Source organism: Mandrillus leucophaeus, unplaced genomic scaffold (assembly GCF_000951045.1).
Source record: "Mandrillus leucophaeus isolate KB7577 unplaced genomic scaffold, Mleu.le_1.0 Scaffold457, whole genome shotgun sequence".
Classification (NCBI taxonomy): Eukaryota; Metazoa; Chordata; class Mammalia; order Primates; family Cercopithecidae; genus Mandrillus; species Mandrillus leucophaeus.
Window position 1 is genome coordinate 101,961 of NW_012104887.1, and position 60,206 is coordinate 162,166.

The window sequence follows — 60,206 nt, forward strand, 5'->3', positions numbered from 1 at the left end:
CGTGAACCCGGGAGGCGGAGCTTGCAGTGAGCCGAGATTGTGCCACTGCACTCCAGCCTGGGCAACAGAGCGAGACTCCATCTCAAAAAAAAAAAAAAGTTGATGATACATTTCTGGTAACAGTAACTAAGCTATTTAGATAAAATATAGAAAACAAATATTCTTAAAAGCATCAAGATGATGATTAACACTGAGGAATTATGAGGCCTGAAGTAAAGGAAAAACTGGAACCCAGAGCCATAAGCAAGCAGATAAATCATTTTTTAGCTAAGGGCATTTCTTGACCTGCATATTAGGTTTTGACAGCCTTCTGTGACTAATGGGACAGACCAGAGTCTTCCCAAGTTGGGGAGTTTACCAGGAGAATAATCCTACAGTAAGGTAGGACCTTAAATTTCTATAATCTTGGGATGAAAATGAGTTATAAAAGAAACATCCCTTATGTTACGCAGTTTAAGTTCAGAGCATCTTTCACATCTTTTACTTGGTTAAAGGTGGTTCTGGGCTGGAAGTGCCCCCAGCTGCTGGGCAAGAAAGCTTTCGTCGTAGATCTCAAATTATTCCAAAAGTATTTTTCCAAACACAAGATGTGGCACATACTCAAAAATAATAATGAACACAAAGAAACTAAACCAGGTGTGAAAACCAGCAGACACATCACGTAGTTGAAATCAAGCCCCCAAATATTAGATATATTAGAAAGACTGCAAAACAATGATGCCTGCATTATTCATGAAACAAAAATTTGGAAGAATTCTGCCCACTCGGATGTTTTCTTAGCTTCAACTTAACATTCAGGCTCACAAGAATCTCAGAGGCCATACTTGGCACCAGTCTAATCAGAAAGACATAGGATAAGAACTATAGCTTGCTAGCAGGACTGCATCAGGCATGATATTTCTATAGGAGCAGTCCCTGCAGCAGCAGTCCACACAGTAACTAGGAGATAGTCTCTTGGCTGTCCACCCCTCACTCTCTACTTGGGGACAGCCAAGGTGCATGTGGCACCATCCTGGAGCCATTATCTCTTGTAAGAATTTAATGGAGCAGTTTCCAATGCCCATGCCAGGTGTATGCAAGTTATAGGAGTCACTGCATTCAGAGAAGCTCGAAGCCTGGCTTCTTCCAGATACTTAGTTTTCCCAGTCCAAGCGTAGTCCATCATTTAGGAGTCTTTTTTATGATACGCAGTGTTTGCTTAGTAAAATAGTTGACATTTTGTCATTAGAAGGCTCTAGGTGGTCAGAGCTAGAAAGTTAATTAAAGGTCAAATTATCATGCAGAAGTAGAAAAGCGTTTTGTTAACAATTTACACACCAATTGGAAACAACAAAAAAAAATGACAGAATAGATTTAGAGAGAGGCAAATGAAATTCAGAAAAAAAAAATTAAGAGCTCAATGGAAGAGTTTAACAGGAGAGCAGTCACAGGTGAAAAGAGAACTAGTAAAGTGGGAGATGGGGAAGAAGAAAAAAATTCAGAATATATAACAAGGAGAAAAAATAATATTTAATACACAAACACAAAAATATAACAAATAGAGTGAGAAAGTATTTTATTTTTAGTTAGAGGCTCAAAAGTAGAAGAGAGAGAAAATAGAGGCAATAACTGAATAAATAATATTTGAGAGTTTTCCAGACAAAATGAAACTCAAAAGTCAACAGATTCTAGAAGGCCTAACAATCAAACAAGATAAATAAAGGGAACTCCATACCTAAAGACAGAATGGTAAAACTGCAGACAATAAAAAAAAAAGACAAAAAACAGGAAAGAAAGGAAGATTACGTTCAAATAAGCAGCAGCTAGACAATTGGCTGCCTTCTGAAAAGCAATAATCAAATGCAAATATCTTCAATATGCTGAAAGAAAATAACTGCCTCCTGAATTACATACTTAGTAAAAATAATCTCCAATAATTAAAGCAAAACAAAGACATGTTCAAAGAAAAATAGCCGAAACAGTTTTTCACAAGCAGACCAACACAAAAGGAAATTCTAAATGATGTTTCTCAGGTAGAAGGACCATGATTACATATGGAAATTCAGAGACATGGTAGAAATAAAGAGCAAGATAGCAGCACATATGTTGTAAATCTAAATTAACATTAACTACATAAAATATGTCTAGTCTTCTGGGGTTTAAAAATATTAATACTTAGACCTAATAAATGAGAACAGCATATATATAGAGTGAGTTTAAATGGAATAAAAGTATTCCAACATCCATATATTGTCCAGGATGAGGATAAGGGTATCAACTATTACTATGCTTAATAAATTAAGGATTAGCTAGACATGGTGGCTCACACCTGTAATCCCAGCACTTTGGGAGGCCAAGGTGGGTGGATCATGAGGTCAAGAGATGGAGACCATCCTGGCCAACACAGTGAAACCCCATGTCTACTAAAAAAATACAAAAATTAGCTATGCCTGTAGTCCCAGCTACTCTGTAGGCTGAGGCAGGAGAATCGCTTGAACCCAAGAAGCAGAGGTTGCCGTGAGCCAAGATGGAGGTACTGCACTCACTCCAGCCTGGAGACAGAGTGAAGCTCTGTCTCCAAAAAAAAAAAAAAAAAATTAAGGATTAAGATTGTAATTTTTAAAGTAACTGCAAAAGAATAGAAGCAACTTAAATACAATTAAAAATATATAAGGAAAAAAGTGAAGCAAAGTATATGAAAAAGTAAAAAGATATACTGTTATAATAGTTAAAAATAACCAATCCAAAACAGACAAGAAAAGAAATAGAAACAGAATAAGGAGAATAAATAGAGAAAAAATAAAGATGGTAGATTTAAAATTAATATATATCAACAATTACATTAAATGTAAGTGGATCAAATTATCCAGTAAAAAAAATCCTAAAATATTGCTAGACTGAATTTTAAAATTAACTATATGCTGTATTTAGGAGTTGTATCTAAACCAGAAAGTGAGAGAAACGTTGGAAATGAAAGGCGAGAAAAGGAGCTTGACTGAAAACATTAACAAAAAGCTGGCTACATTAATAGACTCTAAGGCAAAAAAACATGACATCAGAATATACCTCTTAGAGAATATAGCCATTCCTTTCTAAATACTTTTTGTGCTGACTGGTTATTATAGGTAACAATATATGTTAATCTCTCTGCACCATTTTGTTTAGACAAAGAGCTTTGGTATTTTCTTCTTCACTCTCCAACTATAAAGCTATGATAAACTAATAAATCTTTAAATATTCCTTATCTTTAAAATTTTTGCATAAGTGATTATTGTCATGTTATTTAGTGCAGTGATTTATTTTCATCCTTACTTCCTAATCTCCAAGCATTGCCAGGTACTTGAGCTTTTCCAATGTACATACATCAAAGCCAGCACAAGTCCAGAATCCACTGCCCCTGAGAGCTGATCCATGGCAATTCTTTTCCTAACATCCCCTTGGTCTCTAGGACTCTAATGACCAAAGGAAAGGGGATTGCTGTTGCTTGGCTACTATGTTGGTAGGTATGATTTAAGGCTACAGTTATGTCCAGATTTACACTGTTGAAAGGTGACTCAGGATACAGTGTGGCAAATGCGTCAGAATAGACAAGACTGGCTGTAGAGAGGCCAGTTTTTGATCTGCTTATGTTAATGGAGGTGATGGATGGACCAGCGTAGTAGCAAAGTTGGAATGAGTCTGTACAGAGTCCAATAAATTTAAATACTGTTATTCTTTGGAAATAAATTGTTGTGTTGGGAGACTGGGAGTGTTTAAAGAAGATATCAACATCTGATTTGAGCAGCAGGATGCATAGCAGTGAGGGTAAGTGTCTAGGCAGGGGTAGAAGCAGGTTTTAGTGATCTGTTGAAACACCCAGGACAGTGCACTACTCTTTGGGAGATGCTGGCTTGGGGCTGACCACTGAGTTTTGAGGTAGAGGGTGGTACATGATGCTGACAGGGAACTCACTGGTATGTTGAGTTTTAGCATCTGTGACTCTGAGATGCATATGAGGTCTCTTGTAAATTTTGGAGTTGAGAGTAGAAAGTACAGGTTTGTATTTTAGAAAGAGATTTGAGAATAAATGTAGCTCTGGTTGACATAGACAATATGTGAAGGTTTGTTGGCAAGAACTAGTATGTGTCTTGCGTGTTGGGCAGAGAACAGATAGAGCCAAAGCTCTGCAAGGTCGATGTGAAGGGTGATTTCCTTGTTGGGTTCAAGTTTATGATTCAACCTGGACCTAGCTTGGCTTCTCAACTAGAGAAGAAGCATGATTCCATGTCACAACACAACTCCTGTCTTTGAAAAAGTCATAATGACTCCTAGACCCAACATGTGGGGCAAACTCTCCAGATTTTTCTCTTCAGTTTAATCTTTCTAGGGAAAATTGGGGAAAGAAATATCTCTACTATTTTAACTTCGTCAAAAGACCAATATGTTAATATTTCAGCCATTAATATGTCTTTAAACCAGCTATTACACGAAAGTGTATTAACTAAGGAAACTGAATTCTCCCAAACAATGAAACATTGACTGCAAGCATTATTAATCTTTTTATATCATATATTCCTTCAAATATTTTATACATTTTAGAAAGCAGACAAATAATAGTATTATAATGATTACAAGACTGATCATTACTCTTTTACAACTGCAAAGAACTAACTCCATTGGCATTACCTTGATTCTGGCCTTTTATTTCCTCTTTCTTAATCTTCTTTTTTTGCCTCTGATATTCTGGTATAACATATTTCCTCTTTCTCCTAATTCTAATTCTGATTCTGCTTCTTATTTCTTCCCTAGATTAAAATTTTACTTACCTATACTACCAGTTAGTGCTCCCTTCTCAGAGTCACTGAAGCAACAGTTTGAGGTTGAAGTCCTAAATTGAAGATTTAGGATCAGAAACAAGGAACCTGGATGAATTTCTGATTCATTTTTATATAGGAGTCTGTTATGCAGTTGGAAAGAGCTTTTTTTGGAATTAGAGTTTGAGCAGACAAACTCTGTCTGTCTATTTTAATATTTATAATTTTGTCTGGTAAAAGTCTTCTATGAAAACCTTAGTTCTGGATGTCTTTGTTAGCTTTTAGTCAATATTGTAAAAAGCTTCTTTTGGAACAATTTCTGTCTTTTTCAGTATTGTATTTCAATTGTTCCTCCAGGACCACACATAGGAGCTGGATTGGTGGTCCAGTGGTAGACTTTTCACCTCCTGCATAGGAGACCCTGGTTCAGTTCCTGGCAATGCAACAAGTTTTGTTCTTCACTTCTCTATATTCTTTATACTTCTGCCCTACACAGGCTATCCCGTGTTTAAGGGCCTTGGTTGTAGAGGCTTTTGACCGATGACAATGGTAACCCAAGTGATGGCCAATGCCTGAAGCATAAGATGTTCAGGAAATGAACTAATGATCTAGTGACCTTGCAATTAGAGTCAAAAGCCATTCCTGTAATCCCAGCATTTTGGGAGGTCAAGGCAGGTGGATCACCTGAAGTCAGGAGTTCAAGACCAGCCTGGCCAACATGATGAAACCCAGTCTCTACTAAAAATACAAAAATTTACCAGGCATGGTGGCGCACGCCTGGAACTACTTAGCATAGTTTATCTTTGACAGTGGCAAGTGTTTCTGGTAGTTCGATGCAGTTTTGAATATTGGTATGTAAAACTTTTGTTACTTTCATCTATTCTCCAAGTAGATCCCTGGAATCCCGAAGAACCATCACATCCCTGATTTGCATGCTAGACCTTGGGCTGACCGCCGGGTCATGCCTCACTATGCAGCAAGGATCAAGAAGTGAAGTCCCGGAAGGAGAGAAGCTGTGGGGAGGAGCAGTCACCTTGGTGGTGTCAGGTGTTAGCAGCCCAAGGAAACGGGAGGCATGTGGGGAGGAATCCGTGTGGAGATGAGGGGAGTGGCGGAGTCGTGGCTTTGGGCAGAGGTGGCAAGTGGACCCTCAGGCCTGTACCCTGGACGCCATGAACAGAATTAGTTAACGTTGTCACCTACCATGGCCTCCGCGTGTTCCGTAAGCCCATTCGCTTTCCCAAAGGGATTTCTAGCAATGTGTGCCAACAGGTGTTGACCTTTTTTTTTTTTTTTTTTTTGAGTTGGAGCAGTGCAACAGTGGCTTGGTCTCAACTCACTTCAACTTCCACCTCTCAGGTTCAAATCCTTACTTGGCAATACTGTGTTGAAGCCATTGAAACTGTCCCTGTAAACTTTATAAAATTAATCAGGGAAGAAGGGAAGTGGAGAAACAAAAATAAATAAGCTTGCTGCACATTTGCATTACTCTTGAGGGCAGCCTGCTCATGGACCTGCTTCCTCACAGTTGTTTGGTGCTCGTTGTGCTAGAATCAGGCAAGCCCTAGATTATAGTTCTCCTGAACTGTTCTATAGATAACAACCTGAACATTATGAAATGTTAAGTTTTCCGTTAGAGATATTCTTTCAGATCCTGTGTACCAGTGAAACCACTGATGTCAGCTGGTCTGAAGGATCCCACTGAGGAACTGACTCAGAATGCAGTTTCCACATCCTAATGATTTCATCCCCCTTCCCCTGACCAATCAACAACCTTAATATTCCAACCCCTCACCCTCCACAATCCCCTTAAAAGCCCTAATGCAGAAGTTCTTGAGGAGATGGATTTGAGGTCTACTTGTATCTTTCCCCTTGGCTGCCCTGTGATCATTAAATTCTTTGTTGCAAACTGCTCTCTCAGCGTATTGGTTTATTACCGCACGGTGGGCATATGAACCTACTGCTTCTATAACACCAGAGTTGTTTTCTACTTTAACTATTTTGGGAATCTCTGTATTTGTTGAATAAAAATTGTAGTGCGATATACAGTTTCTTGTTTTTGTTTTTTGTTTTCTGTTCTCTAAAGAGGAAGCAGGCTTTCAGGCAAACGATCTAGGAGACTTGATTTACAAAAATGAAAATGACAGATTACGTACATGATGAAGCACATTGAAATGGCCCATCAAGTGGCAGCAAAAATTAAACCAGGATGATCAACTTCAAGACAATATCCTAGTAAAATTATTAGATTTTAAAGATAAAACATACTCAGGTCTCCAGGCATCACTGTGGAACAAATTACAAAAGCAACTGAATTAGATGGGCACTAACATACAAGGCAAGGTAACAGTGAAGCACCAATTTCAAAAAACATATATATAGAAAGTGCAGTGTGGCTGGGCCGCCCCAGCCCCCAGCAATGGGGTAGGATGGCACTAAAGTGAATCCAGAATGAATTAACCAACTTGCAGAGGGATCCTCCTGCCCAGTGCTCCACGGGGCCTCTGGGTGATAATTAATGACAGTCCTTGCCAAGGAGGTGTTTTCTTCCTGACCATCCACTTTCCTATGGATTACCTGTTCAAGCCCCCAAAGGTTGCTTTCACAACCAAAATTTATCACCCCAATATCAATAGCAATGGCAGCATCTGCTTCGACATCCTATGGTCTCAGTGGTCTTTAGCATTGACTGTGTCAAAATTTCTCTTGTCCATCTGCTCACTGCCCAGCGTCCCCAACCTCAATGACCCTCTAGTTCTAGAGATAGCCCATACCTACAAGGCCAACAGAGAGAAGTACAACAGACTAGCAAGACAGTGGACAGAAAAATATGCTATGTAAGTGCCTAGGCGGTTTTATGGAAGACATCATCCAAGAGAAGCTAGCAGACAGGTCTTCCCTTGAAATTCTGGGCTGTAGGCTGGGCCATTCAAAATGTTATCTGTTCTTCAAACAAATTGATATAGGAGTTAAAAAGAAATTATTTAGGCGCTAGGGTAAGGAAGTCCTCGGTAAGGTTTCCCTTTTAATGAAAAGCAGCCCCCAAATAATTTCTTTTCTAACAAAGAGCAGCCTGTAAAATCGAGCTGCAGACATAGATAAGCAAGCTGGAAGCTTGCACGGGTGAATACTGGCAGCTGTGCCAATAGGACAAGGCTACCTGGGGGCTAGGCATGTTCAACATGGTGGCTCCATCTTCCCTTTTCCTTTGTAACCACGTGTACAGTAAGGAGCAAACAACATGGCACAGGTAAAGTAGAAAACACATTTGCGTAATAAGAAGATTAGGGTGGGGTGGCCAGCTTCTTCCAGCACTAAGTAAATGTCACATCTGGTCCAACCAATCTTCGGGTCCTGTGTAAATCAGACACTGCCTCCTCAAGCCAGCCTATAAAACCCTGTGCACTTCACCACAAAACCAGAAGTTCCAGTCTGGCAACCCTCTCTCTCAGGAGAGAGAGCTATTTTCCTTTCTCTTTCTTTTGCCTATTAAACCTCCACTCCTAAACCCACTTCTTATGTGTCCACGTCCTCAATTCCCTTGGTGTGAGGCAATGAACCTTGGATATTTACCCCAGACAACGATGCCACTTCAAAATGTTGGTCACCCACTCTCTGCAGCTGCAGCATGTTGGTGCCATTCTCAACAATTATGGCTTAGACTATGCCACATTTTTGATGCCAAATCAGCAGCCATAGTTGTTATGATCTGCAGCCTTCCTGGTTACACTGGAATCCCTCACTCTGCCCCAGTCTATCTGTTGGTCTTTTGGGGAGCTAGGCCCTGCACCTCTCTCCAACCCAGCCTCAAATTGTGCCACTGCTCACAAAAGTACCACACCAGGTCTTCAGCCTGGCCCCTCACCACATACCCTTTGCCTTTTAGAATTCAGTGCCATCCTGGGTAACCAGGGCAAAGCAGGATTTCCTCACACCCTGTCTGCTGCACAACCACAGCCTTAGGAGGCTCAGCTCATGCTGGAGGGAGTTGGGAACAGTGTCACTGGAAGTAAAGGCCTTGCCCTGCAGCTTCCACCAGTCTTATTCTCCATTTGCCACATGCTGGCATTTCTCCCCTCAAACAAAGAAGCAGCAAGTGGAAAATGTTAAGATATAAAGCACATAACACCCCATAACACATGACTATGTTTTTAGAAGCAAGAGGAAAATTATGAAACCTCTAGAGGTTTGGGTTATATTTTTCCATAAGATGAGGATTTTCACCACCCCTGCTCCTCCCACTAGGAGCCTACACTAAGTTCAAGTGTGAACCATTCACAGACTAGAACACAAGGAGGGAGAGAGACTCCTTGGGGGAATCATGAGGTCAGGAGATCAAGACATCCTGGCTAACATGGTGAAACCCCATCTCTACTAAAAATACAAAAAATTAGCCAAGGGTGGTAGCGGGTACCTGTAGTCCCAGCTACTTGGGAGGCTGAAGCAGGAGAATGGCGTGGACCCGGGAGGCGGAGCTTGCAGTGAGCCGAGATCGTGCCACTGCACTCCAGCCTGGGTGACAGAGGGAGACTCTGTCTCAAAAAATGAAATAAAATAAAATAAAATGCAATTTACTCATTAAAAAGAAGAAAGCGTAAATTAAGGATATTATATCCAGTGAAGCTCTCTTCAAGGTTCAAGGTTCAAGGTACAAGGTACAAGGGAATAGCTTTGCTTAAACTTCTCATAGGCAAGGCTCAACCAAACTATGACTCAAACCTTGACCAAATGCCCTCCTGGGCCATGGTAAGATAGGTAGTCTTCTAAGGCGTTATCGTAAGACTCTTTCTTACTCATCTCTTGTGGGGGCCTCCTTGTCTTGCAACAGGCTACCAGCAGGCAGTTTCTCACCTGTTTCTGGTAAGCCATGGAAATTTCCATCTTGCTCCAATTCCCTCAGTGGCACAACTACAGACTATAACTGCCTAGCTGCAATATAAAATTGGCCCCTTCTTGACAGAGCAACCCACCACTTGGGTTGTCATCTAGTAACCCAGTTTGGTGTCATGCTGTGGAATTATGGATGTGGGGAGCTGACAACATACTAATCTTTCTTATGCATAGATATCCCCTATTACTTATGCTGTGTGCATAAGTCCAAGTGTGAGCCATTCACAGATTTGATGCCCAACATGGGACCAGTAAGGTCACAATGCCTTCTAGGAGAAAAACCAGAAAGAACTGCATGGGGCCAGGTTAGCAGGCTTGAGAAGGGCCTCCAGGATTTGGCAGCAGATGTTCTCTCTCAAGTACTAGGTGTAAGAGGAGAGTAACAGTCCTCCTACTGTCCTATGTGTTAGTGAATATTTGGAGGCTGAGCATTGACAAGGAGGACTTGAAACCAGCCACCCAAATGGCATTTTTTGTTGTTTAAAATTCATTGAAACTGAATGGGCAGGCTGGGCATGGTGGCTCATGTCTGTAATCTCAGCACTTTGGGAGGCTGAGGCAGGCGGATCACCTGAGGTCAGGAGTTTGAGACCAGCTTGGCCAACATGGTTAAACCTCGTCTCTACTAAAAATAGAAAAATTAGCCAGGCATGGTGGCAGGAGCTTGTAATCTTAGTTACTTGGGAGGCTGAGGCAGGAGAATCGCTTGAACCCAGAAAGTGGAGGTTGTAGTGAGCTGAGATCACACTACTGCACTGCAGCCTGGGCAACTCCATCTCAGAAAAAAGAAAAAACAAACAAACAAACAAACAAAAACCTAAAAAACTGAATGGACAGCCTCTTAAAACCATAAGCAATTGCAGAGTTGTGCTTCCTGTTGTGTGCCTGCTCTCTTTGTGCTCCTAATTCTTCTCTTCCCCTCTACCTGACTCAGGTACTTTAAGGAAAGAAGTCTTTCCACTGCTTCTTGATGGCCGGTCACACCTCCCTGCACTCGTTGAACTCTCAGTCAAGGCGGTAAGATGTTCTCCTGGCAGGTGCTATTGTAACTACAGTGCATGTGTTAAACTTCTTGGTATGTGTTCCTGCAGAGTGTGAGTTCAACTGACAGAGTTTGGGTAAAACTTTCAGTAAAGGGGGAAAAAAAAGTTAAAGTTATGAGTGAAGCCTCTGAGCCAATTCAATGTATAGTTGTGAAAATGTGTCCTTGAGATTGATGAGTTACATGCTTCTACAATGAATGGTCTTAAACTGTTAGAGGAGATTCTTCTGTTCAGAGTACCATCATGAGTAAAAAAAGGGCTAATGGGGCAAAAATCCCTTAATATTTGCCACCAATGAACGGGTCAGAATTTAGCCTGAGTGCCTGTAGCCTCTGATGTCTAAGTTTCACCGTGTAAATAGTGTCCTGTTGGTTGGCAAGTCAAAATTTTAACACTCAACTTCTCTGACTGCAGTGTTATCACATCTCTGCTGGTAGGAGTGACTGATAAACTCCATCAAAATCAATAGCTTGCTTGCCAAGTAAAGGTTCTTGGGACTATGCCAGTGAATTCACAATGTTCAGTTCCTCTGGCAGCCGAAAGGAAGACAAAAAACTAAAAGCTACTGCCTCTCACAAAGTAAAAGACTCAATTTCTGATATAGAAGCCACGATTGCATGTCAGATTTGTAACGCCTGCCAAAGTTTGGCCTGTTTGTTTTGGAGAAAGTATTATTGCTTCACTGCTTTCTGGCTTCCATACTTTTTGATAAGAAACCTATGTTATGGTTAAAATTAGAAAATTACAGAAATAATACTCAATAATAACCTTCCTTTCCTTTAACCTGAACTCTCCAAAATAAACAGTACTTATAATTTGTTGTATATAATTTCAAAAATGGTGGAATCAGAGTACTAACTGATAGTGTCTGGCCAGAGGACCAAAAAATTGCCAAATCTCATTCTTCCAATAACCTAGGTTCTCTGGTGGATGTGGGGACTACTATAAAAGATATATACATAGATAAAACTGACAAGGTATAGATAATCACAATTTATGGCAGGGCTTGTGCCACAGTGGAAGGAATTCCAGTAAACCGTATCAGAGGATAAGGCTCAGTTCAAGGCCTTAGGGCTTTTTCTTCTGTCTAAGCATAAAGTAACCTTTATCAAACTTCTCCAAATGAATCTGATGACTGCAAGTTCTGAGAAGAGAGAACCAGAAAGAAGTCACATGGAGTGGGGATTCAAGGTTAGAAACTCCCCTTAACACCAGCCAGGTTGCCAGTTTTGATGCTCTGGTAGAAAAGGGGCAGTAATAGCCATACCCCTTTGTACAATATACTAAGTCCCCAAATAGTAACAAACGAGCTCAGTACCTGTCCTGGTACATGAAGAATAAGAAGAGAAAACCTAACCTGAGTCTAGGTTTCCTCCTTGTTATTAAGGATTGGGGGAGAAAGAGAGCAGAGAATTTGCCTTTTTTACACAATTATTTCATTCCAATTTTCTGATGTCACTCCAAGTAATGCTAAGGGAGAAGTTTATTAGGCAAGTCCTTCAAAAGGCTATTTTCTTCCCATTTTCACTCCTTTCATGTATCATGCTGGGCCAGGAAATGGACAAGTTAGTTGGCCAATGAAATGCCATTTTAATATTACAGCATAGATATCTGAAGTATGTGACACCACACCGTAAATTCAGTTATCCTAGTGCTACACTATCTGAGAGGTTACCAACACCTTCCCATTATCTTTAATTACCTTTTGAAATCACATATGGTTATATACATATATACACACACGTATACGTATACACATGTATATGTGTGTGTATGTATAGTAATATGTATTACTACATAGTTGAATGTAACTCTTCAGGAGTGTTATACAGTGGGCAACACATTGACAGCATAAGCCAACTAAATCAAATGTGAATAATGTAAGATGTGAAACATTATTTTATTATAATTTATTATTAAATTTTTCTGAGACAAAGATTTATAGGGAAATTGATGGTCCAATAAAGAGACTTTCCTCCACTAGTGTCTTTTTCAAAATAAAGTGGCCATCAAAATGAAAATTAAATTATGAAAATTTAAATCAAATTTAAATTTCATCAAAATAAAAATTAAATTATTAAATTATGAACACAAGCCCTCTCTGGTTTTGAAAAATCTGCTTTGGTTCCAACCAGCCTTAGGTCTTCAGGCACCCTTGCCTTTATTACTGGTTTATTACTGGTTTATTACCGGTTTATTACTTTATTACTTTATTATTTGCTCTGCCAGCACACCCAAAGATGGGTTTTGGGACCCTCCTGTGCACCAGGTGTCCCAAGGGCCTAAAGTCTCAAGCATACCTGTAAGACTATCCAAGGAACAGCACCACATTCACAAAATTTAGACCCAGGGAGAACACTGTGAGCAAAAAGTCCAGGCTTACATTTTTATTACATTTATTAAATTATTTTTCTATTGTGACGAATCTTACCTGGAAGAAAAGGGTAGATGCCAAAACAGGAGAGAACAGAGAGACTATCGAATTCAAGTTTACTGAAATTCTGGGAAGTTCTTCCAGCTTTGCCATCTCTTGCGGATTTATAGTTTAAGGGGAAACTATGAAGAAATCCTTTGATGATAAATATAGCTTAACATTATGTCTAAAGGATTAATACTTTCTAGCGTTGGTTTTAAATGCTGGGGAAAAGATACAGTGTCACACACTTTGGGGCATGTAATTGGTGCTTATACGTTTGGTGGACTGTATACACCGGAATCTTAAATTCACACTAAATTTCACCTAGCAGTTCCACTATTTGGAGTTTATCCTAGATAAATAGCTTAAATTTTAGGATCGAAATTAACTCCATTTCTCCAGCAGCCTTGGAATAATTGAGCCACAGCGGTGGTAGATGGCAAACACAGGAAAGAACAATACCACACAGTGAGGCCAAGACCCCGTCGTACCCTAATCTGGAATCAACTCGTCTAAGCGGTGAAAGCGCCCAACTTTAGACAATAGACTACCAGGAAACCACAACGCACATTTTTTTTTTTTTTCTTTTCTCCTTCAATTGTTCCAGCAGAAACTACGCTGACATTGACCTCTAGAAAGCTCCATCTACCCTTCCTGGCGCCACCTGCACATCCAAGGAATAGTCCCAAAAGGCCGTCCTCTCCCTGCTTTCTGCAAGTTGCGAGCCCACACGCGACGTGTCCAGCCAGTGGCGCTCTCCTTTCCGTCCAGCCAGTGGCGCTCCCGGAACACTTGCCAGGTCTACAAGTCCCGGAGCGAGTTGCAGCGTCCCGGCCGCACCTCACCACCTACCTAGAGATGCACCTTTGCTAGGCCGCAGCGCGTGGAGAGACGGTCGCGGGTTGTCGGGGCCGGAGCGCACCAGGTTTCCGGGAGGAGGCTGGAGCTGGGAGGCGCCCGGGGTGAGACCGTGGCACCCTCAATATCATAAAGGACTCAGACTCCTGCATTCCCGACATAATCAACGACTCAGACGGATGCGGAAACCGAGATGGCCTGGATGGAAAACTCTTTCAAGGAAGACCCCAGAGCTCTGAACGGAATTCCGGATATTTTCTCTACAACTTACTACACCTACCTTTTCCCACGTTAGTTAATGGCAACTCCACCCTCCACACGTTCAGGCCAAAAACTGGACGCAGGTCTTTCTCTCACGACCCACATCCGATTAGTTAGTAAATCATGTTTCTTTTTTGGTTGATTTTTTCATCTTTCTTCCCTGCCTCCATTCTTTCCTCCCTTCCTTCCTTCTTTCCTTCCTTCTTCCTTTTTTCCTAAACAAGCTAACACAGGATCATGTTTCTTTTCTGGTTAATTGCAGATTTTGATCCCCACAGCTATTGTCTTTCTTGGTCTCTGAATTTTGGCAAACGACAAGCAAGGCACAGAGATCGCTTCAACTCGCTACCAGACATTAGGGTTTTAAGCGGCCATTGGACTGTGGCCCTGCATGTCAAAATCGGCCTCTCTAGGCCTGTCTTCTTGGGGACCAGTGGCAGGACCCGGTCCTCTCCGCGCGGCTTCTCTCGCCGGGACCGCAACCCTGCACCTCTTTCCTGTAACCTGCAGCGAAGCTCGGCGGGGGACCTGGTATTCAATTGGCGAGGAGTTCTCCAGGCGCAGGTGCGGGTGTGCGGGGACGCGCGTGGTGAGTCTGCAGTTCCTGCCGGCTCCAGCAACGTCCCGGGTCAGTTCGAACTCCGAAGCCGCCAAGGCAGGAGGGACCGGTAGGCGAAGGGCAGCCGCACTCTTGCGCCGTGTTTCAGCCCTCTAGTCGCTGTTGAATGGAGTTTCCGTCTCTAGTCTCAGCCAAAGCAGGCAAGGAGGACAATCTCGGCTTGGCAATCAGTGAGTATACAGTCCCTTCTCCGCCCCGTCGGGCGCTTGAACTTGTGCCGTTGGATTGTTTCTCCCCAAGCTTTCTATGAATTCCAAGCATGTAACTGATAACTATTTAAAAACTGCCCTTATTTGAAGAAAGAATACTTTAAAGTCTTAGCAAAGGAAATGTTCTAGATGGGTTTTAAGTCGAGGACTTTCAAGGGTGGGAAGAAAACGAAAATCACTACATCAGGGAACACAAATACTGTTGAGAATGTCTCACACACACACCAACTACACACTTCAAGCAGGTAGGTTGTACACTTAGGTTGGGCCCATCCTATTTTAAGTGTATTGTTGGTGGACTTTAACCTGAGTCTAGGATGAATATTTTAATTTTGTTTTTAATTTAAATACACATTCCAAAGAATATACAGAAAGCATATAAAGCCCACCTTATACCATTTTAACAAAAACGGCAAAAGAGATAATATGTGAATGACAGCCTCATAAAATGGTCTTTAAGTACTGGTTGTTTCCACTAAAGTTTTTCTTCCTACACAGAACAGAAATTGCAAACCAAATGTTGTACTTCATGCTACTAAGTAACAGGAAAAAAAAAATTCTGTGGCCAAAAAAAAAAAAAAAAAAACCACATTGAAAATGAACTTTTTTCCAAGGAAAATCTAAATTCATTGCTGAATGTTGCAGGTATCTACATCACCTCTAGATCAGCTGTTAAGGCAACTGGAGATTTATTTTCTCCAGAGAGTGTAACAGAGGATCTTTGGCTAAGGGGTCAACCATTATTTATGAGAGATGTATCCTCTAGTGAAATGAGGGAGATTAAGTGACAGCATGTCTTGATTTTCATGGTGGCACCACAGGATGTACATATTTCAGGTTTATTGAGTTGTCAAACCTGGAAGACTTACTATTAAGCTATTTATTACTATAAACAAAACAGTGTGAACATGGCAAAAGGATACACATATTGATAAATGAAACTGAAGTGAGACACCTAAAACAGATCCTTGTTATATGCCCAATTGATTTTTTTTTTTCAAAAAAGGCACCAAAGCAGTACAATGGGGAAGAAGAGTCATTTCAGCAAATAGTGCTGGACCAACTAGATATCTCCTAGTGAGGAAAAAAATCTCAATCTCTACCTCACAACATACACAAAAGCTAATTTGAGTTTGATCACAGAACAAACCATGCAATCTATAAAGTTTTAGAAGAAAATGCATGAAAATGTTATTATGACTTGGCAGAAAGCAAGTATTTTCTAAATATTACACAGAGAAATAGGTAAAACAGAAAAATGATAAATTAGACTTTATCGATATGAAATGTCTTTTCATCCAAAGACACCATTAAGTAAATGAAAAAGCAAGCCATGGACTAGGAGAAAATATTCACAAAACGTATTTAACCAAGAACCTGTATCCAGAGTATATAATTAGCTCCTGCAATTCAGTATTAGAAATGGAAACACTCATCTTAAAAATGGGCAAAAGCTTAAACAGACATTTCAGACAGGAAAATATACTAGTGGCCAGTCAGTTCATAAAAGAGTACTCAATATCATTAGTTGTGAGAGAAATAAACTTAAACAAGATTGAGATACCACTCCACCATTTTAGCATGGCAAAATTATAAAGTCAGAAAACACCAAATCTTGGTGAAGATGTGGAAAACCTAGAACTCATACATTTTTAGAGGGAATGTAACATGTTATAATCACTTTGGTTTGACAGTCTCCTATAAATTTAAACATAAACATCTTTTTTTTTCCTAGCAATTCTTCATCTAGATATTCTTCCAAGAGACTTTAAAACACACACACACACACACACACACACACACACACACACACACACAAAATTATAACAGGAACGTTCATAGCAGCTTTATTCACAATACCCAAAACTACAAACAACCTAAGTGTCTATTATCAGAACACTGGTAAATAAACTGTGGTATACTCATTCAATGGAATACTGCTCAGCAATAAAAAGGAATGAACATCTGATATACTCAACAATGTGAATAAAACTCAGAGACATTATGCAGAAAGAAAGAACTGGATATAACAGTGGGCATTCTCCCTGAGTCCATCTACAGGAATTCTTAGAAGCAAAACTAATTTAAGATGCAAAACATCAGCACAGTGGCTTTCAAAAATAATGCAGAGGAAAATGACAATGAGGAAGATCATTCTGCTTGATTATTAATTAATCGTCAACCATATCCAGACACAGCTAACAATGGCAAAATGAAGTAGACTACTTTTTTCTTTTCTTTCTTTCTTTCTTTTTTTTTTTTTTTTTTTTTGAGATGGAGTTTTGCTTTGTTGCCCAGGCTGGAGTGCAGTGGTGCAATCTCACTTCACTGCAACCTCCAACTCCTGGGTTCAAGCAGTTCTCCTGCCTCAGCTTCCTGAGTAGCTGAGATTACAGGTGCCTGCCACCATGCCCAGCTAATTTTGGTATTTTTAGTAGAGATGGGGTTTCACCATGTTGGCCAGGCTGATCTTGAACTCCTGACCTCAAGTGATCTGCCTGCCTTGGCCTCCCAAAGTGCTGGGATTATAGGCATGAGCCACCACACCTGGCCTAAGACTACTCTTATTAGCTCCATTTTATAGAAGAAAGAATGGAGGCACATAAAGTTTAAGTTATTTATCCAAGGCCACACAGGGGCAGAACTAGATTTACAAACCAGAATACAGGTGTGGTTTGAGCACAGATCAGACCCAGTCTTTCTTCTTCTTGTGCTCTAATATCTTGAGCGCAGATTAGACCAGGTCTTTCTTCTCCTCAGTTTTAGGTCTTTCTGGTTTTCTCACCTTGTAGGGGTGAGAAAAGGAGAGAGAAGAAGGGAGAAGGCAAGAGAGGGAGGGAGTGAGGGGTGGAAGCACAAGGATCTACAGCTGTCAAAGAGCACAGCAGGAAACTACTGTAAATGTTGTTACATCAAGGGTTATACAAGTTTCCGGGAGACTGAACTGTTGGTCTGCAAGTTGTGGATTTTATAGTGGTTAAGCATCGTGCTGAGATCAGAAAATGAAATTAAGAAGAATTATAGATTTAAAAATAAAAATAAAAACACACGTTTCTGGAAGAAAATGCAGGAAAATATATGCACAATTTTAGGGTAGGAAAGGTGTCTTAGAGGTCACAAAAAAATAAAATTGGATTTCATCAAAATTAAAAACTGCTACTCATCAAAAAATTACCACAAGAAAGAAGGCAAGCCTTCTTAAGACTCGGAGAAGATATTTGCAGTATGCTTATTTGAAAAATAACTCAGATATTGAATATTTAGAGAGAACTTTTAGACATTAATAATAAAAGCCAAGCTATTTAAAAATGAGCAAAATACATGAATAGGCTTTCTTTACACACACAAAATTTCTAAATGGCCAAAAGACATAAGGAAAAATGTTCAAAATCATTACTTATTAGGGAAACACAAATTAAAACTTCAGTGATGAGCTACCTTTATGCAATGCTATGGTCTGAATGTTTGTGTGTCTGCATCCCCCCACCAAATTTATTTGTTGAACTCCTAATCCCCAAGTTGGTGGTAATAGGAAGTTTAGGCCCTTGGAAGCTGATCAGATCATGAGGACTCTGCCTTCATGCATAGGATTAGTATCTTTATAAAAGAGGCTGGAGGGAGCTTGTTTGCCCTTCCACCGTGTGAGGACACATGGAGAAGGCACAGCCTATGAGCCAGAGAGTGAGCCCTCATCAGACACAAAATCTGCTGGCACCTTGAACTTGGACTTCCCAGCCTCCAGAACTGTGAGAAATAAATTTCTCTTGTTTGTAAGCTACTCAGTTTAAGGTATTTTAACAGCTTGAATGGAAGAATCTTGAAAGACAAGAAGTACTGACAAGAATGTGGAGTAACTATAACTCTCGTTGCTGGTGAGAAGGTAAAATAGCACAACCACTTTGGACAACTGTTTGGCAGTTTATAATAAAGTTAAATTTAGACCTACTCCATGACCTAGCCACTCCACTTCAAAGTATAAACAAACTCAAGAAAAATGAGTGCGCATGTCTACAAAAAGAATCGTACTAGAATATAGCAGCTTTGCTCATGAGAGCCAGAATTGGAAATAACCCAGTCAACCACACAGAATTAATTGTCATTAATAACACCAAAATAATATACTCAAAACATGGATGCATATCAAAAACATTATGCTGCATGAAATTAGAAGTCAGACACAAAAATGTATATTCATTTATGTGAATTTCAGAAACAGTCAACATTCATCTGTGAAGATAGAAATCAGAATGGTTTGCCTAAGTGAAAGGAAGGTAGGTGGGAATCTGCAGGAGGTTATTGACCTTTCTGGACTGATGGAAATTTTCTATAACTTGATCTAGGTGATGGTTACATTTCTATGCCCTTAAGATTTGTGCATTTTACTCTTTGTGAATTATACTTCAGTAATGTACTATTAGCTCCCCTCCCCCCACCAAAAAATGGGGTGGGGGAGGTGGAGGATGGCATCCAGTTTAGGTTCTATTACATTTATTGGGTTTTACATTATCAGATTTTATTGTAAAATACCCTGTTGAATGAGAACTCATACAAAGCTCATTGTCATTGCATCTAAAAAGGCCTTACTGACCTTTGAAATATCTCAGCCAGAAAAATGGTTATTACCACACCATTACATCAGTTGAAGCTACAGACAAGGCTCCTGGAGAGTCAGGGCTCTTTACCTTTTGAGATGGTTCCTGCACATGCTCAGACACACAGCCCCTTCTAACCTTCCCCAAAGACTCTGCCCTAGGTCAGTGCACTGTGGGGGTTTCCTTCTCTTGTCCTGACTGTGTTGCAGGGAGACACAGCCCTACTCTCTGACCACAGCTACTGGGTGCAGTTGGTAAGGGGATTTAAAAAGTGAAACTGTAACACATACCAAATCTTGCCAAGAAGGAAGCCAGATGCTACTGCGGCTCCAATTCCAGCCAAGGTTGCTTCGGCCACAACGAAGAGTGCTAACTGTTATACTATCATGGTGCATCATAAACCTGGGGTTGCCAGTGGGCTGCTTTTAATATTTTTGATGCAAAAACATCCACAATATTTTCCTGTTTTGCTCTTGGATAGCTACAAGTTCTTGTGTTTTTTTTTTTCTCTTTCATGTCCTTTTTCTATTTCTTCCCATTCAAATACATGGCAAAAACAATTCTTATCTCTCAGGATCCAGGCTTTGCCTCTGCACAAGTCTCCTGGGAGGTCTCATTGTCCCTGCTGTTTCCCTCTTCATGTCTCCTTTGGTCCCTGCCCCTTTCCTGATCTTGCCCACTGACCCCACAGACCCCTTAGATCTCAGATCTGTTGAGAGCCAGGAGCTGCAGCAGCGCAGATGGTGCACTCTAGGCCCCTTTGTGGCCTACCCCATGGGACATTGCACACTTGGAAATCTGTTGACCAGAATAAAGCCTTTAAAAAAAGAACTCCCCACTTTGAAAAAATCCTTTCATTTATTTTCCACTCTCAGAATTTTTCAAAGGACTAAAAGCTTAAAGATGACAAAGTGTGAAAATGAAGGCCAATCAAATGAAAAAAGCAATGGTTATTTATTCTGACACTAGGGCATCAGCCAGCGGCACTTGCATTTTGACGGAGCCTAGAAGGCAGGCAGAGGAGTGGGACAGCTTTAGAGCTGAGGAAAGGGAAGGCTTCAGGTGTGCTCTGATTGGAGGCTGTTGGTGTGGGGGAGGGGGGCTAACTAGAAGGGGGACATCCTGTGTGCTTGGTTATGGGTGCATATTTGGCTTTCCCTGGTTCGTCCTAAGTTGCAAGTGGGAAGATAAATTAGGGAAAGTGTCAGTTACTAACCAAGCTCTGGCCATTTGGAGCCGATTGTTATGGAAGTTATTGTTTGTTACTACAGATAACTGCTCCCCGTGAGTCTGACTTATATAATAGCAGGCTGGCTTCCCCGGTTGTTTGTAGATAAGGAAGTTGATTTCCTGTACAGGTGGCCCCTGGTAGTGGATCAGAGTTCTATTTTTACGTATAATCCGGCCACTGTCCGATTGTATATTCAGTCTCTCAAATGTATTATTAATTCAACTAGTCCTAATTGAGCGCCCTGGGCGTTTCAGCTTCCCTGGGGCCCAAGTCGCTCTAACAGGAGTCGCGGTCCCCGCGTCTCCGGAGGCGCTGGCTTCTGAGTTAGGTGAGGGGACAAGACGGGGCGCGGGGCGTTTCGGAATCACCCAACGCACAGGTTTCAAACTTGACAAACAAGTGGATTCGTCGCTCTGACTGCTCAGGCTTTCCGAGGCTTTGGAGATTACCCAGTCATTTTGCAAAAGGTGCATGGTGTTAGCTAGCGTTTAGTGACAGCTTACTCTCCTTTCGAATGAAAGCAAAAGCTTACCTGTGTCTCTGTGGCGCAATCGGTTAGCGCGTTTGGCTGTTAACCAAAAGGTTGGTGGTTCGACCCCACCCAGAGGCGTCTGTACCCTTTTATAACTCCCAAGATGGTCTGCTCCCTTGAAGACTACATACCTCACTTCCCCTCCTGTCATCTAGTGGCTGCTTCTCATCCTCCAAGAAGGTCTCTACCTGGGAAGAAATGTAACTGGAGGGTACAGAAGTTCCTTGGACTAGGGAACAAGAGAAACTGTGTGTGATCTGTTCAGGGCTTCTGGGTGAAATCTTGTTTCTGTTTGTCTGTGCCCTTGGGCTGTTGACAAGCTATTTGTACCTCAATATTTTTTCAACTGTAATATGAGGATGGTAATAATACCTCATTTGCAGGATGTGCCTAGATTTAATAATTGCTCGATCAATAATGTTATCAGTAGAATCAAGATTATTATTGCCCTCTGCATTATTTTTGATGAAGGCATTTCTTCTTTTGTTTACTCCATCATCTAATCCTTTACATGTTGTTTTTGAAATTAAGTTGGTTCCATGATTTTCCTGTAATCTTATCTACTCAGGAGGCTGAGGCACAAGAATCACTTGAACCTGGGAAGCAGGGTTGCAGTGAGCCAAGATCATGCCACTGTACTCCAGCCTGGGCCACAGAGCGAGACTCCATCTCATACGCACAAACATACAAAATAAAATAAAAAATAAAAGGAGTGTTGCCCTCCTAACTTAACTAAGGGGAAGTACAACAGGTGACATGAAGGACATTGAGCAGTAGGGTATCTCCCCATCTCTTCAGCTAAACCTTCAAGATATTTTGTATAGCTATAATTTGTTTCTGTGGTGAGTAGGTCTGGAGAAGACCAGGCTAGAGTCACCTCTTTTTTTTTTTTTTTTTTTTTGAGACGGAGTCTCGCTCTGTCGCCCAGGCTGGAGTGCAGTGGCCGGATCTCAGCTCATTCCAAGCTCTGCCTCCTGGATTTATGCCATTCTCCCGCTTCAGCCTCCCGGGTAACTGGGACTACAGGCGCCCGCTACCTCGCCCTGCTAATTTTTTGTATTTTTTAGTAGAGACGGGGTTTCACCGGGTTAGCCAGGATGGTGTCGATCCCTGACCTCGTGATTCACCCGTCTCGGCCTCCCAAAGTGCTGGGATTACAGGCTTGAGCCACCATGCCCGTAATAGCTTTGTGCCAAGCAGCTTTCACAAGGGAAGAAAAACGTTATTGGTGTCTGATATTTATTACTCCACTCTTTCCTCTGTAAATGACAACGGTGAATTAGTATGCTATCTATATTAGTCAAGGTTCTCCAGAGAAACAGAATCATCTATCTATTATCTATTTTTATTGATTTATTTTAAAGAATTCGCTCACATGATTGTGAAAGTTCAAGGCAGGCAGGCTGGAGACCCAGGGAAGAGTTGTTATGCAAGTCCTAAGATATTCTGTTGGTAGAATTTCCTCTTCTTCTAGGAAGGTCAATCTCATTCCATTCAGGCCTTCACCTGATTGGATGAGGTCCACCCACATGACATAGGGCAACCTGCTCTACTCAAAGTCTACTAATGTAAATGTTACTCTCATCCAAAAGACCCTTTCTCAGAAACCTCTGAAATCATATTTGACCACATACCTGGGCACTGTGGTCTAGCCAAGTTAACACATAAAATTAACCATCACACTGTCTCTATATTATTCCTTGACAGTTTTTCTTTTTTCCTGCTATTTCCACAAAGATTTGCCCACGTGAGACATATCATCACAGCTAATAGAATCCTGCACCTTACGGGCATTCCATGTAGACCTGTAATCTCAGAGTTATTGGCATATGTTCCCTCAGTTCATCTGTTGAATCTCATGAGCAGAAATTGAGCTATTTGACTTTTAGACACTAAATGTAATTCTTAGACAAGTATTTTTTCTCTCTCCCATTTGTACATTGTCAACTATTTTTTCCCATCAGTGATCAATATGGAATTCTGTTTTTGATTTTATGAAATGAACATCTGGGGATAGTGGTTAACAGGAATACATTATCTGTTAGGTGGTAGCTGACAGCTTATCTAGTCTGTGAGTCTTTTTGGATTGGCTATTTGTTTGTCTTGAGGTTCTTAGTATTTCCTAGTATTTGAATCTGCAGTGTTGGGAAGTGGTTCACATCTTATCTATCTAATACTAGATAAAATCCTGTGGGTCCAACAGGTGTCAATATCTGCAAAAGTGGAATATCTTTTGATCTACTATTGAGTCACATTTGATCCACAGGATGATCTCCATACACAATGATTTTCCCTTAAGAACTCTGACTTCAATATATTGCTCTAGCTAAAGGGGATCTTGGAACAGAAAGAAAACCAAATTTCTGGCATCCAATATTCTACTTTCTTAGACTAAAGTTCCTAAACCCTATACCCATTAATTTCCCATTCTTCCCTCCCTATCCCCTGGCACAACCACCTTTCTATTTCCTGTCTCTAACGAATTTAACTACTCTAGGTACTTCATATAAGCAGAATTATATAGTATTTTTCCCTTTGTGACTGGTTTATTTCACTTAGCATAATGTCTTCAGGTTCATCTATGTTGTAGCATGTGTCCGAATTTCTTTTCCTTTTAAGGCTGAATAATATTCCATTGCAGGTATTTGCCACATTTTGTTTATTCATTTACCTGTTGTTGGACACTGGGGTTGTTTCCATTCTTTAGCTATTGTAATACTGCTATTGATGTAGGTGAACAAATATCTCTTTGAGTCCTTGCTTTCAGTTCTTTTGAGTATATATTCAGAAGTAAAATTGTTGGATCATGTGATATTATTTTTAATATTTTTAGTAACCACCATATGGTTTTCCACAGTAGCTGTACCATTTTATTAGGTTGGTGCAAAAGTAATTGCGATTTTTGCCATTAAAAGTAATGACAAAAACCACAGTTACTTTTGCACCAACCTAATACATTCTCAACAACAGTGCATGGGGGTTTCAATTTTTCCACATCACCACCAACACTGGTAATTTTCTTTCCTTCTTTTTAAAATAATAGCCATCTTGTAGGTCTTACTTTTAATTTCCATTTTCTCCTTGAAATCTTGCACACTGAGCAAGAAGGAGGGAATGCGCATCTTAGTGAGATCTTCTTAGTTCCCACCAAGCCTAATGGCTCAGAGCAAGGGTCTGGATGAGTCCTGGCTCTCAATCTCATAGAGATGATGGGACCCTTGGAAAGGTAAGTTCAGTCTTTCAGTGCAATGTTCTCATCTGCAACAAGGGGTTATAACAATCAACACTATCGACTGGGCGCGGTGGCTCAGCCTGTAATCTCAGCACTTTGGGAGGCCAAGGTAGGCAGATCTCCTGAGATCAGGAGTTTGAGACCAGCCTGGCCAACATGGTCAAATCCCATCTCTACTAAAAATACAATAATTAGCTGGGCAGGATGGTGGGGGCCTGTCATCCAGCTGTTCAGGAGGCTGAGGTAGGAGAATCACTTGAACCCGGGAGGCAGAGGTTGCAGTGAGCCAAGATCACGCCACTACACTCCAGCCTGGGTGACAGAGAGAGACTCCATCTCAAACAACAGCAGCAGCAACAACAACAACAACCAAACAAAAAAATCAACACTATCTTGTAGGGTTGTTACTTGGACTAAATAAGTTACTAGACAGTAAAGCACTTAGGAACCATGCCAGTCATATGATAATGCTCTTGAAACAGTTATTATTATTATTTTTTTTATTATGTCTTTGTTTTCATTTCTAACTGTGCCAGTGAGAACTTTCAACATTCCCTAAAATAAATCAGAAATGTTCAACAGTTTAGTTGACCTCTTCTCCCCACATTAATGGCCAGGTGTCTGAAAAACTGGTTACTTGAAGGATCTACTCAAAGTGCAGACACAGAATTCTATAGGAGGATTCTATCCCCTACAGGATCTCTGTTAGTGCACCAGGGGACTGGATCCAACCTTATCAAATTCTTGGACCTTGGGCAGGCATGATTGTTTAGTTCATGGTAGACAATCTTTTGCACTTGATTCTAGCAAGAGCCTTTAATACCCATTCAGAATTACCTAAGTATTACAAGAAAAATGCAAGTATGTACCTACCAGTGGCCTCTTCTCTTTTTTTTTTTTTGTTTTCTTCAGAAATCAAGGTAAGAAAATTTGATTTACCTGGAATTTGTAGATTTCCTCTTTCAGTTACGATAGAGTTTTGTAGCAAACCAGCACTCCCTTTGAAAAGAAGTAGATAAAATCTTGTTTAAAGGAATACTGTTTGAAGTCTTTGAAAAGCTAGGACCCACAGGGCCAGCTACAGAAAGGGGGTGGAGAGAGAGAGAGAGAGAGAAAGAGAGAGAGAGAGAGAGAAGATCATTGGAATTAAACAATTTTTCCCCTCAGGGCATTTGCTAGTTCTTGGCAAGGGACAAGAGGCTGAGAAGCTGGGGAGAGGGCAGTGGTTAAGAATCAGAGAAAACAGCAGCACTTTAAGTAACCTCATGGGGGTGGGGAATGGGTAGACATGTGAAGCTGTCCTGGTATTCTGACTTGAAAAGCCAAGATTCTAGAGTGAATTGAGATGTGAACTGAACATTTGGTAAAGGTTTTCCCCTCAAGGCATTTTTGAGTTCAGCTCTGTGCTGGTGAGAGGCTAGCAGAGAGTGGCTGAAAGCAGTTTGCATTGGTAAGGATGCAAAGGAGACAGAAATTAAAATTCAGTACCTTCCAAAAAAATGGTGCCTCTCAGATTGGGAGCCCTAGAAGTCTATAGCCTAGGAATGTGGGCAAACCAGATATAGACTGAGCCTTCCCATCAGTGCAAGCAAAGGTGGGTGGGATGGGAGTTTGGAAGGTAAAAATTGACCTCATATTAAATGAAACCCCTACACATTGCTACTGCAAGGGAAAGGAAGCAAGTATCGCATTGAGATATATTATTTATTATGTATTAAAAGGTAATACAACATGATGCTAAATTTATTAGTCATACTTAGATGATCATTCTCCAGTTGTAGTCACTATACTTTTGAAAGAATGTAGGAAGTGAAAACCTGGAGAGTTCCTAAATAGGAACAGTAAGAATCAGTAGAAGTTAAAAAAAAAATTAATTAAGGAAAAGCCACAAGAATTGTTTTTATTGAAATTGTCTGCTGAGAAAATGTTTTGATGTTTTCAAGGAGAGGTATACTTAGGTTATTTTACTGTGGTTAGAAATTGGTTGACAATATAAGCAAAAGGGTACACAAACATTAGAACCGGCTGTTGAGGGGTGGCCTCCACTGATATAGAGACCTCCAGGGTGAAACAGGCAGCCTTGCATTGAGTGTGGCTATCAGAAAGCAGGGCTTCCTTGGGTTCTGCAGCTGCTTCCACATTCTAATGCTGTGATTGTGACTCAAGAGCTGGCAACCTGAGTCTTCTCCATAGCACTATTGTTGATGTCCCAGTGACATGGGATTTGAGCTCTGGCATCTCAAAATGTGTTCCTGCCTTCATGGCTCTCAAAACTTGTGGAAGCAAAAATGCTTCCTGACTTCTGAAGGGATATTCCCTGGGAACTTTATAAGAACCTTACCTCAACTATAAGAAACAAAAATACTTACCCCTTAGCTCAGTTTAAACCCCATTTGTTATCATTCATTTATTTCATCATTTGCCTGTTTTTTCTAAACACTTGTGGGACCTCCACATCCTCCTCATAACAGCACCCCCCTACTCCCCGCACTTGCTCCATCTTTCCTTTACCCAGTGGATTGTTGGGTCCTCATGGCTGAGGAAGTTGTACGCTTCACTCTTTACTTCCTGGTAGGCTCTGCTCTTGAGATTCTATCCTCCTACAGGATCTTCACTAATAATCTAACTTCTGGAAGCCATAATTTTGTTTCAATTCTTTAGGTAGCTTTGGAGAAAAGCCTGGCCATTGTGGAGACGTAGACATCTTTCTTCTCTGTCCTTCCTTTCAAAGACGGCTGTAAGAGAACTCTTCATGAGAAAATGTCCCAGCTGAAGGCTGGGATGCATCAGCCGTCAGAGAAGAAGGGACCTGCTGAGAAGGAAGTGAGTGAGCAGAAGCCTCAGCCTGAGGAAGCAGAATTCTCCTCTGTATCCCGCAGTGGGTAAGAGACTTCCCACTATCAGCATTAAGTCATCGATCGTCAGAGTAGCTTTCAGGGCCTGCAGCCAGCCTCCATACCTTAATTGTAGGACTTTCTCTTAACACCTTCCTGGAAATTTCTTTAGAGAAAAATCTATTAAAGTTTTATTAGTAATGACTTTATATTATTCAGAGAAATTTGGTTTTATTCTAACTAACATTGCATGTATTCACCAAATATATGGTCTTCATGGTTACCTGAGCTGGAAATCTTCCAGTCACGTGAGTGGTCTCTCTTCTGGATCCCCAGGAGCATGTAGGAATCTCCTATTTCTTCATATGTTACTCCGGTGAATGCTGAACCATCCCAGTTCCCGAGGAGGTAGATTTATACAGAGGCCCCTCCATTCTACTCCATCCCCTATGGAAACTCAGGTCCTGGCTTCTGGAATGGCAATTTTGATAAGCTCAATTTTAAAAATAAGCTTGCAGAATTGTCAAATAGAGGCCCATTGGCTAGATTTGTCAGTTAGTTTTTAATGGCCATTTTCCTATAGCTTTTTGGAAGCATTTAAATAATATGGGGTTAATCCATTACGCATTTGCCTGTGAGCACCAGTTACTGAAATACTAAGTTACTGAAATCACTAATTTGTCTAAGTGGTTGGTGCACAGCTTTGGAAGTGATTCAAATCCTGCTTCATGCTCCATTAGGTCACTGCCCAATATATTCCACTTAAATTTCACTGACCCAGAGAATAATGTTAGTTAGAGGTAAAATAACTCTAGGCCAGGTGCAGTGGCTCACGCCTGTAATCTCAGCGCTTTGGGAGGTTGAGGTGGGCGGATCACTTGAGGTCAGGAGTTGGAGACAGCCTGGCCAATATGGTGAAATCCCGTCTCTACTAAAAATACAAAAATTAGCTGGGCATGGTGGTGGGCTCCTGTAATCCCAGCTACTCAGAAGGCTGAGGCAGAAGAATTACTTGAACCTGGGAGGCGGAAATTGCAGTGAGCCAAGATCTCACCACTGCACTCCAGCCTGGATGACAGGGCGAGATTCCATCTCAAACAAAACAAAACACCCAAAAAACTCAAGAGTCAGTTAGTCTCATTTCATCATTTTAGAACGAGAACACTTACGCCCTAAGAGACAGTCATTTGATCAAAGTTGCATAATAGCCTCTGGCAGAGATAACATTAGAATCCTGTGCTCTCGCAAAGCCTACACTACACCTACTTTATCAAATATATTTTTAAAAATTATACTCCTGTGATCATTCTTTTTTTAATAGACTTTTTAAGAGCAGTTTTAAGTTCACAGCAAAATTGAGTGGAAAGTAACAGAGAGTTCCCATATGCCCCTTACCCATGCACAGACACAGCCTCCCTCACTATCCACATCTTGCCCCCGAGTGATAACATTTGTTACAATTGATGAACCTACGTTAACTCATCATCACCCAAAGTCCACAGTTTACAGTGGGGTTCATTCTTGGTGGTGTATATCCTATAGGTTTTGACACAAGTATAAATGTATAATGACATGTATCCACTATTATAATGAATGACTACTCTCTGCCCTAAAAATCCTCTGTGCTCTGCTTATTCGTTCTCCTTTTCACCCTAACACCTGGCAACCACTGCTCTTTTTACTGTCTCCACTGTTTTACCTATTCCATAGTGTCATATAGTCAGAGTCATACAGTATGTAGCTTTTTTAGATTGGCTTCTTTCACTTAGTAATACACACTTAAGTTTCTTTCATGTCATCATGGCTTCATAACTCATTTCTTTTTAGTACCAAATAATATTCCATTGACTGCATGTACCAAAATGAATCCATTCACCTACTGAAGGACATCTTGGTTGCTTCCAAGTGTTTGCAGTTATGAATAAAGCTGCTATAAACATCATGTGCAGGTTTTTGTGTGAAGTTAAGTTTTCACCTCATTTGGGTAAATACTAAGGAGCAGATTGCTAGGTCATTTGGTAACAGTATGTTTAGTTTCACAAGAAAATGCCAAACTGTCTTCCAAAGTGGCTGTACTATTTTGCATTCCCACCAGCAATGAATGAAAATACCTGTTGTTCCACATCCTTACCAGCTTTGGTGTTATCAGTGTTCTGGATTTTGCCATTCTAATAGGTGTAGAGTGGTATCTCATTGTTTTAATTTGCATTTCCCTAATGACATGATGTTGAGCATCCTTTCATATTCTTATTTACCGTCATCTTTGGTGAGGTGTCTGTTCAGGGTTTTTTGCTCATTTTTTATGGTGTTGTTCATTTTCTTATTGTTGAGTTTAAGAGTTCTTTGTGTATTTGGGATAATAGTCCTTTACCAGATATGTCTTTTGCAATTATTTTCTCCCAGTGTGTTGTCTTCTCATTCTCTCGATGTGTTTTTTGCAGAGCAGAAGTTTTTAATTTTAATGAAGTCCATATTATCAGTTATTTCTTTTATGGATCATGCCTTTTGTGTTATATATGAAAAGTAATCATATAACTGGGCTCAGTGGCTCACACCTATAATCACAGGCTTTGGAAGGCTGAGGCAAGAGGATCACTTGAGCCCAAGAGTTTGGCTGCAGTAAGCCATAATCACACCATGATCACACCATGGTGTGATTATGCTGCAGTGAGCCATGATCATGCCCTCCAACAAATAAATAAAATAATTTATTTGTTTAGAGACTGTCTCTAAATTAAAATTGGTATTGCATTGAATCTTTAGATCAATAAATAAAATAAATAAAAAGTCATCACCAAACACAAGGTCATCTAGATTTTCTGCTGTTGTTATCTTTTAGGGGTTTTTAATCATTTTCTGTTTTACATTTAAGCCTATGATCCATTTTGAGTAAGTTTTCATGAAGAATGTGAAGTCTGTGTCTAGATTCACTTTTTTTGCATGTGGATGTCCAGTTGTTCCAGCACCATTTGTTGAAAATACCATCTTTTGTCCATTGCCCTTGTCCCTTTGTCAAAGATCAATCTGCTATATTTTGGAGTCTTCTGGAATCTCTATTCTGTTCCACTGACTTATTTGTCTATTCTTTCACAAATCTCATACTGTCCTGATTACTGTAGCTTTACAGTAAGTCTTGAAACCAGGTCAAATCAGCCCTCTGTTCCTTTTCAATATTGTGTTGGCCATTCTGGGTCTTTTGCCTCTCTATGTAAACCTTAGCATCTATTAGTTGATATTCACAAAATTTATTTGCTAAGATTTTGATTGGTATTGCATTGAATCTTCAGATCAAGTTGGGAAGAACTGACGTCTTGACAATATTTAGTCTTCCTGTTCATGAACACAGAATATCTCTCTGTGTATTTAGTGCTTCTGTGATCTCAACAGAGTTTTGTAGTTTTCCTCATACAGATCTTGTACATGCTTTTTTAGATTTTACCTTGACATAATCACTTACTAGTTTCAGGAGATTTTTGTTGACAATTCTTTCATATTTTCTTTCTTTTCTTTTTCTTTTTCTTTTCTTTCTTTTTTTTTTGAATCAGTGTCTCACTTTGTCGCTCAGGGTGAAGTGCAGAGTGGCATGATCTCAGTTCACTGCAACCTCCGCTTCCTGGGTTCAAGCACTTCTCCTGCCTCAGCCTCCCAAGGATTACAAGTTCATGTCACCACCCCCGGCTAATTTTTGTATTTTCAGTAAAGATAGGTTTCACCATGTTGGAGATTTTGTATAATACATAGATAACTGCATCATGTGTGAACAAAGACAGTTTTAGTTCGTCTTATCTAATCTGTATACCATTTATTTCCTTTGCTTATCTTACTGCATTAGCTAGGATTTCCAGTATGATGTTGAAAAGGAGTGCTAAGAGAGGAAATCCTTGCCTTATTGTTGATGTTAGTGAGAAAGCTTCTAGTTTCTAGTATGACATTAGTGTAGAGTTTCTATAGATGTTCTTTATCAAGTTGAGGAAGTTCTCTATTCCCACTTTGTTGAGAGTTTTTATGCTGAATGAGTGTTGAATTTTGTCAAATGCTTTTTCTTCATCTATTAATATGATCATGTGATTTTTCTTCTTTAGCAAGTGGCAGGGAAAATGACAATCTCAGAAGGGATCTTTCACATAAAGATTGTTTTCATTTCCTTCATTCCTTTTACCATATTCAGGACACTAAACATATGCTAGAATTCAGTGTGTGGCCTCCTTTGGTGATACTCTCAAGTCCCTTCTCCTAAATTGCTATAACCTATCAGTTATTCCTATCCAACTTTACTTCTTTTTTTCTACTTTAGGAAGTATCATTCCTTGATTCAGGATCAGGCTCGAGAGTTAACCCATCTACGGCAGAAGATGAAGCTTGGCAGAGTGGCCTCTGAGCTTCTCATTCAGCATGTCAAGAACACAGTAAAGGCCTTTGAGGAGCTACTCCACAGCAATAACATTGACCACTATATGGAGCAGCACTTCCGCGAGCAGCTGGCCAAAGGAAGCCAGCTGGCAGAGAGCCTTGCCAGAAAATTCAGCACGGGTAAGTTGGCTGCAGAGCTTAGGAAGATTTTCAGTCTTTCCCAAGGTCCTAAGTTCACAGGATCCCACCCCCATTCACAAGTCACTTTTCAACTGGTGTCCTGCTTTGTAATTACCACCTTAAGACCATGACAGAGTCAGGACTGGCTGGTAAGGAGCTCCAAGAAGAAGGGTTGAGGATGCCATGATGACCACCAGCACCTCCATCCCTCATGGAATATGACTGTGAGGGCAGGAGGCATCCCCGGGGATGATGGTATTTATCTGAAACTAATTGGCAGAAAGACAGAAGGAACAAGGGCAGCTGAACTGGGAAGGGCCCTGAACTGGGAATCCAAAGACCCTACCTCTAGCTTATATGTGTTCCTTACTAGCTCTGGACAGGTTAATATTTATTTTGATTTCTGTTTCTCTACCTAAAAAATTAAGTCAAATAATACCAGTCCTTGAATGTTACATGATTGTTCTAGGGATTAAATAAGTAACATTAATCAGCGCACTTCAAAAAAATGAAAAAGAATCATGTTGACTTTGGCATGGTTTAGTTGCTGTGTGTACTAGTACAAGGTGTTGAGATAATTAGCTGTTTCAGGAGCCTTTTACATGAAATTTCTCCCTGAGGACCCAAGGGCACATAGTAGCAGAAGGCGAGTTCACTGTGCTGTCTCCTCATGGCAGGTGGGACAGGGATGTCTATCATCTTGGAGAAGGGAGAAGGTTCTGCATGAAATCTATGGTGGAACACACAGCCAGGCGTTTGGGTGCTGGCCTTGTGCCAGGACTTGGAGGCTTTGACTGGAGTGGTCCAGAGGGCAGCTGGATACGTGTCCCATGATCTGTGGGAATAAAGACATTTTTAGCTTTTTGCTGTGACTCAGGGCAAAGCAAGTAGAGATGATGACCTTCTTGGTGGGCTCAGGAAAGCCTGCCAGGCAAGCTCTCTAAAGACTCAACCCAAGATCTGGGAAAATTCAGAGTATCCTGGAATCAAGGCAAGCATCAGGTAGTTAGGTCTCTGGTCCCAGATAGAACTCCGTGTTTGTCTGCAGTCTGGGAAATGAGACCCACTTAAAGCATGACTGGTCCTTTTGAATTTTGTTCTCAGATGACTGTACAACTAAGAAGAATCAAGTAGGACAGGTGCCTTCGACTCTCAGGTAACTCCAAATTTTCAGGGACTATCGAAGATGTAATCTGGTGAAGGATCCAGAAGCAAGAGCCAGAAGCTCAAAGAAATAGTAGCATACACGGCCAGTAAAAAAAAAATAGCTTATTTATTCATTAAACCATTATGTATCCTTAGTGATAAGGCAGTCTCACTTTTAAAAATTTCTAAAAAATGTATTATTCTTTTATTTTCACCAATTAATTCACCAGTTTAGTAATATAGAGCTGCTCTAACCTATCTGGGTCTTAGGAGTCTTCTGAACCTCCAGGGATTTCCCTTATTTAAAGACCAGAGTAAGATTATATCTGATTTCTTCAAGGGTGACCCAAGGAGTGCTGGAAGATGTTAAACAGCTACAAATTTTCCTTGCAAACAAAAGTTTATACTGTGTCTCTATACTTAGGGAAGGAGATCTAGAAACTGCAAGACAGCAGTGAGGTTACATTGCCCGGGGAATCTGTTTTAAACGGCCTACGGCAAATACTATTTAAAAAACTATGTTCACAGAGTGAGTTGAACTTTTTTTTTCTTTTTACATTTTTTAAAATTTATTTTTGAGATGAGGTCTTGCTCTGTTGCTCAGGCTGGAATGCAGTGGCACGATCACTGCTCACTGCATCCTTGACTTCCTGGGCTCAAGTGATCCTCCTCAGCCTCCTGAGTAGCTGGGACTACAGGTGCACACCACTACACCCAGCTCATTTTTTATTTTTATTTTTTGTAGAGAGAGGGTCTCTACTATGTTTCTCAATTTGGTCTTGAATTCCTGGGCTCAAGCAATTCTCCTGCCTTGGCCTCCCAGATTGCTGGGATTGCAGGCATGCGCCACCATGCCCATACCTGGAGTTGAACTCTTATGGGTCTCTGGGTGTCTTGTGAAGGAAGCATGAGTGTTATTTAAAGGGCCCGTTAAGGCTTCTCTTTTCCTCAGGATGTTTGTAGCCAATGCACCAGACAACTGCTGCTCTCCCTGCCCCCTGCCTTCCCTCCATACTCTATCCCTAAACAGAGATGAATTGTTTGGCGTCTCCTCTGAAGGAATGATCCTCTTGACCTCCCCTTTACTTCTCCTGTGAGCCTCCAGATTAGTACAGCTGTGGCATTAGGTGGCCTTTATTTTTTCTTCCTTCTTACCCCACTAGTATCTTGAGGAAGATGCATAATATGAGTAAAGTGACAGAAGACCTAGAGACCAAGCGGGATGCCCAGTCCCAGACTCAGCCCCAGATCTGGTGCAACAACCACACCCGGTCTGCCCCACATCACTCCCTGAGCAGCACGTCTCCACAGCTTGACAAGCAGGAAGTGCGTCCTTCAGTGACTGTAGTCAGTGAGTACCCACATGGTTCCAGTTTTTCGGTGCTCACACATTGTCTAGGCCAAGAGGTGGCATCTTTGCAGCTGGGCCCTATAGATCCACCGTGATGCACCTAGTCAGACATAGCTATGGGACTCAGTGCTCAGCATAAGCCCCAAAGGTTTCTGATAGCTTTTCTCCATTCCCAGTCTCACATGTCATCAGTCACTAGATCCTCTCTGACACATACATGGTGTTGGACTTGGGGGGCATGAGTTGGGAAGGGGAGAAAGGGGGCAAATAGTTCCTCTTCACTACACACAATTATGTCATCTTTCAAACTAGGGACATGAGTGTTGCTAACATTGTGCACCTGATCCTGGAATCCCTGGGGTAAACAGCCACAGTTCCTACTTTTTGTTCACCACTAAAATCACCTTTATCATTTGTGAATTTACAGACCCCATCCATCATCCTAATAAGTTTGCTATAACACCCTCTAAACCATCAGTAAACGGGGACATTCTGTGAGGTTCAAGCTGAGTATATCACCAACCAGCATAGCATGTCCCTCCTGAGAATTTCCCTGAGAGGGTCCTTGGGGTAGCCTTGTAGAGATGGGAAGAAGAGATTAAGTTTTTTTCTCCTGCTCAGTTTTCTCTTTAATTTTCCTCCTGAGAAAAGTGTTTGAAGTTTTAGGCCAGTATGAATCAAATCCTAATGTGGACAATACCAGGAAATTATTTTTAGTCCCTGGCTGTAGCTGATGTTTTTTTCTAAAGTGGCTATTTTAGGTAATGAATGAGCTATAATGGTTTTTTGTTGTTGTTGTTATTGTTTTTGAGATGGAGTTTTGCTGTTGTCGCCCAGGCTAGAGTGCAGTGGTGCGATCTCAGCTCACTGCAACCTCTGCCTCCTGCGTTCAAGTGATTCTCCAGCCTCAGCCTCCCAACTAGCTGGGATTACAGGTGCTTGATACCACGCTCGGTTAATTTTTATATTTTTAGTAGAGACAGGGTTTGACCATGTTGGCCAGGCTGGTCTCGAACTCCTGACCTCAGGTGATCCAACTGCCTCAGCCTCCCAAAGTGCATGAGCCACCATGCCCAGCCCGTAATGGGTTTTGATCTGGTACTACTCCCGTTTCTCATTTCACAATGAGGAGCAAAGCAGCAAAATGTTTCCTCTAAGATTATAGCAGCCAAAGAAAGACAAGAACTTCTCATTGATTGAGCACCTATTATGCTCACATTATTGACCACTATACATATATTGCCTCATTTAATTGACACAGTGATCCCCTCAAGTAGGTAGTGGTGTTCAGCTTTTCTAGTGGAGGACACTGAGGCTCAGCAAAGTTGAGGAACTTACTGAAGACAAAGCAGCTTGGGGTAACATACACTTTGAGTCTACCTGACTCAAAGCTCAGGTTCTGAGTATTTCACTCTGCAGCCTGAGAAGTCAGGGGCTGCATACGGAGGGTGCTCACTCCTCAGCACCTCTTTTGCTAGGCTTCTGGAGCCAGTGTTTTTCTCATTCCACTTTTTCTGCTCTGTGTACCCAGCACAGAGTTAAGCCCTCTGAAGATGGGACAAGACCTTATACATATTACACTTCTATCTAACCATTTGTAAATAGATGAGCTGCCCCTGATGTGCACATCACCTATTTCAAGGGGCCAACGGGACTTTTACGTGCATCCTTGATTCAGTTGCCCAGAGGCACTTGTTTCAACCTCAGCACTGCCCCGAGAGATGGCAGAAGGGCAAGCCCATGTTTCCCTTACCTGCAATCCCTGCCACTGCCTGCAGTGAGGTGTGGCCTCTGGAGTGATGCATCTGGAGAGCACTAGCCTTACTTTTTGCTGCGAATATCTTTCCTGAGGGAGACCGAAGCCCTTCTCTTTCCCATTGGAAGTCACTGTCCTTTCAGAGGGGCAACTGTTTATCACCACTTCCTCTTTGCTTTTTGAATCAGAATTTCTAGAACAGTCAACCTGTAGTGCACTGGCATGACAACTACACTGTGAGGCTAAATTTCCCTCACAAAAGTCTAGTCTCTGTTGCTTTCCATCTGCAGTGTAGGGCATGTTCCCCATGTGGTATGGCCAGGGAATGTTAAAACACTGATCACTGTTACTGATAAAACTTAGAACTTCCTATGGCCATGGTTGAGAGTAAACTGATTTTCTGAGATAAAGGAGGTTTGAAAGGGGGTGGGAATCACATTTTGATTGAGTTCCTACTTTAAGTCAGGCATTGTATTAAAGACTTAACATAGTTGTCCTTACTCTTTATTTCAGAGTGATTCTAATTAGTATCTGATATTTTATCAACTGGAGAAGGACAGACCTACTGGATACTGATTTAAATATACAGTTCCTAAAAGAACATGATGTTTTGAGGGCAAACAGAAACCTCACTCCCACCTGCTCAGAGGAGAAACTTGTCTATTCTTTAGCCCTTGATAATAATCCTTGAAAGGGGAAAGACTCAAACTTTTCTCTGAATTATGGCCCTGCCACCCCAGCTGGGTTTTTTCTCTTAAAGGGAGACAGTAATGAAGGGCCCAGAGGATCTGGCCATGTTGTCATGGCATCATTGAGCTGTAAGATGCCATGTGTTTTCTGATTCTACAATCCCCTATGCAACAGTACACTAGCTATTCTTTGGACAGGAGCCAGACAATGTGAGCTGTACATAAGAATTATTTTTGCAGTGTCAAAAGCCATTCTAGGTAGAATCCAAATCACCACTTGCCTTAGACACCCGCTCAGCTTCACTGCAGGTCCAGAGTCAGCCGAGGCCAGAACGAGAACCACTAGGAGTGGAAGCAACACTGTCTCGGTTCTCTGCACATTGTCCAGAAGTGGAGACCATTTTCCCCTCCTCCTCCAATAGCCTCAATGTAAAACAATCCCAGGAAGGAGTAGCTGGTGTGTTTCTGGCAAGGGCATAGAATGTTGAATAAATAGTCACCTGTTTACAGACCAGCAAAATGCTTCACCCCTCACTGTCTGAACTCCTAGGACTGGGTGTGAGTCCTGCTATTAGAAGAAACATTTCTGAAGTACCTCCCCAGGATCTTTCCAGCATTGGGAATCATAAAAGGAGCTAGGAGAGGGGCCCCATATTTTTCCTGTGTGTGCTGTGTTGCTCAGATATCACATCTAACCACTACTGCTTATGTCATAGGCTGAGAAATACCAGTGACTTTAGAGTGAAATGGGGAGTCCTTGGAAAATGAATCTGATGACATCTGCCTTAGCCTTCATTGCATGGATTGCTTTATTAGTTTTCGAGGGCTTCCAACACAAAGAAACACAAACTGGGCGTCTTCAAACAGAAATGTATTCTTTCACAGTTCTGGAGGTGAAAACGTCTGAAATCAGGAAGTCAGCAGGGCCATGCTCCCTCCGAAGGCTCCAGGGAAGGATTCTTCCTTGCCTCTTCCTAGCTTCTGATGGTTTCTGGGGGTGTTCCCCTGGCTTGTAGACACATCACCCCAATCTCTGCCTCTGTTGTTACATGGTCTTCCTCTCTGTGTGTCTCTTTATCTCTGTGTCTCCTCTCTTCTCATAGGGACATCAGTCATGTTGGATTTAAGACATACCCCCAATTCAGTATCATCTCATCTTAGCTTATTACATCTGCAGAAACCCCATTTACAAATAAGATCACATTCTGAAGTTCCAAGTGAACTGAATGAATTCATTCACTGAATGAATTTTTGGAGGACACTATTCAACTCACTATAATTACCTTTAAAACACTCATTTATGACTTCCCTGTTGGTTTCTCACTCACATTCCTTTCTGGACAGATGCCAGCGCTGCCACTTCTGCTGATTCAGCTGCTTTGCCCAGCAACCAAGGAGCCAGGTCTGCTCAGCCCTTCCATCCTTCGAGCGGCCCTGGCCAGCTGAGCAGGACACTAGAACACGGTAGCAGTGGCCCATGGGAAGAGATGAGGCCTCAAAAAATGAATGCATCTGGAGACCTAGCCTCCTTCTCCTGTTTGTACCAGCCCAACTCCGAAACCTCTGGTAAAACACAAAGGTGCACTTGGTGAAATCGAGCGCATTGATAGGAATGACACATTCCTTTCCTGGCCAGAGGATTTTTTGATTCCTCTGTTAGAACTTGGCTCATAAAAAATGATGGGACAATATGTGGATAAGCCAGACAGTGAGAACCAGCTCAGTGCTGGTTCTTTGTAAGTGCCTTCTCCTAGTCATCCTACCTAGGAACTCACTCTGGGCAGGAGAGTAGGAGAAGTCAGGGACATTCTGAGGTGCTCTACAAGGAGGATAAGTTACCTCACATTTAAATGCTGGCTTCTCTCTGTACTGCAACCTTCTTAAGCCTAGATTAAGACTGCCCTGGAATGCTAAGCTCAGATTCCATGGGGAAGGTCTTCCTTAGGTCAAGAGCTACTGTAGGATGGAAAACTGTTTCTACAGAGTCACCCACCCCTACACACTCTTTCCACTCTTTGACACACACCATGCATACAACCACGAGCCAATCCTGCCCCCATAAACATTGCTTTTGGATTTGGAGCCAAGCATCCTGGCACCCAGCAGCTAGGAGTGCAGCTATTTAGAGGAATGGCTTGAAGTAGCTCCATTTCTGTGTCCCGGGTAATACAACAATATGACATTTTAAATTCTCAGAGAAAAACCTGACCCTACGCAAAATCTCCCAGTGGGTAAAGCCTATTCTCAGCCTCCTCCCTCTGTGCATCTTTTTCCTTCCTTGGAGATTGTTCCCTTCTCTCCTGTTCCCCCTGCAGATCCTGACACCTCCCCAGGCTCTTTCATGTTCCTTTTTTGCCAAAGCTGGTTAAAGGAGAACATTCACTATTACTCATTATTCACAGCCTGGTTTAATTTCATATGCACTTACCTTGGTCTTTCTCTCTGTAAGTGAGTGAATCTCAAAGGCTGTTGAGTTGGGATCATCATGGGGGAGAGGGATGAGATGGAGAGGGAGATTCTCTGGATTGTTATCCATGCCCAGGAGGTAGACAGCCTTTCCCATTACTAGGCCAGTTCTGCCTAGAGGCCTTTAGTAGTTTCTCACCCCGTGTCCATCTCCCTTAGATGTACTTGGTGATCTCTGTCTGGGAGGAGGCCTGTGGTGTTTCCTCACAGGGGCCACCTTGTGGTTGAAAGCCCAGGAGCTTTAACTAAAGTTGCCTGGTGCTTCCTAAATGCCAAGGAGAGAGGAAGAAGCTGACGGAAGGATAGAGATAGGTAGAGATCTTGCAGACAGATGCCAGGCAGGCCCCACAGCTGCCCAGGGATGATCAGGCTTCCCCACCTCCTACCTCTCCTATGTCTTGGTGGTTTGCAGTACCGGCTGACCTGCTGGAAAAGAATCTTGCTGAGATCCAGAAACTGCGCCAGCGCCTGGAGGAGTCTGTCAGCCTCAATGACCGCCTGAGGGAGAGGCTGGAGCATGTGCTCAGCAATGGTGACCAAGGAAAAGGTAGAAAGGCAGAAAGTTTATGTTTCTGTCCACATCTAGGGAGTCTCAAAAGGGCATATAGCTTCTTGGGGCAGAGTGTTACAGGTGTAAAGCACATTGGTGTGCATGATTTCACTTGTTCCTTACAATCAGCCCAGATAGGGAAGCAGGAAGGGTACTATTGCTCCCAGCGAGTGGTTTGCCCCAAACAGGGCTAGGTCTCATTCTCAGGACTATCTGAAGTGATGTCATTCTTATATGTCCTTATACTGCCTGGTGCTGTTCTTGGACTTGTGGCCTGACTGGCAACTGGTAGCACCAAGGTTTCCATGGTGCCCACTTCAGCAGAATGAGAGCAACATTCCACCTTTATGCCATTACTACATGCCTTGGATATCACCTGCCTCTTCTCTTGTGCTAACGACCCTTATTCCCACACTCTTCACCCTGGATGCTCTCACTTGGAGACCAATTATTCTATACCCCTTCTTCTCTCATATTAAGGCCAGAAGAATGATGACCTACAACATCATAACCAAAGCCAGTTAGGGGGAAAGACCCTGGTCCATACCTGAAGCCATTGCATGTGAGAGTGTGTGGCCTACTGTGGTGTGCCCAGCAAAACCTGAGCCTGAGCCATACTGCACTGTTATCCCCAGTGCATGAGGACACCAGGTTTTCTGATTGGCTGAGACTAAAATTTTAATGGGTGCAGGAAAGTACATCTTTGAAAGTATCTGTTACCTAAAGATGCGACTTGTCTGGGTTGTTTTTATTCCCTGTGAAGTATCTACCTCCATCTTCCATGGGTAGGACCTGTAGTCCACACCCTAGTTCTGCAACAGGAAAAGGGCTCAGGGAAGAAAACTGGAGTTTTCAGGCTTCCAGAAGGAAAAAAATCAAAGCTGAAGTCACTTCCATATTTCTTCCTTTCTGCAGCAATGCCCAGTCATAGAAGCAAAGAGAAGTAGGCAGCACAAAAATTGACCAGACCCACACAGCTTAAAACTATCATAGCTTATTCCCAATCTAGATAAGGCTGCTTCTTACAAGATCCCACCTACATGTTCACGGACTCCTGGCTCCAGGAGTAAATAGTTCTGGAAAATCTACATGTCATGTTTAAGTTCCTTTCCCAATCTTTGCAGATAATCAGAGAGTCACTAGCTGTCAACTAGAAAACAGCTTGGTGTCTCTCTTCCTGTCTTTCCCACTTTCACCTGGGTATGGAATAGGAGAGAAGAAATATAAGTTTTTGTTTGGTACAATCAGTGAATTCCCTAATCCCTCCAGACTTCATTGCAACCCTGTCTCTCCCTCCCTAGGTACTGCACAGTCCACTGTAGCCCCTCGTTCATATACTCAGAGTCACTCTTCCAGCTGTGGCGAGGATATCCTGTGACGTGATGCCTAGAGGGTCTAGAAGAATGTTCTCCAGAACTTTTCCAGCCCTGTCCAACAGAATTCTTGGGTGGGAACTTGGAGGCATTGGATATTATCTTTAAATGAAGAGATCAAATTAATAAATTATTTTTTAAATTAGTGTTCATATTTATTTATTGAACACCTATAAAGAGTAAACTTTGTGTAGAAAAGAATAAAACCAGAATGGCCTGAAATTCGTGGAAAAGTTTAAAGGAGAAATGAGTTTTCTTTATTAGCTATCTCTGTTTCAGAAGACTAGAATGAGAATTTCACTGCTGTGGGAAGGTAAGAAATATTAATAGATCGTGAGGATGTAGAATTCCTTGACTTCCATTACATGCTTAGAAAGAACAGAAAAACTGTCATATGTGAAAAGATTGTAGGATAAAATTTGAATGTTTTAAAATGAGGATAACTTACCATATCAGGTGAGCTTCGTTCAAGAGAATGACAGAACCTACTTCTCAATGTGAATAAACATTGAGAAGTCGTGAAGAGCACAGTTGCCTTATGCCTGGAATATAGCCATTCTGACTACTGTGAGATGATATCTCACTGTAGTTTTAATTTGCATTTCTCTGATGATTAGTGATGTTGTGCATTTTTTCATATATTTGTTGACTGCTTGTATGTCTTTTTTTGATAAGTGTCTACCCATGTCCTTTGCCCATTTTTAAAATAGGGTTATTTGGTTTTCTCTTGTTGATTTAAGTTTCTTATAGAGTCTGGATATTAGTCCTTTGTCAGATGCATAGTTTTCAAATATTTTCTCCCATTCTGTAGGTTGACTGTATACTCTGTTGATTATTTCTTTTGCAGTGCAGAAGCTTTTTACATTTAAGTCCCATTTGTCAATTTTCGTTTTTGTTGCATTTGCTTTTGAGGTCTTAGTCATAGGCCAATGTGGAGAAGAGATTTTCCTAGGTTTTCTTCTAGCATTTTTATAGTTTGACATCCTATATTTAAGTCTGTAAACCATCTCGAATTAATTTTTGTATATGGTGGGAGGTGAGGGTCCAGTTTTATTCTTGTGCATTTGGCTAGCCAGTTTTCCCAGCACCATTTATTGAATAGGGTATCATTTTCCCCATTGTTTATTTTTGTCAACTTAGTTAAAGATCAGTTAGCTGTAGGTGTGTGACTTTATTTCTGGGTTCTCTATTCTTATCCACTGATTTATGTGTCTATTTTTGTACCAGTACCATGCTGTTTTTGTTGCTATAGCCTTGTAGTATAGTTTGTAGTTAGGTAATGTGATGCCTCTGGATTTGTTCTTTTTGCTTTGGATTCCTTAACCATTCGGGCTCTTTTTTGGTTCCATGGGGATTTTTTTTTTTTTTTTTTTTTTTTTTTTTTGAGACAGGGTCTCACTCTGTCACCCAGGCTAGAGTGTAGTGGTATAAGCTCGGCTCACTACAACCTCTGCCTCTGGGTTCAAGTGATTCTCCCACCTCAGTCTCTTGAAGTAGCTGGGACTATAGGTGTGTGCCACCACGCCTGCTAATTTTTGTGTGTTTTGATAGAGACGAGGTTTCACCATACTGGCCAGGCTGCCCTCGAACTCCTGACCTCAAGTGATCCTCCTGCCTCAGCCTCCCAAAGTGCTGGGATTACAGGTGTGAGCCACCATGTCCAGCCCCATAAGAATGTTATAATGTTTTTCCTAATTCTGTAAAAAGTGACATTGGTAACTTGATAGGAATTGCATTGAATCTTTAGATTGCTTTGCACAGAATGCTCATTTTAACAATATTGATTCTTCCAGTCCACAAGCATGGAATGTTTTCCCATTTGTTTGTGTTGTCTATTATTTCTTTCATCAGTGTTTTGTAGCTCTCCCAGTACAGATCTTTGACCTCCTTGGTTAAATATATTCCTAGGTATTTTGTTTATTTTATCTGTGTGTGTGTGTGTGGCTATTGTAAATGGGATTAAGTTCTTGATTTGGGTCTCAGCTCGAGCATTTTTAGTGTACAGAAATGCTACTGATTTTTTGTATGCTGATGTTGTAACCTGAAACTTTACTGAACTTGTTTATCAAGTCTAGGGGTATCTTGGAGGAATCTTTAGAGGTTTCTAGATACAGGATCATGTCTTTGGTGAACAGAGATAATTTGACTTCCCCTTTTCCTATTTGGATGATTGCTTTTCTATTTTTATTTTTATTTCTCCTGACTGATTGCTCTGGCCAGGATTTCCAGTACTGTGTTGAATAGGAGTGGTGAGAGTGGACATCCTTGTCTTGTTCCAGTTATGAGGGGCAATGCTTCCAACTTTTGCCTATTCAGCATGATGTTGGCTATGGGTTTGTCATAGATGGCTCTTATTATTTTGAGTTATGTTCCTTTGATGGCTGGTTTGTTGAAGGTGTGTATCATGCAAGGGATGTAAGATTTTATTGAATGCTTTTTATGTATCTATTGAGATAATCATATGGTTTTTAAAAATTCTGTTTATGCAGTGAATAGCATCTTTTTTTTGCATCTGTTGAATCATCTTTGCATCCTAGGCATAAAGCCCACTTGATCATGATGAATTATCTTTTTGATGTGCTGCTGGATTCAGTTTGCTAGTATTTTGTTGAGGATTTTTGCATCTATGTTTATCAGGGATATTGGCCTGTAGTTTTCTTTTTTTATTGTGTCCCTGCCAGATTTTTGTATCAGGATGATACTGGTTTCATAGAATGAGTTAGGAATCCCTCATCCTCAATTTTTTGGAATAGTTTTAGTAAGATTGGTACCAGCTCTTCTTTGCATGTCTAGTAGAATTCAGTTGTAAAATTCTGTCTGGTCCAGGGCTCTTTCAGATTAGTAGAATTTTTATTACTGATTCAATTATATAACTCATTATTGGTCTGTTCAGGATTTCAGTTTCTCCTGGTTCAATCTTAAGAAGTTGTGTGCTTCCAGGAATTTAACTATTTCCTCTAGGGTTTGTAGTTTGTGCATATAGAGATGCTCATAGTAGTCGCTGAGGATCTTTTGTATTTCTGTGGTATGAGTTGTAATGTCACCTTTGTAATTTCTTATTGTGTTTATTTGGATCTTTTTTTTCTGGTTAATCTAGCTAGTGGTCTATCAAACATTCAAATAACCAACTCTTCATTTCATTGATCCTTTGTGTGTGTGTGTGTGTTTTTTTTTTTTGGTCTCTGTTTCATTTCGTTCTGCTCTGATCTTAGTTATTTCTTTCCTTCTCCTAGCTTTGGGTTTTGTTTCTTCTTCTTTTTCTAGTTCTGTAGGTGTGGTATTATGTTGTTAATTTGAGATCTTTCTATCTTTTCAAGGTAGATATTGAGTGCTATAAACTTTCCTCTTAACACTGCTTTTGCTGTATTCCAGAGTTTTTGACACATTGTGTCTCTACTTTCATTTGTTTCAATTTTTTTATTTCTGCCTTAATTTTATTGTTTACCCAAAAATGATTCTGTTGTTTAGTTTCCATGTATTTGTGTGGTTTTGAGAGTTCCTCTTGGCATTGATTTCTGCTTTTATTTGCTGTTGTCTGAGAAGATACTTGATATCATTTCATTTAAAAAAATTTATTGAGACTTGCTTTATGACTGAGTATGTGGTCAATCTTAGAGAATGTTCTGTGTACAGAAGAGAAGAACGTATATTCTATGGTTGTTGGATAGAGTATTCTATACACATCTATTAGATTCATTTGGTCAAGAGTCCAATTTAAGTCCAAAGTTTCTTTATTAGGTTTCTGCCTCAGTGATCTGTCTAGTGCTGTCAGTGGGATGTTGAAGTCCTCCACTATTATAGTATGGCTATTTCTTTGCTTAGGTCTAGTAGTATTTGTTTTATAAATTTGGGTGCTTCAGTGTTAGGTGCATATATATTTAGGATAGTTAAATCTTTTTGTTGAATTGAATGCTTTCTGATTACATAATGTCCTTCCTTGTCTTTTTTTTTTTTTTTTAAACCGTTGTTGGTTTAGTCTGTTTTACTTGATACAAGAATAGCAACTCCTGATCTTTTTTGTTTTCCATTTGCATAACAGATCTCTCTCTATCCCTTTACTTTGAGCCTCTGGGCGCTATAACATGTAAGATAGATCTCTCTTAAAGGTCACAGAAAGTTTGATTTTTTTTTCTCCCAATTTGCCACCTTATGCCTTTTTTTTTTTTTTTTTTTTTAAATGGAGTCTCACTCTGTCACCCAGGCTGAGTTTAGTGGTGCGATCTTGGCTCACTGCAGCCTCTGCTTCCTGGGTTCAAGTGGTTCTCTTGCCTCAGCTTCCCGAGTAGCTGGCATTACAGGCACCCACCACCACGCCCAGCTAATTTTTGTATTTTAGTGGAGATGAAGTTTCACCATGTTGGCCAGGCTCGTTTCGAACTCCTGACCTCAAGTGATCTGCCTGCCTTGGCCTCCCAGAGTGCTGGGATTACAGATGTGAGCCATCATGCCTGGACTACTCTATGCCCATTAAGTGGAGCTTTTAGGCCATTTACATTCAAGGTTAATATTCACGTGTGAGGTGTTATTTTTGTCATAGTGTTAAGCTAGTTGCTTTGTAGACCCAATTATGTACTGCTTTATAGGGTCTATGAGCTTTGTAATTACATGTGCTTTTATGGTAGCAAGTACCATCCATGTTTAGAACGCCTTTGGACATTTGTTTAGAGCCTGTCTGGTGTTAATGAATTCCCTTAGCATTTCTCTGTCTGGGAAAAACTATTTCTCCTTCATTTATGAAGCTTAGTTTGGCAGAGTATGAAACTTTGACGAGCACTTTTTTTTTTTCTTTTAGGTGGCTAAAAATAGGCCCCAGTCTCTTCTGACTTGTAAGATTTCGGTTGAGAAGTTTGCTGTTAGTCTGATGGGATTTCCTTTAGAGATAATTTGGTCCTTTTCTTCAGCTGCCTTTAAGATTTTTTCTTTCACGTTGATCTTGGAAAGTCTGATGACTGTATGCTTTGCAATGGTTATCTTGTGTAGTATCTTGCAGAAGTTGTCCGAATTTCTTGTATCTGAATATCAATCTCTCTAGTAAGACTAGGAAAATTCTTTCCTGAATTATTCCTTCAAATATGTTTTCCAGGTTGCTTACTTTTTCTTCTTCTCTCTCCAGAATGCCAATAAGTCATAGGCTTGATCGCTTTACATAACCTCATAATTCTCAAAAGCTTTGTTCATTTTTAAAAATTATTTTTTCTTTATTTTTGTCTGACTAGGTGAATTTGAAAGACCAACCTTCAAGCTCTGAAATTCATTCTTCTGCTTGTGTAGTCTATTGTTAAAGCTTTCAATGTGTTTTGAAATTCCTTTAGTGAATTTTCAATTATAGAAGTTGTATTTGTTTGTTTCTTAATATAGTTTTCTTGTCTTTCATATTCTGCATTGTTTTTCTGGTTTCTTTGCATTGGACTTCAACTTTTTCTTGGATCTCATTGAGCTTCCTTGCAATACGTATTTGGAATTCTTACCTGTCATTTCCGACATTTCAGTCTGGCTAGGATCCCTTGCTAGGAACTAGTACAATCCTTTGGAAGTGTGTAAATACTCCGGGTACACTGGAGTTCTTGCACTGATTCCTTGTCATCTGAGGAAGCTGTTGCTTCTTATTTTTGAATTTGGTATTGTTTGGATGAGGATTTTTAATTTTTTTATTCTTTTTTTTTTCTTGATGGTATGACTGTGATATGTATTGTGTATGATTGTTTGGCTTCATTTCTGGGTGCTTTCGGGGGGCCCTATCTCTGTATGTGTTTCTTGGTTGTAGGTAGCTTCTGAGCAGTAGCTTTCTCAGATGCTGCTTGTTGTAGTGATGTACTGGAAGTAAAAGCTAACACACTAACCCCTGTTGGGGGCTGAGGGTAGGGAATTCTCAGGAAGCTTATCTCATGGACTAACACTAAGCCCTTCGGGTAGCAGGGTTTTTTTATTCAGTGGTCCAGTTTAGGATGCAGTCCAGTAGATGCTGCTTAAGAGTAAGGGTGGGTAGGTAGGCTGGTGTCCAGTGGAAAAACCTGCCCTGACAGGATGGTGGCAAGAGATCATGTTGGGGTGTGCTGAGGCTTCAGGGGAAGGGGCAGAGGTGCACTAGCTCCTCCTCCTGAGTAGGCAAGAATGTGATCTGCTTCCCTATCATGGCCCTGTCACAGAGCTCATAACTTTCATTTTATAAAGACTTTGTCCTTCGGTTCCTGGCTGTGGTGCAGCTGAAGTCTATGGATATGCCACTCTGACAGCTACCACTAAAATGGGGTTTAGGGCAGAGCCTCTTCCCCGAGTCCAGGGCAGGCAACTCCATGATCTGTCCTCCATTGCCAGGGCACTGCAGCTTTGTATAGGGAGGGAGAATTGGGCCCGTCCTTCCTGAAAGCTGAAGCAGCACAGGCTCACTTTCAGCCTGGGTGGTGGCACCATGAATAACATAAATAGTGTTCTGTCCTAGTGCACACTCACTGGGTCCTAGAGAAAAGAACCACTGCTACGTCTGCAGCCATACAGGGGATAGGGGAGAGATGATCCCTGCTTTTCCACGCCCGTTCCTGGATGTCAATGCTGCCCCCTTCTGCGATTGGTGCCATGCCAGTGTTTTCTTTGTCCCTTGGAGGGCTTTGGGACAGTGAGCAAACAACTGTTCTGATAAACGCAATTTAACCCGCGACCCCTTGACTCGCTCAGGTCGTGGGGTTGGGCCGCCTTTGCGCTTTGCCTTTGAATCTGCCCTTCTTCTGGGTTTGTTCTCTCGAGCCAGGGGAAGGACTGGGTCCGCTCTCTTTGGCTCCTCTTGCCTTATCAGAAACCTCACACTCCGTCCTTTTCCAGAGAAGCTTCAGAGAGTGCTTTGCTGGGTTTGCTGGCGTCCGGCAGGGTGCAAGTATGTGGGGATGCGCGCTGTGAGTCTGTGTTTCCTCCGCTATGACGGCTCTTCCCGCTCCTGTAGGAAAAGGCAATGCCCCTTTTGTCTTGTCCTTGTGGGACTCCAAAGAGTCCAGACGCGACAGAAAGGCGGCGAATCCTCTCAGAGTGGGCAGGGGAGGAGATAGAGTATGGGAATGGGGCGGTAGAGGGGTGGCATTTCATGAAATTTCCTGATTTAAGGCTATCATGAAGTAGGCCTCTTTGGGAGCTCGGCTCTCCAGTCGCTGGTAAGGGTAACATCCCATCAGCCTCTGGTGAGGTTCAGTCGCGTCCCCCGACTGCATTTGGAGCCAAAGGCAGAACGAGGCCGGCACTGCGGCCTGGCGTCCAGTGACCTAGCGATCTGCATATTCCTCAGGGTGGAAGCACTTGGACTTCAGATGTGAAGGCAATGCGGTCACTACTGCAGTAAGAAAAGCAACTAGGGGAAATGGCACCTTCTTCTCCAAACTTTTTTTGAGACACTCTCGCTCTGTCGTCCAGACTGGAGTGCAGTGGCGCGATCTTGGATTTGTAAACTATAGTACAAATGGCTGATCTAAGATTTTCATGATTATATTTTGCCTCTTTTTGCAAGTGTGTGGTTTCCGTAGTGTAGTGGTTATCACGTTCGCCTCACACGCGAAAGGTCCCCGGTTCGAAACCGGGCGGAAACAGGTCTCCTTTTACCTTTAAATTTAGTGAGTTTACTCAAGGTTGAAAAACAGAAAAGTTGTTGAACCTGTGACCTACATTTTAGACCTCATCAATCTAGACAGATTGTCGACCAGGCTACAATTTCCACTGGTCTGCCAGTAAGAGTACGTCACAGCAGGCCTGCTTAATGTTCGCTTTGGTTCCAGAAATTCCTTAGGGTTCTTTTCATTCTCTTCTATCGCCTGAATTTTCACAGGCTGACACTGAAAGTGGATGACATCTTAGCGCATTTCCTAAGGGTCCCGCTTGGCTTCGCTTTACTCTGATCCAGTTGCAGATCGGGCTGATTTGAGAGACAACAAAACAAAACATTTTTTAAAAAGGTTCTAAATCTGCATCTGGAACTCGTAGAGTCAATATTCCAAAATCACACGAATTATGTATATACATTTGCATGCATACCCCTTCCCCAAATAATCCTCAGCAAGCCGGTAAGTGTCCAAACTACTCTCCGGAGGCTTAGGTAATCAACAATTTAGTAAATATAATTCCTAATGTGTAGTGTACACATCCTGTATTGCCCACCCTTCTCTATTGCTTTGTCCCCAAGCGCCCTCAATTTTGCCTAAATGGGTTCCAGGTCATAGCCACCGACTCTCGCTTTGCCTTCTGGCCTCGAGGCAGTGCGCTTCAGCACCATTGCGCCAGGTGAGGCTGCTGAGAACAGCTAAGTGGCCAGCACTAGTGCAGCTGGAGGCCAAGGCCCAGAATCTTCAGGAGTCTGCCCTTTACCCAGGCGAAAAGCCCAAGGGCTCTCCTCACAGCTTCCCAACATCCCTCTACAGATTTTTTAAAATATTAGATTTATTAACCTGTAGAGGTGGAATCAAAGAAATCACAAGATATCTCTGAGGGAAAAAGGAGAGCACCGGGAGTACATCACTTAAGAGTATTGAATCAGCAAGCCAAGGATAGGAAAATGGAATGGATAGGATGACTGCAGGGGATTGTACTGAGGTGGATGCTAGCCACTATTTACTGTTAATAGCTTGAGCCAAGCACACTAATGGGGACATAACCGAAATACTTAATAGGGCACTCTTTTGCCCACCATGTGTTTTATAGTATAATTGCTAAATGATGTATTACCCTACTGGTTCTATGAAGCTTCCGGAGCCAAGGAGCCAGAGCATGGGAGCATAAAAATCCTGTCAATTGAAGCCCTGGGCTCTGCACTGCTAAGGCTGACCCAGAGGCTGGATTGCAAATGCAGGTGCTAGTGTAATGGAATGGATGTTTGTGTTCCCTTCAACTTATATATTGAAGCCTTAACTCCCAACGTGAAAGTATTTTGGAGGTAGGGCCTTTGGGAAGTAATCAGGCTTAGATGAGGTCATGACCATAGGATCTCCATGATGAGATCAGTGTCATTATAAGAAACAGAAGAAAGATCAAAGTGCTCTCTCTCTCTCCACCATGCAAGGACAGAAGGAGAAGGTAGCAGTCTGCAAGCCAGGGAGAGAGCCCTCACCAGGGAACCAAATCAGCTGGCAGTTTGATCTTGGACTTCTCAGCCTCTCAAACTGTGAGAAAGAAATTCCTCATGTTTAAGCCATCCAGTCTGTGGTATTTTGTTATGGAAGCCTAAGTTAAGATAGCTGGTTCACCGGGGAATCCACTGGCATGAACCTGTGAAAAGTTTATGACACGTCAAGTAGTTTGCTGCTCCTGGATTTGAGTATTGGCAAGAACTATTAGAGTGATGAGCACAGAGGGAAGAAGGGTACAGAGAATAAGGTATTCATCATTGTATCGTTGTACTGAAGAAATAAAGGGACATTACATGGTTTTAGGCTGAAGTTATGTGCAGATTTCAGCTGTGGAAGGGTCACTTAGCATACAGTATGGCAAGTGAGTGGTGCGTACTACACTGGCTGTAGGGAGTCCAGTTTTGTTTGTTTGTTTTTGTTTTTGTTTTTTGAGACGGAGTCTTGCTCTTTCACTCAGGCTGGAGTGCAATGGTGTGATCTCGGTTCACTGCAACCTTTGCCTCCCGAGTTCAGGTAATTCTCCTGCCTCAGCCTTCCAAGTAGCTGGGAATACAGGCGGGTGCCCCCATGCCCAGCTAATTTTTTTTTTTTTTTTTGTAGTTTTAGTAGAGACAGGGTTTCACCATGTTAGTCAGAATGGTCTCAATCTCCTGACCTCATGATCTGCCTGCCTTGGCCTCCCAAAGTTCTGGGGTTACAGGCATGAGCCACTGCACCTGGCCAGGAGTCCAGTTTTTTTTGTCTGCTTATGTTAATGGACGCAAGAGCTGATAGATGGAAAAGTGTGGTAATAAAGTGGCAGTAAGCTTGTGGAGTATCCAATAAACCTAAACACTATTTTTTTGAATTGAACTGAAATTGTTGTGTTGTGAAAACGAGAGTTTATCCAAAGAAAGATCTGGCTTGGCAAATAGGATGGATGGTGGCGAGGATAAGTGTGCTAGGCAGGGCTAGAAACAGGTTTTAGTGATCACTGAAACACCCAGGACAGTGCACTACTCTTTGGGAGATGCTGTACTTGGGTCTGATCACTGGGTTTTGAGATAGAGGGTGGTACATGATGCTGACAGGGAACTCACTGGTGTGTTGAGTTTTAGCATCTGTGACTCTGAGATGCATATGAGGCCTTTGCAAATTTAGAATTTGAGAGTAGAAAGTACAGGTTTGTATTTTAGAAGGTGATTTGGGAATAAATGTAGCTCTGGTTGATACAGATAATATGTGAAGGTTTGTTGGCCAGAGCTGATGTGTGTCTTGGGTGTTGGGCAAAGAACAGAGAACGGTCAAAGCTCTTCCAGGTCAATGTGAAGGGTGATTTCCTTGTTGGGCTCAAGTTTATGACTCAGCCTAGACCTAGCTTGGCCTCTCAGCTAGAGAAGAAGCATGATTCCATGTCACACACAGCTTCTGTCTTTGAAAAAGCCATAATGACTCCCAGACCCAACATGTGGGGCAAACTCTGGATTTTTCTCTTCAGTTTACTCTCTCCAGGGAAAATTGAGGAAAGAAATCTCTCTACTATTTGAACTTCATCAAGACTAATATGTTAATATTTTGACTGTCAATATTTCCTTAAACTAGTCTACTCCTTACATAGCTAATACATCAAAGCATGTTAACTTAGGAAATTGGATTCTCCATAACAATGAAATATTGACTGCAAGCATTATTAATCTTTTTATATCACATTTCCTTCAAGTGCTTTATACATCTTCAAGCAGACAAATAACAGTATTATAATGATCACAAGACCGATCATTACTCTTCTGCCAAAAAAACAGCGACAAAAGACTAACTCAGTATACCAACCTTTGTTTCTTCATTATCTCTACCTTGATTCTGTCCTTTCATTTCCTCTTTCCTCTAATTCTAATTTTGCTTCTACTTCTTATTTCCTCCCTGAATTAGAACTTTACTTACCTAAACTACCAGTTAGGTTACCTTCTCAGAACCACTAAGGCAGCAGTTTGAGGTTGACAGTTGAAGATTTAGGATTAGAGAAAAGAAACATGAATGAATTTCTGATGTTTTATTATAGGGGTTTGTAATGCAGGTAGAAAGACCTTTTTCAGAGTTAAGAGTTTGATCTGACAAATGAGCTATTTTGATATTTATGACTTTGTCTAGTAAAAGTTTCCTGTAAAAACATTTGCTTTGGATGTCTTTGTTAGCTTTTAGTCGACACTTGAAAAAGCCGCTTGCAAGTTTCTAAGTCTTCCTGGATACTCTTTTCAGCTATCTTCCAGGAAGCTGGTACAGGGAGGCATTGGCGATTCAGTGGTAGAATTCTCACCTCCTACAGAAAGCTGGTACAGGAAGGCATTGGTGGTTCAGTGGTAGAATTCTCGCCTCCCACGCGGGAGACCCGGGTTCGATTCCCGGCCAATGCAAGAGGTTTTTGTTCTTCTCCACAGTTCTTTACCCTGAAGCTCCCAGAAGGAGAGGAGCTGCAGGCGGGGTAGTCACGTCAGAGGTCCAAGAGGCCTCCATGGCCCAAAGAAAGGGGAGGTGTGTGGGGAGGAATCTGCGTAGAGATGAGGGGAGCAGCGAAGACTGCTCCTTGCGCCGGGGTAGCCAGTGGACCCTCCGGGCTGTACCCCAGACACTGTGAACCGAATTTGCTAAAATCGTCAGCCACCTTGGCCCCGGCGTGTTTTGTGGGCCTATCGGTGTTCCGCGAGGGATTCCGTGTGTCTGGCAATCTGCGTCAACAGGTGTTGGCCTGAAATTTGGCCGGATACGGTGGCTCACACCTGTAATCCCAGAACTTTGTGAGGCTGAGGCGGATGGATAGCTTCAGGACAAGAGTTCAAGACCAGCCTGGCTAACATGGTGAAATCCCGTCTCTACTAAAAATACAAAAATTAGCCGATTGTGGTGGCATGCACCTGCTATTCCAGCTACTTGGGAGGCTGACGCAGAAGAATCGCTTGAACCCAGGAGGCGGAGGTTGCAGTGAGCCACTGCACTCCAGCGAGTCCGTCAAAAAAAAAAAGGAGTGAAAGAAGGCAGAGGTGTTGATGGGACAATGAGACTTCCCAGGAGGCTTGGTGTAGAGGCAGGGGCCGGATCCTGAGAGATGAGATTTTTTTTTTTTAATTATGTAGCAGAATGGGGAGAGAGAAACAGAGAAGCGCATGAAAGAGAGAAAAGCACGAAAATCTCCAGATGTTCAAGAATAAAGCAGAGAAAGTAGTATGAGTGTTTTTACATAAAAAGGATAAGAAGTACAATGGTTGTCAGCAGGCCTTGTGGTCGTGTAGTGGTTAATACCTGTAGTTGTGGTTCCCACAACCTGGGTTCAAATCTGAGTCACTGCAATGTTTTCTATCTTGCGATTGTAGCTAATAGACTTGTCATTTGCTTTGCCTTTAATCCTAGCAGCCTCCAGAGAGCAGAGTAAACCACTGGCCTGGAAGGGCTCCAGCTTCTGGAGTTTAGCCCACTGTGCATAAACTAGGGGGGCGGCCTGACCACAAGGAAAACTTGGACATGCCCTTTGTCTCACAATTGAGCAGAAAAAATTCCCATAGGTGAAGATGCCACCTCTCAAGAGCCCTTTGTCTGTAGCTTCCACTGTTGAAATAATGTGGTTATAGTATTTTCTGGTAGAGAAAACAGCTGTATCAGTGGGATTTTTAAAAACACAAAACGAGAACGAGCTTTTAATGAGTTTACAATAAAATCTAAACTACTTGTGATGATCTACACTGGCTTGCCTCCATTCCGCATCCACTAATTTTTATGAGAACAGTAAATTACTACTATTATTATTATTTTTGAGATGTAGTCTTGTTCTGTCACCTGGGCTGGAGTGCCACGGCTCAATCTCGGCTCACTGCAACCTCCGTCTCCCGGGTTCAAGCAATGCGAACAGTAAATAAACTACAGTTCACATAAAGTGCACAAATTTTTAGTGCAATTTGTTTAATTTTGATAAATGTAATCACCACCCAGCTCAAGTTTTAGAAAATTGCCATCATCTGAGAAAGGCCTGTTAGAGCCCCTTTCCAGGCAATTCCCACCCTGTGTCCTCTTAGTTAATCGCCATTCTGATGTCTATTCCCATAGGTTACAATTGCCTGTTCTTAAAGTTCTCATGAGTAAATGGACATATCTTTTGTGTCTGGCCTTTTTTCTGCAGTTATGTTCATTATACTCATGAGACACATCCACGTAGTTTCATGGATCACTTCTCAATTGTGGTGTTACTGAATTCTTGTGATGAATATTCTTGTAACAGTCTTTTTGTGCACTTGAGATTCATGGAAGTACTTCAGTTGCTGGGTCATGACCTGAGTATAAGTTTAACATTAGTACAAATTGCCAGTCTTCTAGAATGTTTTTTCACCAGCAGTGACAGTTGAAGTGGCACCAAATTCTTGTCAGCATTTGATGTACTAACTTTGTTAAATATAGCTGTGCTCTCAGACCACTCTGATCAACATGGTGACACCCCGTCTCTACTAAAAATACAAAAATTAGCCGGGCATGGTGGCATGCACCTGTAGTCCCAGCTACTCAGGAGGGGGAGGTTGCAGAGAGCCAAGATCGCACCGTTGCACTCCAGCTTGGGTGACAGAGTGAGACCCTGTCTCAGAAAAAAATAATAATAATAAAATAAAGTACCCATACACTGGTAAGTGGTTAGTGGTGTCTCCGTGTGGAATTAATTTGTACTTGCCTAATGAACAATACTATGAAGCATATTTTCTTATGGCTTCCAGCATATAAGAAATTTTCCTTTGCAAAGGCCTATTCGAATATTTTGCCTGATTTTATTTGGCTTAGCTCTATATTACTGATTTATGAAATTTCTCTTATATATTCAGGAATTCAGTCATTTTTCAAATAAATATATTGCAAAGAACTTTTCCCAGTCAGTGACTTGACTGACAACTGAAAGCTGTCAAGTGAAAAATCACACAATTTATAAATTTAGAAAGGAGATTTTATTTTTTATAAAGGGTTACAGCCTGCAAGGCGGCCATTCTGCCAGACTGGGAGGTATACCCTCCTGCTGAAACCTGAAAAATAGGTTTCCAGGAAGGGGAGGGGAGAATAGGGATTTATGTTGATCTGGTTGGCCACATATATTCAACAGGGAATAGGAGGAGCTCTGAATATTCATGAAGGGATCCTGCTGCATGCATGCTGAGTAAACATGCCTGTCACATGCAACCCATGTTCACTTTGGGGTGGAGACAACATTTAAATACATTATAGTTAGGCCTTATGCTTCAAAAGGTGAAGCAGAGACACAAAGGCAATCAGGTGCACAGCCTCTGTAAACTGTCCAGAACTAGTCCACAGCCAGTGGTCTCTTATCGGGAGAAAGTTACTGAAATCAGCCTCTTGTCCAATCAAAGCTGTAGTTATGGCTTGTGTAGGGAGGGCTCAGTCAGTTTATGGTAATGGGTGAGCTGCAAATGCTTCAGCATTGCTTATCTCAAGGCCAGTACTTGCTTAGCTAGAGAAGAAAAGAAAGAAGAGAGAAAAAAAAAAACTGGCAGTTAGAACATAGTTTATTTTTTAAGTTGAGGGATGCATGACTTAACCTTGCCTGGCATGGCCTTAGGTCTTGTTTATAATATAGTATCTTACAATGGTAAGGAGTCTGTTCTGTCAGTCTTATGATCTCTATTTTAACAATAATGCTGATCAGTTACGTCTAAACCACAAAAGGGAGAGAGAATAAGGACAGGTGTCTGACCTTCCAAATACTGATCAGGAACTCAGTATTTAAGACTTCTCTGGGATCTCCTTGGCCAAGATGAGGTCTGTCCAGTTGGTTGGATGGCTTTGGATTTTAATTTTAGTTCTCAAAGCATTTAATTTGATGAAATTTTTTCTTTATTTTTAAAGTCTGTTATGTTCTATAAGAAATCTTTCTACTCAGGATAGTGAATGTATTCTCTTAATTTTATCTCTCTATAAGTTCCACAGTTTTACTTTTAATTTTTAAAATGATGACATCTAAAATTCTACTCCTAACCAAGACATTCTTGGGGGTTACCAAGGACAACTCCAAAAATCTTCCATAAATGGTCAAAGAACTTACTGGGATCCTGGGCTGCAGGGCACAGTGGCTTTAGTGCACCTCTGCTTTTAAGACTATTCAGAAATTGCCTTTGTGAACCCATCGGGCTGTTTAAAAATCAGCAACTTAGGGCTTGCACGCAACATGCAGTTATGCAGCAGCTGTTTTCTGGATCTCGTGAATGCCTACATGCATACGTCCCCGGGAATTTTCTAAATTTGATCTCTCATGGTATTTCAAGTGGCTTAATTGTCTCTTTCTTTTGCCTGTTGCCACACACATACCACCAAACCCTGCACTCCAAGCTTCTCCTTCTGCACCCTGGACTCCCAACCTCCAGTTAGACAATCCACATCTTCCCACAACTGCCTCAGGATCCTCCAGGCCACTGTGCCTCCTGCAGCAACCAGGCCAGGGGATATCTGGATTCCTATTACACTTCTGAGGAAGGTGGTTAGGGGGCGTGGAGGATGTGTGTGGGAGGGGTTGAGGTTGAGGGCAGGAGTATACTGTGGTCTTCTGTCTTCTACCTCATTGGCCCAGGTGCTGCTCTCCCTCCGGTTGTCTGCTTTCAGCCCTGTGTGGGAAATCAGGTCTGTGCCCTGATCTTCCTGACTCTCATTTTGTGAGTAACCTGAACAGATGAGCCATCGCTCTTGCCCCACACATTCTGTCCAAAAAGTGCCCTCCTCTCTACTTGCTCGGAGGCCTACCCACTGAGCTGTGGCACTCAGGCTGGGATGCCACCCAGTACAGAGGCTCTGCAGCCGTGCAGGGGTCTGACTGTTCCACACCAGCAGGATACAGGCCACAGGGCATGCTGTGGTGGAAAAGCATTCAGAGGTGTGGGCTGAAGGCCTCTCTTTCCACAGTCCCTTTGAAGACCCCATGGAAGTAGGCACCCCTTTGAGGAACAAGGTGGCCCAAGACCAAGCTTCACATGAAGGCGCTTGGGTCCCAGTAGGTCCTGTCTGTGTCTTGTATAGCCGACTGCTTCAAGCATCTTACCCGGTTTCCCCTCCTCCACTACCCAAGCTCCTCCTCAACCCCCTTGCTCAGCTATCCTTAGGACAGCAAGATCCCCAGCACTTGGAAAAGTCCCAACTCCAGTGCTTGGGGAGGGAGTTGGGTTCAGGTCGTCTAACCACAGAAGAATACAGAACCTGAGGCAAGAGGGAATCCCTTCCCTTGCTGGGTCTCTTGGCACAGCCCATCCAGGGGTCTGGGTCAGGGTCCAGGTATCCTCTACCCTCCTTGAGGACCTGAGTTTTCAGGCCCCCCGGGTTGGTCAGTGTGGAGTCTTTCCCACTGTTCATCTGGGAACTGTAGGAATATCCCATGGGGCCCTCTCTTACTTATTAGAGACACCCGGGAAATACTCCAGCAGAAACTGGGTGCAGTGTACCAGACCACAGTAATAATAATTATAGGATTAGGCTAATCTTTGCCTACCAACAAGTCAAAAAGTATCCTTGAAAATCTTTGCCTACCAACAAGTCACAAAGTATCCTTGAAATGCTTTATATCTTTAACTTTTAAGTTTTGGTCTATAATGCGTCTCAAGTTACCTTTGTGTGTAGAGTGAGGGAGAATAACATCACTGGCCTCCCCTACCTCCATATGAAAGTCCATTAATTGAAACGGTTTGTTTTCTTATATTGAACTGCTTTCAGTGAAAACCCATTTATTGACTGTATAGCTATGGGTCAGTTTCAGGTCTCTTAACTCAGTCCGTTTATCTATTTGTCACTCCTGATGCCTTGTCTATAATAGCTTATGGTCAGCCTTAAAGTCAGATAGTACAAGTCTCTGTTCTTTTTCACACATTGCAATCAATTTTGAAATAGGTAATAACTCATAAAACCATCACACACATCAGGACATGCTGTCACTTCATCCCTTTCTGATATGGTTTGGCTGTGCCCTCACCCAAATCTCAACTTGAATTGTATCTCCCAGAATCCCCATGTGTTGTGGGAGGGACCTAGGAGGAGGTAACTGAATCATGGGGGTGGGTCTTTCCCCGTGCTATTCTCCTCATAGTGAATAAGTCTCACTATCTGATGGGTTTATCAGGAGTTTCTGCTTTTGCTTCTTCCTCATCTTCTCTTGCTGCTGCCATGTAAGAAGTGCCTTTTGCCTCCCACTATGATTCTGAGGCATCCCCAGCCATGTGGAAATGTAAGTCCAATTAAACCTCTTTTTCTTCCCAGACTCTGGCATGTTTTTGTCAGCAGCGTGAAAACGGACTAATACACTCTCATTTCAGAGTCAGACACATGCTCTCACTCACTAGACTGGCTGCTGACTTGTGACCGAAGATTCTCTATTGTACCCTCTGGGAACAATACATCTCCAGTTGTCTGCCGGGAGGATGAACATGCAAAAAATCCACAACACTCAGCACAGAGTCTGGATTTAGTCCCATTAGTCTGAATGGGACTAATGCCCTTATAAAAGGGACCCCGGGGAGCTCTCTCGCCCTCTTTCTGCCCCCTGAGGATACAATGAGAAGGTGGCAGTGTACAGCCAGAAAAAAGAAAGTCCCTCACCATAACCCTACCATGTTGGCACCTTGATCTCGGACTTCCAACCTCCAGAACTGTGAGAAATAAATTTCTGTTGTGAATTAGTCACCCAGTTTATGGTACGTTATAGAAACCCCAACTAAGACAGAGATGGAATCCCATGGAGGGTCTCTAATTTGCTAAGCTGGTCATCAGGTGGGATGTTGTAAGTTAGAAACAGGAAGAACTGACATTTTGTGCATATGAAAGAAGACAGTGGACAGGCCCATTGTCGTCGGCTTTGTCTGCCTCGGCAAACTGGAGACGGAAACTCGATTCACCTTCTCCAGCCACGGGAGGACCGGGAGGACCTCCAGAGGAGGTTAGGTCGACTTCATGGTAACTTTAGATCCTGAAACCTCACAGGATTTTTCTTGTCTTCCCTTTGATCTCTTTTCCGCCTACCCAACAGGACAGGACTCGCCGCCTTTCTTTCGCGTCAGCAAGGGATCCCTTCCGGACAGGACCGAAGTGAGCAGCTGGTTTCCCCTACGCTTCCTTCCGGGCCTGGGCGTCACGAGAGCTCAGGCTGACCTGAGACCTAACTCCCGGCGAGTGGGACCAGCAGGAGCCTGGAAGAGTGCTCGCACCGGGGTGGAGATTGGGCGCTGGGGTTTGCGAACCGCAGTCAAACCCTCTTCCCTGCGCACCGCGCACCTGCCCCCGGGGGTGCTGAAGGAAGTAGCCCATAAAGCTTCTCTGCAACCGAAAGAAGCCTGAAGCTCCAGGAGGGGCGAGAGGAGACTCGTTGAGCGAACCCAGCCCTCTGCCTGGCTGGTCCTGGTCAACAGGCTCGGAAGAGGCCGATTTGGAGGACCTAAAGGTTTAGAATCTCATGATGTCAAGATGTTAAAGCCTAAATCCTAAGTTCTGACTGTGAGGGGGAGCGAGGGTGTCTTGAGCTGGATCGACCCTTGAGTCTTCACCTGGAGGGTCCTCTGCACAAGTTCAGAGAGCAGGACAACGCGCAGCAATGGTTCCCCACAGGGGGCAACTACACTCTCACACGCCTGTCCCATCCCCGCTGGGACACTAGGCCACGACTGGGGGAAGCGGGAGGGAGAATGTTAACCCCCTGGCATGTATCTAGTCAGCGGAGGCGACGGATGTTGCTAAACACCTTACAATCCACCGCGGGAGGGCCCCTCCCC

At 42.0% G+C, this 60,206-nt stretch overlaps 2 protein-coding genes, 3 non-coding genes and 1 pseudogene across 5 annotated transcripts; 5 read left to right on the forward strand and 1 right to left on the reverse strand.

Moving 5' to 3' along the window:
* Nucleotides 1-7,201: 7,201 nt before the first annotated feature.
* LOC105549783 lies at nucleotides 7,202-7,613 on the forward strand (annotated as a pseudogene).
* Nucleotides 7,614-21,427: 13,814 nt separating this feature from the next.
* On the forward strand, nucleotides 21,428-21,501 carry TRNAN-GUU. The gene has a single exon. It is a non-coding gene; the product is annotated as a tRNA-Asn (tRNA).
* A 12,751-nt stretch (nucleotides 21,502-34,252) lies between these two features.
* LOC105549782 (myomegalin-like) lies at nucleotides 34,253-41,494 on the forward strand. The gene is made up of 4 exons (XM_011994428.1): nucleotides 34,253-34,516; nucleotides 38,306-38,527; nucleotides 39,840-39,974; nucleotides 41,279-41,494. Exons 1-4 carry the CDS (start codon nucleotides 34,342-34,344, stop codon nucleotides 41,353-41,355), a joined length of 609 nt encoding a protein of 202 aa, XP_011849818.1. The 5' UTR covers nucleotides 34,253-34,341; the 3' UTR covers nucleotides 41,356-41,494.
* A 7,351-nt stretch (nucleotides 41,495-48,845) lies between these two features.
* Nucleotides 48,846-48,918, forward strand: TRNAV-CAC. Its single transcript has one exon. It is a non-coding gene; the product is annotated as a tRNA-Val (tRNA).
* Nucleotides 48,919-52,767: 3,849 nt separating this feature from the next.
* TRNAG-CCC lies at nucleotides 52,768-52,838 on the forward strand. Its single transcript has one exon. It is a non-coding gene; the product is annotated as a tRNA-Gly (tRNA).
* Nucleotides 52,839-56,733: 3,895 nt separating this feature from the next.
* LOC105549803 (protein FAM231D-like) lies at nucleotides 56,734-57,378 on the reverse strand. Its single transcript, XM_011994451.1, has one exon. The coding sequence runs from the start codon at nucleotides 57,376-57,378 to the stop codon at nucleotides 56,734-56,736; it is 645 nt and encodes a 214-aa protein (XP_011849841.1).
* Nucleotides 57,379-60,206: the final 2,828 nt, after the last annotated feature.

Coding starts and splice junctions, on each gene's coding strand:
- LOC105549782 (XM_011994428.1), top strand. CDS start 34,342: ATGCATAATATGAGTAAAGTGACAGAAGACCTAGAGACCAAGCGGGAT. Junction 38,528..39,839: donor GCCCAACTCCGAAACCTCTG/GTAAAACACAAA, acceptor GGTGGTTTGCAG/TACCGGCTGACCTGCTGGAA. Junction 39,975..41,278: donor CAATGGTGACCAAGGAAAAG/GTAGAAAGGCAG, acceptor CTCCCTCCCTAG/GTACTGCACAGTCCACTGTA.
- LOC105549803 (XM_011994451.1), bottom strand. CDS start 57,378: ATGGGGTCTTCAAAGGGACTGTGGAAAGAGAGGCCTTCAGCCCACACC.